Here is a 72,089-nt window from a genome sequence, read left to right as displayed (position 1 = left end):
AAGTACAATCAAACTTGTAATAGGTAACTCGCCTGGTTAAGAAGTATACATGCAAGATGACTATAGCTATTGGAGACGGAGCAAATGATGTGGGCATGATTCAAGCAGCCAATATCGGAGTTGGGATAAGCGGCTTTGAGGGAATTAAGTTATATATGATCCATCAATAATTAATAATTAGTCAAATAGATGATATGATGATGATGATGGAAAATCGATGCTTATTTCGTATCTGATACCCTCAAGCATAGCATACAGGCTGTCATGGCAAGCGATTTCCCAATGCCTCAATTTCGATTTCTGGAGCGGTTATTGCTAGTCCACGGGAATCTCCAAGATGGTATCTATACAAAAAATCCCCCGAGCTAAGAGAAATTGTCTGTTTTTAAACTTAAAAGTGGTGTATGATGACTTGCTACTATAAATCTTGGTCTCTTGCTGCATATATATTCTCTACTCCCTGTACAAAAACATTGTATTTGACCTTATGTTATTCTCCTTTGAAATCTACACCAACATTACATATAGATGTGTTGCAAATTTATGTTTCATATATCTGAATTATCGACATGCTTGCACTTGATGACTAGAAATGCTTTTCGGTTTTTTCTAGTTTTTCGTATCCTTCCCGGGTGTCTACTAATTTTAATCTTTAAGAGAGAGATACATAGTCACATACTCAAAAGGCCTTTTCAGTTGGGCATCATTCTCTCCTTTATTGCTCCATAATATTCCAATGTTTCACCAAAATTTACATACCACCACTCCCACAAAGTCAGACAAATCTTTTGGTTTCACCAAAAATTACATACCAACATTCATGTTTTGGCATGTGACACATTAATTAAGCGTACAAGTAAATTGTTCACAAACACCAACACCAACACTACACATTGCGCTTGATGGCAAATATAATCTCTCTTACATTCAAGTTTTGACATTAAACATACAAGTAAACTGTTCTGGCAAATTCATTTGCAAATCAATGTGCCCTTATCTTATGAAGTATCAATTTTGCAGATAAACTTATATAACATCTTGAATTGTCAACAAAGAATTGTATCTTTTCAAAGTTCAATAGACAAGCTGCAAATATTCTGTCGCTAATATCATAATAATTTGTCTGTCGGAAATCCGTCGGTAATCTGTTGCTTTTCCCGACGAAATAATTAAAAGGCTAGCTAGATTCATCTGCATGGAAATATATCTGATCGTGTTTATGTTTAATTTATGCACAATCAAACTTGTTATAGGTAACTTGCCTGGTTAAGAAGTATACAGGCAAGATGACTATATCTATTGGAGACGGAGCAAATGATGTGGGCATGATTCAAGCTGCCGATATCGGAGTTGGGATAAGCGGTTTTGAGGGAATTAAGTTATATATGATCCATCATTAATTAATAATTAGTCAGATAGATGATATGATGTTGATGATGATGGAAAAGTGTGACAACCCGAAGTTCGTTCCGTCATCGTAACCCGTTCCGTCATTAAAAATTCGTCGTCTTGAATTGTTCCGTTTCGTTTCTAAATTAAGTCATTAATTTTGAGTTTGCTATTATGACTTAATAATTGTCCAAACACATTAGAAACTCGTGAAAACGTCCCAATCTAGTAATTAGAAAAATTTTAGTTTCAACCATATCGGGTTACAACAAATTAATCGGGTGCGACCAAAAGCCTCGCTTAACATCAGTATCCGGTAGAATTCCATCGTGTCCCAAACTTTAAGCATATATAAAGTTGAGAGAGACTCATTTGAAGCCTTTTCCACTCTCTCTCTACTCTCTCTACTCAAGTCCAAGTTCTTGATCCAAAATCACTCATTTCAAGCTCCAAATCTTCAAGGTAACTATCCTAGCTCCTAGTATATCATCTTTAGCTTTCAAATTCGTGGATAATCTATGAAATAGGACCATTGGCATGATTTTACAGTCCTAGAACAGTCCTAGCCCGTGAACTCACATAAAAGGGGTTTTTGAGCCTTAAAACCCTCCCAAATCACTCTTGGAGCTTGGAAATGACCTAAGGACTTATTTGCATGGGCTTAGAACACCTTAAATTCATCATTTAGAGTGTAAACATGAGTTTACGGCCCAAGCACATGCTTGGACCGTAAACACCTATTCATGGGGAGTAAACTCAATTTAAGGTGTTAAAAGGCCACTTAAACACCCCATAAGCCTTGGAATAAAGTCTAGAAGCAACCACAATCAAGTTAAGGGCCTTAAACATGCTAAAACTACCCCCCATAGGAGCTTACGGCCGTAAACTTCCCCCCAAGAATGGGTTCTTAGACCGTAAACTCCTAAAACTTAGTCAAATGGTGCCTTAAACTCATTCCATGGCTTGTAGATTTAACTAGAAACACTTGTAATGACCTAGGACCACCAAAACATCAAAGGAAGGTGTGTGGGGGAGTTTACGGCCGTAAACTCTTAGTTTATTGCCGTAAACTCCATTAGATGGTCCATATGTTGGTTTAATCCATTCCTATGCCCTAGATTTGATCCTAGTAAATTTTCCCAAGTGATATAAGACCATTTAGCACCTAGAACACCCCACCATGAGTTTACAGCTGTAAACTCTTGGGGGTGGGTCTTTAGGGCCGTAAACTCTCTTATGAGTTTACTCTTGAAGAGTAAACTCCATATCCAAGCCATATATGTCCATAGATGTCACCCGGGTCACTCCTAACACTTGAAATCGAGTGTTTTCGCATCTCGGAGTGTATATTCTCATTTGAATAGTAGTTCAAAGTCTAATTAGATAGAATTGTGTATCATTTCATATTACATAGGAACCTCGCGCATTCAATCCCGATTTGACACTTAGCATCCCAAACCGATACGCTTCTCAACCGGTGAGTTCATACCCCTACCCTTCTTCAATGTTTTTCAATGTTTTCAGGGGGAATACAAGCAAAAGTACAAGGAAATCTTGTACTCAAACTTATGATTTCATTTGATCTATTTCTTATTTCGTATGCTTTTAACACGGAAAACTGTATTAACCAATCGTTCAACTTGCAGAGTAAACCGTCATGTTATTTGTGAAACTCGTTTTAAAATGTTATATTTTATATTCCACAAATGAATTTCCATATAACTATTGTTAAAAGTATGAATCTTAAAACCTTAAAAATGTTCTTGATATAACTCCCCGTAGATACGAGAGTGCAGGAATAATAACATTAAACTTAGAATCTTACCACTCCTCGTAGATACGAGAGTGAAGGAATAATAACATTAAACTTAGAATCTTACCACTCCCCGTAGATATGAGAGTGGTGAAATAGTAACATTAAACATAGAAATTTAGATAAGTCCTTGATAATACTCCCCCTAGTTACGAGAGTGAAGGACTAATTAATCAGAATTTCTCGTTTTATTGTCTTTTAATTCATTAATCTTAATATTGGAGACACGTCCTTGTAACACTCCCCCTATTTACAAGAGTGTAGGACTACCCCCGTAACCAGAATCTCTTGGAGGGAGAACGTGACTTGAGTGTATAGATCTATATGGGATTGACAAACCCGCACCTGGCTGCTAGCTACAATCGAACCGAAAGGTTCAAGGGTGACAAAAGTCATAAAAAGATAATGGTCCCTGTTTTGAGCCTTATCCAGTCTATAGTATGGTTATGGAACTCGCAATTTAGATTATGAATAAGTTTATACTTACTTATTAGTTTTATATACGTGTTAAAACTAATGTAATTTACTAGGATAATCAGGTTTTCAGGAAACATCACACGAACACATAAAGTATGGTAGACACTTGTACATTACTTTCAGAAACCGATAACCAACTATACACTTTTAGGAAAATAAGGGTTTTTCCTGGGATAATTGAACTGTTCTTAACTAGATCGTGTAACTAATGGATAACTAAACTTTACTTTTAAGGAAAATAAGGGTTTTTCCTGGGTTAACAAACTGTACATAACCGGAGCGTGTAACAAACGGATAACTAAACTATACTTATAAGAAAATATGGGATTTTCTTGGATAACAAACTTTTTCGTAAAACCAACGGAAACTTGTACATTTTCAGAAAAACAAACCTCTTATGATCTCACCAGCTTTATGTTGATTTTCAAACTGCTTGTATTCTCAGGTCCACATTAGACAGGTACCCAGCGATCCTTTTGGCGAAGACAGAGTACGTAGAAGACACGTCTTTACTTGTGTTCATATGATGTTTATATGTATAAAACATGTAACCCTTTGGTTTCAAACAAATGTAATAATTCTATGTAATGTAATGTTTTGTGTTTTACTACGCTTACTATGTACATTGGTTGCGATATTCATGATGTCCTCCGCCCAGGAACGTTTCTGCCTTCGGTTTCGGGGTGTGACAGATTGGTATCAGAGCCCTTGTTTATAGTGAACTAGTATACCAAACCTTACATGGTATAAGACTATAAACACTAAGGGGCCTAAGTGCTCTGAACTAAAAGTATACCTTAAAATATAAGTATTTTCAAAAGTATACAAGTATACCCAACCGTCGAAATCCATAACTACAAGTAGAACAAAACATAAGTAAATGGGTGTTGTATGCTGCGGTTAAACCTGGGCAGTTATGTAGTCGTGTCTAGGATCAATATAGCCTGGCCAACTATATTTATTCCAAACACGGCCAACATGTGCTTGGGAGTGACTGTGGTATGCGGCATGCCTAAAACTTACCCAATACCCAAACAACGAGTCGTCGTTGCAATGAGACATGAAATACTATGGGAGTATTTCTCGAGCCAAATCCGTTATAGAAATCCTCATTCCAGCGTTACTCCTTAATCATTCCTTTAGTGATAGTTTATCTGCTTTGATAACTCTTTCCTGCTTTATCGCTTAATAGAATGTTATATCTGTCTTAATAAGATATCCCCTGTTCCATATCTCTTGATTCGATTCAGAGGACTTACCATCCTCTCTTTCCTGATCTTTTTAGATCAAGATGCCTCCAAGAAAGAGACCCAGCTCAAAGAACAACAACCCTCCGCCACCGCCTCATCCCCAATTTGATCCCGTAATGTTCCAGGTAGCTGTTACTGCCGCAGTGGCAGCCGCCATGTCTCAAATGAACCCCAGTGGTTCAGGAGGTGGTCCCCAGCCCCAAAACCAAGATGATAGCCAGGGACACCGGAAGGAGTGTTCCTATAAGGACTTTATGAACGCGAAACCCACATCCTTCGATGGCACTGGAGGTGTCATTGCCCTAACCCGATGGATTGAGAAAATCGAATCTATTTTCGAAATCTGTGCCAGCTCTGAATCGGATAAGGTGAAGTTCGTTGCCTGCACGTTCACCGATAAAGCCCTGACTTGGTGGAACGGCCGAGTCAAATCCCTAACCCTACCTGTAGCCAATGCCATGGGTTGGGAGGCCATGAAGGAACTACTGCTTGCAGAGTACAGCCCTCGGGGCGAAATGCAGAAGCTAGAACATGAACTCTGGAACCTGAAGATGAAGGGTTCCGATATCTCCGCTTACACTTCAAGATTCGATGACTTGGCGCTACTCTGTCCGGGAATGGTTACCCCGGAGAGTAAAAAGATTGAGAGGTTCATCTGGGGGTTGACCCAACCAACCAAAGGAAATGTCTTGGCTGCGAAGCCAGACACCTATGACAGCGCCAAATGCCTAGCACAAACCCTAATCGAACCTAGCGATTGCCTCAAGGAAGCAGCCACCACTCCTGAACCGACAGAGAGGAGTGGTGAGAAAAGAAAATTTTGGAGAAAGAAGAAGAGTCAGCTTTCTCAGGAGTCCTTGAAGAAGCAGCAAACGGTGGCAATTCGCGCTGCTACTGTCCCTGCTGTTGTCTCTGTCGTCGGATCCACAGCTCAAACTCCTACCAGTAGGTATGCTGATACCCTCCCTCCTTGTAACAAGTGCAACTATCATCCCCTCACTTCCAGCCCATGTCGAGAAGTATTTTGTAATAGCTGTGGCAAAAAGGGTCACACTGCGAAAAATTGTAAGACACCAACCCAATCAACCAATCAAGCTTCCGGAGCGGGAATCAGTCTGGCCTGCTACGGTTGCGGCGAAGTCGGGAATTTCAAGCGAAACTGCCCCAAGACAGCAACAACTGGCAACGCTGGAAGAGTCCTAGCTATAGGACAATTTGAGGCAGCTACCGATCCCACCGTTGCCACATGTATATTCTTCCTCGACAGCCCTTATACTTGCAATCCTTTTCGATTATATTGTTGAAAGAGAATCTGTTATCTATTCAATCAAACATTATCTTAACCTTAGTCCTCCATTAGTAACCGAAATGCCTACCGTCGAGATGTCTAACAACTAGAAAGAGGACGTTACTGATATATGTTGGGTTTTGAGCATTCTAACACTCCTAAGTGTACATGCAACCCTAAATACCTTGGATCTATGTTTTCTCTATTATACATGCAAATAAGAACTTCCAAGGTATTATCCTAATCTAGCATACAAAACAATAACTATAGCAAGATAGAATACATACCTCTTTGATGTAGAAAGTCTTCATGAAGCTTGAGTGCCTAGTGCCCCAAGTGTGACACCTCAAATGGAATCACAATCATCAAAACACTTGGAATGACTTGAGAGAATTCTACACTCATCAAAATCGGCTAGCCCTTTCACTTCACACACTAGTGTGATTCTAGTGGCCAATTTTGGTCAAGAATAAGATGCTTATATAGTTAGGGTTACACCATGTAAACCCTAATTGACATGGCCTTTCATTTCCATGATCCATGGGTACAAATACACCATGGAGCATCCATGGACCATCCTATGGTTTTTAGCCCAACTTGATTATCCATGGAGCATTAGCCCACTATACAAGTATGGATGATTTACACAATCAACCCATATATTTAATTAGTCTTCTTTTGATCACTTAATTAATCCTAGATTAATTATTGATCAATACTAATTAAATAATCTCATTATTCTTATTATTAATATACTAGAACTTATAATATATTAATAACCATAAGTGTCTTATTTCTCTCATTATAGTCTATCCAAGTGCATGATGCCATGCAACCCAAATGGACCATGCCGGGTCGGGTCAAGTCTTACCAATTATAGTTATGGACTTAGACATTAATCCAACAGTCTCCCACTTGGATAAGTCTAAAACTATTATTGCGTATGACTTCAGGAACCAACTGGCAATCGTAGCTCTCAAAAGCTTCCGTCGAACTCTGACCTTGTAGATGAACTCTGACCTTTGTCAATGACTTGTCCATTAGATAAGGGATCATATATTCCTCCATTCTAGATATCATATGGATTGAGACATGGATTATAATCATTCTCTCTATCCATTTGTTGTTTCCCGATTTTCGATTTATGACGACTGACTAATTGAACAAATCAAATCAGTCCTGGCCCGGCCGAGCACTTCCATTTGTCATCATCAAATCATCGAGGGGCCCACAGATATCACTTTTATCCCGAAGGTAAAAGGAATGGATAAACTTCGACTCATATGGCTTGTTCTACTACTTGTTGAATCATACACAAAGGCACGTTTTATAGCACCGAATTACCAAATGCGTTTTCGTGCTATCAATGTACTATCAACTCATAGTAACAACTCATATCTCTAGGTTTGAAGAATATAAGATATTATCGTCTCATGATCACTCGTGATAAAATCCATGAAGTGATTCCAATGAGCGCGGGTTGAATCCAATACTCAGAACTTATGAGCACTCATGATTGTTGTAGCCTTGTCCAACACCTTAGACCTCTACAACCCATCATGACAGTCTTAATTCATATCTACTTCCAAAATATGACCGACTGTGGATGGTTTGAATAACTTAGTCATTCCGGAAGAATAACCTAGTTTATTCGGGAAGTCAAAACATGCAAAGTGAAACACAACAATAATTGAATCCAATATGGTCTCAGAACTTATGAATATAAATAAAACACCTTTTATTTATTACCATATGATTACACATTATTCATTGTATACTGTTTCAGCTATCAACTTTAATCTTGAATTTAAAACAATAGTTGTCCCATGCTCCAAGCATGTACACTATGTTTTTCTCAAACACTAGTCATGCCATACACCAAGTATGCATACTATGTTTGTCTATGATCTTTACTTTGTGAACTAGATCAATTGAACATAACTTCAATGATTCTTTTTTCACACTCCCAAATCCTTACTGCAAATGCAAGAATTCCAAATTCATGCCATTTACTGGAATCTGTCAGATTCTAAACTTATATGCATTGATCCTCTTGTAATGATTATGCACAAAGTCATAAAGACTTGGCAACAGTCATTACAGAGTATTCCAAAGGAGATCAACTCCTTGGAAACATCCTTCTTGCATTAAGTTTCCTTAATCTTACACAGATTGAAAATTCTAACTTTGAAACATTTCCAGATTCCATTTTGACTATCACTTCTGAACAAGAGTTGCCTCCTTACAAATTATTTCAATATGGTCCTTCCAGAATTATCACTATACTTCCAACTGTCCTTGAGCGACCAATCTTTGGTAAACCTTAGATTGTCCTCGACAATTGTTTAATCCTTTTAGTCATATCCAGTTCTAAACCTTTTCCCTTCTTAATGCCCCAGGCATTTGGAAAATTTTAGAACGGATGATTATAGCACATGTAATCGATCCTATATCCGAAGCATATGGGACACGATTCATGATGTCTCACATAAAGACTAAACTAGTCTTTTGCTATAATATGTCCATTTCAATTTGCCAAGTTCTCATAATTCAGATTATGAAAAGGGATGCCGTAATCATAATCGAATTTTAGAACGCAAATAATGGACTCATATACAGAATTCCCTTATGTTGAGCCATTCCAACATGAAATTCATATATATTTCCTTGACTAAATGATTAAAACCTCATGATCTAAGCTTATAGATTTGAGATAAAGTATAATTTCCTCTCCCTTAATTATAGCAAAACAACTTTTTCCCAATTGAAACTTTTGTTTTCTATAATTAACATTGCTAGCTTGCAATACTTAACATAATTATCATGCTCCCACTAACATGATGATTATTAGCATAACACTTATGCTCCCACTAGCTTTGACATGTACTCAGAAATCAGCTGACTTTCTTACCAAAGTTCAGATTTTTGATACTAGATTGTTTTGATAAGACTTTATCAAAATCATACACCTTCCCTTAGATAGCACACTTGTGTATCTAAACAATTATGAAGAGGGATGCCGTAATCATAATGTTTAGACCTTTTTGCCACTTCTCACAAGTCCATATTAGTGTGCCGGTTAACCACACGCGCTCCACTAACGACTTTGAGAATGCAAATATCACAATTGCTATCTAGCTAAAATCTACTTAGTGAAAGTGTTTCCTCACCATCATTTTCATGAATCGGAGAGAAACCTTATGACACATAGATTTTTATGGTGTATGAGTTCCTACCCATATGAATTTGTCAAAACCATAATCACAAGACACAGATAATGACAAATCCAAAACCATATGGATTGAACTCAATCTTAATTTCTTGCCACCTGGCAGCTCAAGGGCCTGCCATTGCTTCCAAGTAGTTGTGCAACCAATTGAGAACTCTAAGAACTCATATGCAAAGCCAACTTTAACTGGAATGGGCACAGATATGTCAACACGATAGGTTATAAACCTCAAGTCGTGTGCTAGGGAAGACCTTCAGGTTTTATTCTTGATTAGTTCTTGAGACTTTCAAGACTTTTAAGACTCCCACTGTCCTCTTGACCTATAAGACACCCTTGTCAAACATCCAAGAGATAGTGTGGATTCTTATCAATACAAACACTTCACACAATTGGCCTAAGTTGGTCTTTGTTTTATCCAAAACATCACAACTTACCAATTTCAAATGTACAAGAGTAGAAAACTTTTACTCTTACATTTGACAAGTGTTTTAAACCTTCTTTGAGACATGTCACTCAAGTTACAATCTTGGAGTATGACTCTAAGACTTGTATTGGAACGAAGTATGACTCATCTTCTTGATTTAACCAATTCAACAATTCAAGATCCCTCTTCTTAGTCATAAGAATGCACTAAGATGATCACAAAATTGATACTAAAGTACTCTCCCATCTTTTCAGATTTGAGAAACTTTTATCCTTCTGCCTAATTTGATTCTTCTTATTTGCTCTGCCATACATTGGGACCTTTTCCAATGTCTCAGAGTTACACTTAAGCTTGTAAGTATAATCATATTTACTGAACTTAAGTAAATCATGACGAATAGTCTTATCAAACTTTTGTGGTGGACTTAATCAGTGCACAAGAATGTGTACTCGATCCCTTAGTCCTTTACTTGACTCACACATCCATGTGAATAAGTAATTAGTCTTAATTTTCCAAAACTTGAAAGTTCTCATTCATCATGCTATACAACTTGCATGATTCCAAGTTCCGGTCCAATTGAAACTTGGGTGATGAGAATCTTTCCTTATTTGGTAAATCTAGACATTACCACAAATGAAAGAATCAATTTCATATTTCCACTCTTGCTCTTAATGGAATCATATAAGCAACAATTTTTCCTCAAATTCCATTGTAAGGATATTTTAAAATAAATAAAATCAAAATTTTTCTTTTATTTTAAAACTTTGCGGAAAAAACTTATCCTTACAATCCATAAGCACATGAAAACTTGTTGTTATCTATTCCTAAGCAATATATCATAACTCCTAAGAAGTAGCTCAAGAATCCGATTTTTCAAATTATGCGATAGAAATCCATCTATGCGATCAGATTCAGCATATTCTTTCTTTAAGTTTCTTCACTTTTCTTTGATTCTTAAAACATCACCATGTGACCCAGTCACATCATGTATCAAGAATCTCAGAATAGAAACTTAGCAGAGTTAGATAGTGGAATTTACCTGAAGTAGAGTCAAACTTATTGACTTTAACATCCTTAGGTAAATTTGGCAGCTTCGTGACCAATGCCCCTTCCTTTGGCAATATAAACATATGGACCCTTTGATAATGGTACACGGGACTATCACAGACTTAGTTTTTTCTCTTTACCATTTGGTCAACCGAGTTGACTATGGCCGATCCCTTTCCTTTGGGAAGAGAATGCTTTTCTGGATTTCCTGTGTCACTATTGTCAATGTCCATCAAGTTTTAAGGAAGTTGATCTTAACAAATAGATAAGATCATTAAGGGTCTTGTCATAGTCTGTTTCATAGGTGTCCCAAAGGAACTCACTATGTGACTTAGAAAGTGATTGAACCACCAACTTTCTTAAGACTTTGACACCCAACTCTCCCGGCTTGTCAATATGTGACTACATCTCCAAGATGTGACCACACCTAGACCTTGCCTTGCCAATAGGGCTTGAGTGACCTTAAACTTTTCAAGAACTTGTGGGTTTAGGAGAATAATTTGAAGAGGTGAAGAAGTATGATATCCACGGGACATCAACCTCAATAGGAAACCTTGTTTCAAGAGATTTGGGAAGATCATAAATGTCTAAACCAGACATCTTTTGGGAGATATTCAAGATAGTTGATTTAAAGTCCTTAATATGACACCCAATATGAAATATTAAGGCTAGGACCCAACAAACTATTTTATAACTTAGAAGAGGTATGTCGTAATCCAAGCTATAAAATATTTGAAGGTAGGTGAATAACGATTCACCAATTTCCACCAAGATAAACGAAATGTATTATTAGGTTTTAATTGGTTTTGAAACTCCTAGATCTTGGAGATTCATTGAACTTTTCAAATGCATGTTTCAATCTCGAGTGTGCCCTTCAGGTTTTGTGACTGGGATGCCGAGGATCACAAAACAAGGTGCGAAGTAACCATGCAAATCACTTGGTACCCTTAATAAATTACCCCTCAATCGATGTGACGGTTAACCACACATGCTCCATCGATACTATGATAAATATTAAGTCACCCTTTACCTACCTTGTTAAGTCCAAGTTAGTGTGCCGGTTAACCACACACGCTCCACTAACGACTTAGACAAAGTGTAAAGTGTAATTTCATGGATTAGCACCTTATTCACATTTTTCCTAAGTAACTAAGATTGGGTATTATTAAGAGTTTAGTTACTTAGTATTTTTCATTAATACTTTTAATGAAGGGAGAATTCTAGTCCTGTCAAGCCCCGTTCGGCTAACGACCCTCCACCAGTCAAGCAAGCGGTGGGTGAGAGTGGACACCCATTAATTTGCCATTTTATAGGCAACAACCTTATACCCACCTTATAGACCGGCTTCGTGAATGAGGCGTACTAGCGGTAAGACTGACTTTACTCTTATACATATATATATTATTAACTTATAATATTATAAAGTATAAGGGTTGAATTTTAACTTTTAAAATTCTAAGGGCTAACTTGGAATTAAAGTATTCATACTTGAAAACTTTTCAAATTCCAAAACTTGAGGGCAAGTTTTGAAACTATTCAAAACTAATTAATTCCATAACTTATGTGTTTAAAGTAGTTTTAATCCAAAAACTCTTCAAGTTCCATAACTTGAGGACAAGTTATGGAAGACTTTAAACTAATAAAAGAACTAACTTTTTCTTTATTTTATAACTTATGGATTTAATTATGGTTACATATTTTTCTTTAATGAAGTGACTCTTGAACTTCCATAACTTGAGGACAAGTTATGGAGTCATAAAAGGTTATTCAATGACACAAGACTCTTCATTTTGTAACCATTGCCAACTATTATGAGTTTTATGAGTCTTTAATGTGACTCTTCATGTAACTTGAGGACAAGTTACACAAACACATTTTATACTCAACTCTTAGATTAAAATGGATTGAAAACAACTATTTCACTCAACATTTCTATTAATCTAAGCAACTCATAAGAACAAGATAATTCAAATCAAACTTTTTCATGTAATTAGTCTAAACCTTAAACTAATACAAAACATGAATCTATTGACAATTATCTTTGAAAATGGATTAGCATGAACATTACCACATCAAAAACAAGTTTATAAGATCAAAAACAACTTAGGGTAATGTTCCTAGTCCATTTCTAGCCAAAAAACTCGAAAATATGCTGTCTGGGGGTCCAACTCGTCGAGTGCATGAACCAACTCGGCGAGTTGGATCGAATTCATCACTTATTAGGCATGGACTCACCGAGTCTCCTAATGGACTCGCCGAGTCTGATGGCCAGACAGCACCAGATTCGTTTTTTCAGCTTCTATTGCAGGTATAACAAGAAAACAAGCCTAGGCTCTGATACCACTGTTGGGTTTTGAGCATTCTAACACTCCTAAGTGTACATGCAACCCTAAATACCTTGGATCTATGTTTTCTCTATTATACATGCAAATAAGAACTTCCAAGGTATTATCCTAATCTAGCATACAAAACAATAACTATAGCAAGATAGAATACATACCTCTTTGATGTAGAAAGTCTTCATGAAGCTTGAGTGCCTAGTGCCCCAAGTGTGACACCTCAAATGGAATCACAATCATCAAAACACTTGGAATGACTTGAGAGAATTCTATACTCATCAAAATCGGCTAGCCCTTTCACTTCACACACTAGTGTGATTCTAGTGGCCAATTTTGGTCAAGAATAAGATGCTTATATAGTTAGGGTTACACCATGTAAACCCTAATTGACATGGCCTTTCATTTCCATGATCCATGGGTACAAATACACCATGGAGCATCCATGGACCATCCTATGGGTTTTAGCCCAACTTGATTATCCATGGAGCATTAGCCCACTATACAAGTATGGATGATTTACACAATCAACCCATATATTTAATTAGTCTTCTTTTGATCACTTAATTAATCCTAGATTAATTATTGATCAATACTAATTAAATAATCTCATTATTCTTATTATTAATATACTAGAACTTATAATATATTAATAACCATAAGTGTCTTATTTCTCTCATTATAGTCTATCCAAGTGCATGATGCCATGCAACCCAAATGGACCATGCCGGGTCGGGTCAAGTCTTACCAATTATAGTTATGGACTTAGACATTAATCCAACAATATATTCATAGGTTGAACCCTTACCCTCGGCGATCATCCTTTTCCCATCGATCTTATGCCGGTTTTTCAATTAAGAGCTTTGAAGTATTCATTAGCATGTATTGATTGAGTCTCAATCGTGCTGATATCCTTTGTTCCGAAAAATCTATCCATCTCAACCTTCCCCCGATCAAACTCTTATAATCTGCAACGATAAACTTAGTTTCAGCCGTTGCATCATTTCGTACATCAAAGCTCAAAAGGCTTCTCCGAAGGGAGTGCCATAAATTCCTAGTCTATGTGACCATCGAGAAACAGGAAGTTGCATCCTCGAAGTCTACAATTTTCCTGATGTCTTTCCGAAGAGCTCCCGGAAAATCCTCCCGAACGCCAAATAGAGTTTCGCATCGATCTAATTCCTGGAGCAAACCCTGTAGCCAAATCTCCGTATTGATAGGCTTCAGCAAAAATGCAGGAGTTACCCAATCAGCTACGAGTTCACAGGAATGATGTTTTCAAAACAGCATTTAGGACTCTATATGGTCACTACGAAGATATAGTGATGCCCTTCGGTCCAACCATTTTCTTTAGTCATGTAGCAATCGAAGAAGGCATGTTACATTTTGAAACGCGTAAAACTAAACCTGAGATACATAGAACTTTTCGAAATCCTCATTAGGATCGATCCGTAGCCTACAAACTCTGATTACCCTCAGAACTTAGCAACATCCATCTGGTATTCCACGTCTCTGTCCTTAAGAAGTGCCTACCCGATGAAACCCTAGTAATCCCTTGATGAGACCGAAATCAACGAAAGTCTGAACCCCATAGAAGAACCAATCGAAATCGTAGATCAAGAGATTAAACGTATGAAACAAGCCGTATCCCAATAAGTGAAAGGTTCCCTGGAATGTCATGCGAGGATCCGAATTCACTTAGGAGCGCGATGATCCGATATAATAGAAGTATCCGTAATCTCTTTCCAAATCCGCGAGTCGCATCTAAAGTTTAAATTTCGGGACGAAATTCCCTCTAACGGGGGGATAATGTGACAACCCGAAGTTCGTTCCGTCATCGTAACCCGTTCCGTCATTAAAAATTCGTCGTCTTGAATTGTTCCGTTTCGTTTCTAAATTAAGTCATTAATTTTGAGTTTGCTATTATGACTTAATAATTGTCCAAACACATTAGAAACTCGTGAAAACGCCCCAATCTAGTAATTAGAAAAATTTTAGTTTCAACCATATCGGGTTACAACAAATTAATCGGGTGCGACCAAAAGCCTCGCTTAACATCAGTATCCGGTAGAATTCCACCGTGTCCCAAACTTTAAGCATATATAAAGTTGAGAGAGCCTCATTTGAAGCCTTTTCCACTCTCTCTACTCTCTCTACTCAAGTCCAAGTTCTTGATCCAAAATCACTCATTTCAAGCTCCAAATCTTCAAGGTAACTATCCTAGCTCCTAGTATATCATCTTTAGCTTTCAAATTCGTGGATAATCTATGAAATAGGACCATTGGCATGATTTTACAGTCCTAGAATAGTCCTAGCCCGTGAACTCACATAAAAGGGGTTTTTGAGCCTTAAAACCCTCCCAAATCACTCTTGGAGCTTGGAAATGACCTAAGGACTTATTTGCATGGGCTTAGAACACCTTAAATTCATCATTTAGAGTGTAAACATGAGTTTACGGCCCAAGCACATGCTTGGACCGTAAACACCTATTCATGGGGAGTAAACTCAATTTAAGGTGTTAAAAGGCCACTTAAACACCCCATAAGCCTTGGAATAAAGTCTAGAAGCAACCACAATCAAGTTAAGGGCCTTAAACATGCTAAAACTACCCCCCATAGGAGCTTACGGCCGTAAACTTCCCCCCAAGAATGGGTTCTTAGACCGTAAACTCCTAAAACTTAGTCAAATGGTGCCTTAAACTCATTCCATGGCTTGTAGATTTAACTAGAAACACTTGTAATGACCTAGGACCACCAAAACATCAAAGGAAGGTGTGTGGGGGAGTTTACGGCCGTAAACTCTTAGTTTACTGCCGTAAACTCCATTAGATGGTCCATATGTTGGTTTAATCCATTCCTATGCCCTAGATTTGATCCTAGCAAATTTTTCCCAAGCAAAACTGGAAGAGCAAGGCCCAAGCTCTGTCATCTAGTAATGGCCCAAAGGCTAAGCCCAATGGTTCCACTCCCCATGTTTCTGATCCAAAAGAGGCCGTTTGCTTTTACTGCAATCAAAAGGGGCATTGGAAGAGATCTTGCCCACAATATCTGCAAGATATCAAGGATGGCAAAGTGAAGCCATCTTCGGCAGGTATTTACACTATTTATGCTAATAACTCATTATCTTCTCGTTCATGGGTCCATGATACAGGATGTGGTTTTCACATCTGTTCTGATTTGCAGGGGCTAAAGGAAAGTGAGGAGATAGAGCAAGGAAGGATAAACTTGATCATGGGAAACAAGAAGTCTTCACTAGTGACCAAGATCAGAGTTTATCAACTTTTGCTTAATAATGATGTTAGATTAGATTTATTGAATTGTTGCTATTCGTTTGAGATGACGAGAAACATTACTTCATTTCATGCATTGCTCAGACAAGGTTTTAAGTATTCTTTTAATGATTTGAATGGTTCAATTTTTGTTTATAAGAATGGTGTTTTCGTGTTTGAAGCTTTACCTTGTGATGGTGTGTATGAAACAGTGACTTGTGTTGATAGCTTAGGAAATAGTGTGTTTAATATTGACTTGTCTAATAGTGTAGACAAGGCATGCTTGTGGCATTGTCGTCTTGGATACATTAGCAAGAAACGCATAGTACAACTCCAAAAGGATGGAGTGTTGGAATCATTTGACCTAAAATCAGATGATCTATGTGAATCTTGTCTTTTGGGAAAGATGAAAAAATCACCATTCACAGGGTCTTGTGAAAGAGGTGAAGGTTTGTTGGACCTCATACATACAGATGTTTGTGGACCCTTCAGATCAACCACAAGAGATGCTAATCGATTTTATGTGACTTTCACTGATGATTATAGTAGATACGGTTATGTATACTTAATCAAACATAAGTCAGAAACCTTTGAAAAGTTCAAAGAGTTTAAACATGAGGTCGAAAATCAATTAGGCAGGAAAATAAAGATATTTAGATCCGATAGAGGCGGAGAGTATCTTAGCATTGAGTTCAACGACTATCTAAAGGAATGTGGGATAGTCTCATAATTAACTCCTCCTAGGACACCACAGTTAAATGGTGTGGCCGAGAGGCGTAATCGAACCTTGTTAGACATGGTTCGTTCTATGATGAGTCGTGCTCCACTTCCAATTCATTTATGGGGCCATGCCTTAGAAACAACTGCCGACATCCTAAATCTTGTCCCAACAAAGAAAGTTGCCAAAACACCTCACGAAATGTGGACAGGGAAAGTTCCCTCGTTAGCACATATTAAAGTCTGGGGTTGTGAAGCTTTCATAAGACGAGAGACTCACGACAAGCTAGCAACAAGAAGTGAGAAATGTGTTTTCATTGGTTACCCAAAGCAGTCTTTTGGATATTTGTTCTACAGACCTAGTGAGAACGTGGTGTTCGTAGCTCGAAGAGGAGTCTTTCTAGAAAGAGAGCTCATATTCAAAGAGGACAGTAGGAGTACCATTGAGCTTGAAGAGATTCAAGAGTCAACTAATGAAGCAACCTTAGATGACACTAGCACTCAACCAGAGGAAACAGTTCATGTTGAATCAGTTGATAAATCATTACCTCTTCGAAGATCCACTAGGGTGAGTGTGCCACATGAGTTGTATGGTTTTCATATTACTTCAGACGGTGACACATTCATCAGTGATAGGACACTAGTGAATTTAGATGAACCAGTCTCTTATAAGGAAGCCATGGCAGGCCCAGAGGCTTCCAAGTGGAAAGAGGCAATGGACAGCGAGATAAAGTCCATGTATGACAACCAAGTTTGAATTTGGTTGATAATGCACCAGGTTGTAAGATAGTTGGTTGCAAATGGATCTTCAAGAAGAAGACAGACATGGATGGGAATGTACACACATTCAAGGCTAGACTGGTTGCGAAAGGTTTCACACAAACCCCAGGGGTTGACTATGATGAAACTTTCTCGCCAGTAGCCAAGATTAAATCTATCAGGATATTGCTCGCCATAGCTGCCTTTCATGACTATGAAATCTGGCAGACGGATGTCAAGACTGCTTTCCTTAACGGGAAGTTGGCTGAGGATGTTTACATAAATCAGCCAGAGGGTTTTGTCGATGCAAAGTTTCCCAATAGAGTGTGTAAGCTTGAGAAATCCATTTATGGATTGAAACAAGCATCTCGCAGCTGGAATCTTTGCTTCCATGAGAAAGTCAAAGAGTTTGGTTTCTCTAGAAGTGAAGATGAGTTTTGTGTGTATATCAAGGCTAGTGGGAGTATAGTAAGTTTTCTGGTGTTATATGTCGATGACATATTACTCATTGGTAACGACATTCCAACCTTGAACGAAGTTAAGTCTTGGCTTGGAAAGTGTTTTGCCATGAAAGACCTAGGAGAAGCCGCCTATATTCTTGGGATTAGGATATTGAGAGATAGAAAGAAGAGACTAATTGGACTTAGTCAGAGCACATACTTGGATAAGGTACTAAATAGATTTAGTATGGAAAATTCCAAGAAGGGAGAGCTACCTATCCAGAGCAACACAAAATTGAGTAAGACTCAATGCCCTAGTACAGATGAGGAAATAGCTGACATGAGTTGTGTACCTTATGCTTCCGCTGTCGGATCGATCATGTACGCTATGACATGTACTCGCCCTGATGTGGCCTTTGCTTTGAGCATGGTCAGTCGCTATCAGGGAAACCCAGGTAGAGCTCATTGGATAGCAGTAAAGAATATACTCAAGTATTTGCGAAGAACAAAGGACTGGGTCCTTGTGCTTGGTGGCAATGATACTTTGAGAGTAGATGGTTACAGTGATGCCAGCTTTCAAACAGATAGAGATAACTTCCGTTCTCAATCTGGTTGGGTATTTCTACTGAATGGAGGAGCCGTTACTTGGAAAAGTTCCAAGCAAGATACGGTGGCTGATTCTACTTGTGAATCAGAGTACATAGCAGTGAATGAAGCGTCGAAAGAAGCAGCTTGGTTGAGGAACTTCATCGGGGATCTCAGAGTTGTTCCAACCATTCAGGAGCCTATGGAACTGTTCTGCGATAATGAAGGAGAGGTTACCTTGACAAAGGAACCGAGAGATCATCGTAAAACCAGACATATTGACAGAAAGTACCATTTTATCAGACATAGAGTAGAAGAAGGCCATCTTATAGTAAAGAGGGTGTCATCTGAAGATAACCCAACAGATCCCCTTACAAAGGGGCTGAGTAGGGCTAAGCATATTCAGCATGCTTGGAGCATAGGACTGAAAGATGATATTAGTTTTAGTAGTTAGATTAGTTTTGTTCTGAAACTTGTAACAAAGTAAATGTAATTGACTTTTGGTGATTAAATAATAATTAAACGACCCAAAAATACGACCCAAAAATTTCGTTTTTCAACATAACCAAAAACCATAATCTGAGTGTCATATCATAAACCATACATGATGTATATCAAAATAATAATAAACACTATGCGAAAAACTGTATCATATCCATGTTATATAAAAATCAAGAACCAATCAACTCCCAGGATAAAAGCTGAAGCTGTGGTGTGTGCGATGCCATCATCCCGAGCTCCTCTCTCTACAAGCGGAAGTACCTGAAACAAAACTGAAACTGTAAGCACGAAGCTTAGTGAGCTCCCCCCAAACTACCACATACCATACAATACATATAAATCACATACTGGGCCTTGCCCACTGCATCAGACCGAGGTCTGGAACTAGCTGCATCGGACCGGAGTCCGGAACTGACCGGGACCTTGTCCCCTGCATCGGACCAGAGTCCGGAACACATAACACAAATATGCTTGAATCACAAAGACGTCAAGCCAGCTAGCTACTACATCAAACTAAAGACCGGACTACTGATAATTACACGGGCCGGCATTGTGGCCGTAGACCCGATCCTACTGAAGGGAGACTCACCTCGTGAACTGGCTGCTGAGTGAATAGCTCTGAGGGCTAACTGCTGCTGCTCCGGTATCTCCCCGGCTACAAGACCATAAACATACTCAATCAAATACTAGACACTGCACTGGGTAAAATGACTCTTTTACCCCAGGTCAAAGTCAACTCTCAGATAAAGTCAACTCTCGGTCAAAGTCAACCCATAGTTGACCTGACTCGCCGAGTTGGGCCGCCAACTCGCCGAGTCCCTATTCTCACTCCTCGACTTAACTCGCTGCTACTCGTCGAGTATGGCATCGACTCGACGAGTACTCTCCCGATCCAAGAACTCAGACAATCTTCATCCGACTCGCCGAGTCCTATGAACAACTCGACGAGTTGTTCTTGAGCTTAAGAAGATTGCCTTGGACTCGCCGAGTTGTATGAACAACTCGCCGAGTCCCTCCATCACTGAGTCTACTCTCAACTCGCTGAGTCCACTCTCTAACTCACTGGATCCACTCGACACTGATAAAATGAAGGAATCGGGGACTCGCGACCCAACTCGTCGAGTCGTTCTTCCCGACTCGCCGAGTTGCCGCCATGCAACTGATTTTTACTCGATTTTGTTTGAATCCAACACATACAATTGATAGATCTGAGTCCAATAAGCTGATTTACCACGTAAAGTTTCCAACTTTACGTGTACAACCTCATGAGTAAGGGAAATAAGGCTAAAAGATGCACAAAACGGGTAGATTTATGATTAATATGCAAAGTAACTCCAAAAAGACAGTAGATCTAGGCTCTACAACACCCCATCATTCAGATCTAAAGATATCTCGACTTATTAAGGCATTCATGCACACATAAGGCTTGGAACAAGCATCAACTAGCTCTTAGGAGAGCCCTAATGGAAGTTTAAAGCATATAACAAGAGGGAACTCCGAAAATACCTCAAATAACTCAGATTTGCCCTTGGATCTTTGCACTCCAACTCTTCTCCTTGCTTCTTTCTTCTTCTCCTTCTTCACACCTTCACAAAATGGCACCAAAAACACTTATAAGCTCTCAAGGGAGGATTAGGGTTTTCTCACTGCGTTCACAGGGTGAGGGAGGCGAGAATGGGGTTATAAGGCGGTTTAAATAGTGGGCAACCCGGGGATTTAGGGTTTCACCCAGACGGATGGACTCGCCGAGTCCAGGATATGGACTCGTCGAGTCCCCGGCTCACGCGTGCTCGCAGCCGCGACCCTACTCGGCGAGTCAGGCTATGAACTCGCCGAGTTCCTCTTGCAAAACTTACAACAATTACCAATGAATTAACATACCGGGAACGGGTCGTTACAATTCTCCCCCACTTGTCTCAGACTTCGTCCTCGAAGTCTGCTACGGCTGGATCTGCAAATAACTCTGGGTAGTGCTCTCTCATCTCCTCCTCAGCCTCCCACGTCCACTCAGACCCCTTCCGGTGCTGCCACTGCACCTTTACTAACTGAATTTCCTTGTTCCTCAAGGTCTTGGTCTTCCGGTCCAGAATTGCGACCGGTCTCTCAATATAATTCAGGCTGCTATCAACCTGAATATCCTCTAGGGGAACGACTGCTGACTCATCCACCAGACACTTTCTCAACTGAGACACATGGAAAGTGTTGTGGATCTGACTAAGCTCCTCAGGAAGATCTAACCGATAAGCAACCCGACCCACCCGGGCCAAAACCCTGAAAGGACCAATAAATCTGGGGCCCAACTTGCCCCTCTTCCGGAACCTGATGACACCCTTCCAAGGTGAGACTTTCAGAAGGACCATATCCCCCACCTGGAACTCCAAGTCCGAACGCCTCCTATCGGCGTAGCTCTTCTGCCGACTCTGAGCAGTCTGCAGTCTACTACGGACCTGCTGGATCAGCTCAGTCGTCTTGAGCACCACCTATGTGCTCCCAATGACTCGCTGACCGACCTCGCCCCAACAAATCGGGGTCCTACACTTCCTCCCATACAGCATCTCAAAGGGAGGTCGATCAATGCTCGCATGATAACTGTTGTTATACGAGAATTCCGCTAACGGAAGATACGTATCCCAACTACCACCGAAATCTAGGACACATGCCCTAAGCATGTCCTCGAGAGTCTGAATCGTCCTCTCGCTCTGCCCGTCTGTCTGAGGGTGGAAAGCGGTGCTGAAATGGAGACGAGTACCCATCTCGTCGTGGAACCGCTTCCAAAATCTGGATGTGAAACGGACATCTCGGTCAGACACCACTGATACCGGCACTCCATGACGTGCCACAATCTCACGCACATAGATATCGGCTAACTTCTCCGCCGATATACTCTCCTGGATCGGGATAAAATGGGCACTCTTCGTCAACCGATCCACTACTACCCATATCGAGTCCACTCCACGTGCGGTCCGGGGAAGCTTGGTGACAAAATCCATGGTAATGTCCTCCCATTTCCACATGGGAATGTCTAACGGCTGCATCCTGCCGTGAGGTCTCTGGTGCTCCACCTTGACCTTCTGGCAGGTCAGGCATCTCTCGACGTACCAGGCGACGTCCCGCTTCATGCAGGGCCACCAATAATCAGGTCGAAGATCTCGATACATCTTTGTCGCTCCTGGGTGGATAGAAAATCGAGACTTATGAGCCTCGTCCATCAATACCTGCCGTACCCCACCCCAGTACGGTACCCATACCCTACCATGAAGCGTCAACAATCCCCGACTGTCGTAATCAAATGAAGCTACTCGGCCTACTATTCTCTCACACTTCTGCCTCTCCTCCTTGAGGCCCTCCATCTGAGCCTCCTTGATCCGCTCCAACAGTGGAGTGATCACTGTCATCCTCATACACAGATCCCTGATAGGGGCCGCCGACACCTTGCGGCTTAGGGCGTCGGCCACCACGTTGGCCTTCCCTGGATGATAAAGGATCTCACAGTCATAGTCTTTCAGCACGTCCAACCACCTCCTCTGCCTCATGTTCAAACTCGGCTGATCCATAAGATATCTCAAACTCTTGTGATCCGTGTATATAGTACAACGGACCCCATAAAGGTAATGCCTCCAAATCTTGAGGGCAAACACAACTGCCCCCAGCTCCAAATCATGGGTAGGATAATTAGCCTCGTGAGGCTTCAACTGTCTCGAGGCATAAGCTATCACATGGCCTTGCTGCATCAGAACTGCTCCCAAACCTGTGATCGAGGCATCACAATAGACTACAAAGTCCTCTACTCCCTCTGGCAAGGTAAGGATCGGAGCCTCGCACAATCTCTGCCTGAGGGTCTCGAATGCTGTCTGCTGCTCCGGACCCCAACGAAATACCACTGATTTCTTGGTCAGTCGGGTGAGCGGCACTGCTATCTTGGAGAAATCCTGAATAAATCTCCGATAATACCCTGCCAACCCTAGGAAGCTCCGAATCTCAGATGGAGACTTCGGGACCTCCCACTGCATCACGGCCTCTATCTTGGCCGGATCTACCAGAATACCCTTCTGGTTGACGAGGTGACCAAGGAACTGCACCTCGCGCAACCAGAACTCACATTTGGAGAACTTTGCGAAAAGTCTCTCCCTCCTCAAAACCTCCAGCACCTCCCGCAGGTGCTCCTCGTGCTGCTTCTGCGTCTTGGAATATACCAAGATGTCATCTATGAACACTATCACTGACCGATCCAACATCGGTCTACACACGCGGTTCATGAGATCCATGAACGCGGCTGGAGCATTGGTGAGCCCAAATGGCATCACCACAAACTCGTAATGACCATACCTGGTCCTGAAAGCAGTCTTCTGTACATCCTCATCTCTAACCCGCATCTGATGATATCCGGAGCGTAGATCGATCTTGGAGAACCAAGACGCTCCCTGAAGCTGATCAAACAAATCATCTATCCTCGGGAGTGGGTAACGGTTCTTCACCGTTACCTTATTCAACTCCCGATAATCAATACACATACGATGCGACCCATCCTTCTTTCTCACAAACAGGATCGGTGCTCCCCAAGGCGAACTGCTCGGCCGAATGAAACCCTTGTCTAACAGCTCCTGCAGCTGTGTAGACAACTCCTGCATCTCAGGGGGAGCTAGTCGATATGGTGCCTTGGCTATCGGAGCCGCACCAGGAATGAGGTCGATCCTGAACTCAACCTGTCTCTCAGGAGGTATCCCCGGCAAATCCTCGGGAAACACGTCCGGGTAGTCTCGAACAATAGGAACATCATCCACTGTCGACTTGCCCTTCTCCCGGGCATCCAAAACGTAAGCTACAAAACCGGCGCAACCCTGCTGAACATAGCGCCTCGCCCTTGCGGCAGAACAAAAGGTCGGTCCTCGCTGTGGCCTCTCGCCCTGAATCACCAACTCTCCCCCACTGGGAGTGCGAACCCTCACTAGCTGAAGCTCACAATCAATCACCGCCCCATTGGGGCTTAGCCAATCCATACCCACAATAACCTTATTCCCTCGCAGGGGAATAGGTACCAGATCCACTGAAAACTGCTCATCAAATAACTGAAGAGAACACCCTCTGTGCACTCTGCCGACCCTCACGGTCCTATCATCCGCTATCTCAACCTCTAATGGACAACCCAGCTCCCCTAGAGCTCTACTGAACCTCTTGCTAAGCGCAAGAGATACGAATGATCGGGTAGCCCCCGAATCGAATAATACCAAAGCAGAAATGCCGTTCACAGAGAACGACCCTGAATAAAACATACAATCATAAGCAACATTTAATCAATAATAAGAGATAAAAGGGAAGATACATACCCGTCACCACATCAGGAGTCGCTCGCGCCTCCTCTGCTGTCATCTGAAACGCCCTACTCTTCGCCACTGGCGCATCAGCTCGGCCCTGCCGGCCATCTGTAATCCTCAAGGTAGCAGGGGCAGGTGCAGCCACCTTCCCCGCTGAAGCTAAACTCGGACACTGGGACTTTTTATGTCCCCTCTGATTGCACTGAAAGCAAATCAGATCTGATGCTGCGACGGCAGTAGCAGGGGCCGTACAATCCCTACTCAAATGCCCAATCTGACCGCACTTGTAGCAGCCGGAACTCCCTGCCTTGCACGCTCCCTCGTGCAATCTCCCACACTTGCCACATCGACCGTGGCTCTGCTGACTCCTAGATCTGTGATCCGAAACCTTGGGCTTTTTGCCCGAACCGCCTGAACCCGAAACCGCCTCCGGTTTCCTCTTCTTCTCCATCTCAAGGTCAATCTCCCTCTCCCGAGCTCTAGCAATCATATCTTCCAGCGTTTTACAGCTGGACCGGCTCACAAACTGGCGGATATCGCTCCGCAACATCTCATGATAACGGGCCTTCTTCATTTCCTCATCAGCTACATACTGAGGAACGAGAAGAGCCCTCTCCCTGAACTTGGCGGTGATCTCTGCCACTGTCTCTGTAGTCTGGGTGAGGTCCTGAAACTCCCTAGCTAGCTGTTGCACCTCAATGACCGGTGCAAACTCCGCCCTGAACCTGGTAGAGAAATCAGCCCAGGTCATGGCGTCCAATGCTGCATCATCCCCAATGGCATGCCCGACCTCCTCCCACCAATCTCGTGCCCTGTCCTTCAGAAGACAGGACGCCAATCTGACCTTGTCCCCCTCGGGACATCTGCTAGTACGGAAAGCGTTGGCCACATCCGCCAACCATCTGGTGCTCGCTATGGGGTCTCGCGCCCCATGATAGTCCGGAGCTCCACATGCCCTGAACTCCCTGAAAGTAAGGGTGCGCGTCCCCATCATGGCCGCCACCTCGGCACGGAAGGTGCCCAATCTCTCATCCATCAGCTCTAGAATCCCCTCCTTGATCGAACCGAAGATCACAGGAGTCTGCTCTATAATGATGCGCGTAATCTCCGAAGAAAGGAACTCTCGGGTCTGCTCATCCATGCGCTCATCCCCCGAACCTGAACCTGATCCCTCCCCGGCACCTCCGCTGCCGGCTGCTGGTCTCGAACGTAGAACCACCATTCTGAAACACACCACAACTACATCAGAAAACAGAAATAACTTGAGGGATCATTGATACTACAACTAGCTTCCTGGTCTTGTCTCAGCCTTTCTTGATTCGAGTACGGATCCTCTGCTTCCAGTAGTACGGGCCCATACTACCTTCCACATATATCCGTACTTTCTTCAAGAACTGCCCTGACTCCACCAAGTCACTTCTACTACTACTGATCTCTGCTACTCTCATCCTAGGCTTGCCCCAGGGAAACCTCAGACTCAACTCAACTAGTCCTCAGCTGCTGCATGTCTCCTTATAATGCTAATTAACCATCACCTGAACACCATCACATGTGACGAAGATCAGATAATCCTTCAAGTAAAAGACCCGTCCCTATAACGGTTGGACTCAAACAAGAGCTGCACAATAGGGCCAGTTCCAGCACTCTGGGATTATTTAACCCTGATCACATGTGGTGTAACGTGTTCACCTAATGGCTAACTTCCATCACTCAGAACTCCCACAAAGCACGAAGCAAGCAGCATTCGGAATAAGGGAACATACTCAGGCAAAACTATTCTCAAAATGAGAAACTGATCTAGCATGCAGTGCTAAGCTCATACTATCAGGCATAACCTAAACAGGCTATCCTACTGCTGTCTACTCAATACTAGCATGCAATACTCATAAAGATGTAACACATAAAGCAGGCACATAAGGCATCCTCCTAGATCCTTAGTCTTATACTAGCATGCTGTTCTACTGAAGCTGAAACTGAACAAATAACTTGTATGGGTAATCTGGGAGTACTTACTTGAGCTCGGCTGATCGCATGCACCACACCCTTATCTTGTTTAAAAATCTCTTTCTTCCTAAGTGCTTTCAAAATTCTTTTAGAAAACATTTTCCTTTAAAAAAAATCTTTTTATTTCCCCCTTAGTTTGAGTTCAGATACACCCAAAAGTGTATCCGAATCCCTCAAACCAGGGCTCTGATACCAACTTGAAACGACCCAAAAATACGACCCAAAAATTTCGTTTTTCAACATAACCAAAAACCATAATCTGAGTGTCATATCATAAACCATACATGATGTATCTCAAAATAATAATAAACACTATGCGAAAAACTGTATCATATCCATGTTATATAAAAATCAAGAACCAATCAACTCCCAGGATAAAAGCTGAAGCTGTGGTGTGTGCGATGCCATCATCCCGAGCTCCTCTCTCTACAAGCGGAAGTACCTGAAACAAAACTGAAACTGTAAGCACGAAGCTTAGTGAGCTCCCCCCAAACTACCACATACCATACAATACATATAAATCACATACTGGGCCTTGCCCACTGCATCAGACCGAGGTCTGGAACTAGCTGCATCGGACCGGAGTCCGGAACTGACCGGGACCTTGTCCCCTGCATCGGACCAGAGTCCGGAACTGACTGCATCGGACCGAAGTCCGGAACTAACTGCATCGGACCGAAGTCCGGAACACATAACACAAATATGCTTGAATCACAAAGACGTCAAGCCAGCTAGCTACTACATCAAACTAAAGACCGGACTACTGATAATTACACGGGTCGGCATTGTGGCCGTAGACCCGATCCTACTGAAGGGAGACTCACCTCGTGAACTGGCTGCTGAGTGAATAGCTCTGAGGGCTAACTGCTACTGCTCTGGTATCTCCCCGGCTACAAGACCATAAACATACTCAATCAAATACTAGACACTGCACTGGGTAAAATGACTCTTTTACCCCAGGTCAAAGTCAACTCTCAGACAAAGTCAACTCTCGGTCAAAGTCAACCCATAGTTGACCTGACTCGCCGAGTTGGGTCGCCAACTCGCCGAGTCCCTATTCTCACTCCTCGACTTAACTCGCTGCTACTCGTCGAGTATGGCATCGACTCGACGAGTACTCTCCCGATCCAAGAACTCAGACAATCTTCATCCGACTCGCCGAGTCCTATGAACAACTCGACGAGTTGTTCTTGAGCTTAAGAAGATTGCCTTGGACTCGCCGAGTTGTATGAACAACTCGTCGAGTCCCTCCATCACTGAGTCTACTCTCAACTCGCTGAGTCCACTCTCTAACTCACTGGATCCACTCGACACTGATAAAATGAAGGAATCGGGGACTCGCGACCCAACTCGCCGAGTCGTTCTTCCCGACTCGCCGAGTTGCCGCCATGCAACTGATTTTTACTCGATTTTGTTTGAATCCAACACATACAATTGATAGATCTGAGTCCAATAAGCTGATTTACCACGTAAAGTTTCCAACTTTACGTGTACAACCTCATGAGTAAGGGAAATAAGGCTAAAAGATGCACAAAACGGGTAGATTTATGATTAATATGCAAAGTAACTCCAAAAAGACAGTAGATCTGGGCTCTACAACACCCCATCATTCAGATCTAAAGATATCTCGACTTATTAAGGCATTCATGCACACATAAGGCTTGGAACAAGCATCAACTAGCTCTTAGGAGAGCCCTAATGGAAGTTTAAAGCATATAACAAGAGGGAACTCCGAAAATACCTCAAATAACTCAGATTTGCCCTTGGATCTTTGCACTCCAACTCTTCTCCTTGCTTCTTTCTTCTTCTCCTTCTTCACACCTTCACAAAATGGCACCAAAAACACTTATAAGCTCTCAAGGGAGGATTAGGGTTTTCTCACTGCGTTCACAGGGTGAGGGAGGCGAGAATGGGGTTATAAGGTGGTTTAAATAGTGGGCAACCCGGGGATTTAGGGTTTCACCCAGACGGATGGACTCGCCGAGTCCAGGATATGGACTCGTCGAGTCCCCGGCTCACGCGTGCTCGCAGCCGCGACCCTACTCGGCGAGTCAGGCTATGAACTCGCCGAGTTCCTCTTGCAAAACTTACAACAATTACCAATGAATTAACATACCGGGAACGGGTCGTTACAAATAAAGTATTATTTATAAGTTTGGTTTCTACCTTTTGTCAATTGTTTATTATTGTGTTTCATTTTTGCATGTTTTACTTCCCAAATAATAGGATTATTCAAACTCCACAGCCGCTCGTACTTTTGGAAGTAAGTAGTGAATCAAGACTGTCATGAACTGGATTGTAGATTGTCTAAGGATAAACATGGTAATAGACTTACTGCAACGTTCATGAGTACTCAGAAATTGGGATTTGAGTATTGGATAAACCCTCGCTCAGAGTATTACTTCATGGAATTCATCACGAGTAATATTGAGACGATAATATCTTATAATCTTGAGACGAAGATATATGAGTTGTAATTTACAAGTCGGTCATGCATTGGTGATACGAAAACGCATCAGTAACTTGGTGTTATTAAAACGTATTATCATGTATAATTTGATGAGTAAAAGATACAAACATATGAGTCAACGTTTATTCGTTCCTTTTGCCCTAACCGGAAAAGCGATATCTGTGGGCCCCTCGATGATTTGGTGTTGACTTATGTGTTGGGCCCAACCAGGACTAAATTGATGTGTTCAATTAGAAGTCCTACATCATCACAAATCAGGAATCGGGAAACATAGATTCTGGACAAAGAGATTGATTATATTCCATGTCTTTTGTCCATGGATATCCAGCAGAACGAAGGATTATATGATCACTTATCTTAGGACTCGTAACTGACTGGGTAAGAGTTCGGCAGCAACTTTTGGAAGCTACAATTTGTTGGTCAAATTTAGAAGTCATACTAGCAATTATATTTACAGACTTATCCAAGTGGGAGACTGTTGGATTAGGTGTCTAAGCCCATAACTATAATTGGTATGTACTTGAATTGATAGCAGCACAGTCCTTTTGGGTTGCCCTCAAACCTAGCAACCGGACAAGGAAATTATGTAAGGAGAGATATTAATTTATTATAAGATTAATAAATTAATATAAATGAATTTATTAATATGTTAAAATATTAATATATTAATTAGAAATCATTATGTTTAATTAATAGTTAGCCAGAAATTAATTAGAATTAATTTTGGGGTTAAAAGAATTAATTATAAAGTGCAGGGACTAGTTTGCAATTAACTGATAGTTGAATGGAAGGATCCAGAAACCCCTTGGAAGGAGGTGGACGAAATCCCTAGGGGAAACCCTAGAGAATTCGTCCAAGGGGTCCAGTAAAGGCCCTTGGGTTTTTGCTTAGGCCCTAAGCAAAGGATAACTAGGGTTTCCCCTAAACCCTAGATCCTTCAGCTATTTAAGGAGCCTCCTGGCTCACATTTTAGGTCACTGATTCTTTGGAAGAAACCCTGGCCGAAAATTGCATACTCTCTCCATCCTCTCTCCTTCAAGTTTCCTTCTTGCTAGTTCTTGGGTGTGATTCCATTAGAGGCATTACACTTGTGGTGCTAAGCTTCCAAGAAGATCAAGATCAAGATCAAGTGGATTATCAATTGTTTGCTATAACAATTGAAAGGTATGTTAATCTTGAACCCTAGTTTGTTAATTTCGAAATTAACCTCTCTCCTGTAGGGTTCTTGTTATGCAATTCAAAGTTGTATGTTCAATAGTTAAAACATAGATCCAAAGTAGGTTGCATGTGAACTTAGGAATTGTTTTCTAGTTTATTTGTTTTACCTAAAACCCATCACTCAGTTGGGTGTTAGTAGGGTTGTAGCAGGACAGAAAGAGTGACCCAACGCATTGGACTTCGTTTTAGACTTGGAGTTCATGGGACTCGACGGGTGCTAGAACAGATCCGGCGAGTCCAAGGCAATCTCCCAACCCTTGAAGATGAACTCCACGAATTGTTCATACAACTCGGCGAGTCGAGGACAGGACGTGTTCTTAGGATGAAGACGGGCTCGACGAGTGTTCATACCGCTCGGCGAGTTGGATGAAGGTTCATCTGAGGTTGTGTTAGAAGGAGAACTCGTCGAGTCATCGCTAAACTCGACGAGTAGGGACGTGGAGGAGGACAATTGAAGAGGTAGGGAATCGACGAGTTAACGACCCAACTCGGCGAGTCGGGCCACTTGGAAGTTGACCTTGACGTTGACTTTGACTTTTACTTGGACTTGGTCTGGGGTAAAATAGTCATTTTACCTTAAAGGGTAGATACCAGATTCTGATTAAGTGTTTTGTAGGGAATATAGCCAGAGGATTTCCGGAGCAGCAGCAGTCAGAGATTCCCCCGCACAGATTATCAGCAACTACTTGTTTGAGGTGAGTTTCCTTCCGGTAGGAACGGGTCTAAGGCACCAAGGTCGGCCCGTATAGACAATATGTTAGTATCGGAGTGTGGGCGGAGCCCGTATCTTCATAGTTGAGCTTGATTAAGACATATGCTTGTACGATAGAATTGTTTATACTCGTTGTCTGTGTGATACTTGTATGTTATGGTTTAGTAGATGAGTGTGGGCGAGGCCCGTATCTCAGAGATAGTAGAGTGTGGGTGAGGCCCGTATCTCTCAGATAGTGGAGTGTGGGTGAGGCCCGTATCTCCCAGCTAGCGGCGTATGGGCGAGGCCCGTATCTCCATGAGTGTAGGCGAGGCCCGTATCTCCTAGTTGTTCATTATATGTGTATGGTATGTGGTATTATGGGGGAGCTCACTAAGTTTTGTGCTTACGGTTTTCAGTTTTGTTTCGGGTACCTCTTCTTCGAAGGGGAAGGAGTTGGCGCGGTAGCTGCACATCATACACACACCCCAGATTTCGCACTATGAGTTTCCTTGGATTGTGCTATGACATTATCACTATTTACGATTTGGATTTTCAGTCATTATACATAGTTTTATGAGATGTTATGATTTTATAATGTTTTTCCTCCGAATGTTTGAATTAAAGTAATTTATAAAAATGAAATATTGGCCATGAAAATTGGGCTGTTACACTTCTATGGCTTGAACTTCATGGGATCATCCCTGACCTTTGGATCCATACCCATCTTAGCCACCATGGATTTAATGGTGGCAACCTCAAGAATTGTAAACCCTAAAATTTTAGGTTCGGAGAAAAATTGAGGAATTTTTTGTTTTTAAAGGTGCAACAGATTGATTTGGTTTAGATTTATGGACAAAATGAGGTTTGTTTAAAAGTCTCGAAAGCAATATTTTTGAACCTCATTCTAGGACACCATTAAATCCTCATTACAACTTTTACAATCCAAGCTTTTGACATAGAACTCTAATGTGATAGCTTGTAGTTGTTGGTGTTGTTCTTGTTATGATGACAGATTCCGGCAAACCCACCGTCATATAGAGACGACGAATGAGTGGAGCTCTGAAGAAAGCCTCCGTTGATTCCCCTCTTTGCTCTCGTGATTTCGGTGGTTGGAATGACAGAATAAGGGGTTACCTTTTGAATTGGAGTGAATGAAGAAGATGAGTCTTGTTGCTTATGATTACGAATACACTCACTGAATCATAGTCAAGTTACAGTGAAGAAGGGTGATGAGGGAACAAATTTTAGAGATGAGTGAAACGGTAGAGAATGACGGTGCATGTAAGGAATAAAAACCAAAGGGCTTTTAGTCCGACAGTATCAGATGTTGCTCTCCATCCTTGAGGTTGAGAGTTTAAGTCCCTTCGTGGACATAAATGAATTTAATGAGTAGTTTATGAGTAGAGTAGATTTGTCATTAACAAAATGTAAGGAATAAGGAAGAGAAGAAAAAGATGAGGAGGGTGAGAATTTTGATTAAGAAGGAAGAGATGAAGAAGATGAAGTATTCTTCTTTAGGTAAAAAGAACAAAAAAAAGATATGTGAATATATATATATATATATATATATATATATATATATATATATATATATATATATATATATATATATATATAGAGAGAGAGAGAGAGAGAGAAAGAAAGAAAGAAAGAAAGAAAGAGAGGGTCCACCTCTTTATTTGTTTTACCATTGATATTTAAATAAAATAAAAAAATGTTTAAGAAATTAGGAAAAAAAAAACAAATTAAAACCACATATTAATCTTTTCAAGTTTAACAGAAAATAATTTTATAACGAAACTAACTGAAAATGACCGACAATCTAAAAATACGGTGGTTTTGACCCTGGAAATAATACATACAGGACATTTTTGAAGTTTTTTTTTTTTTTTTTTTTTATCATTTATTGATTTTTTAAGAAAATCAATAACTCAATAAAGATTTTTTTTTAAAAAATCAATAAATCAATTATAGTTCTTTGAATACCATATTATAACATTTTAAAATAAAATTTAACGAATTGGTCTGCTGACAATCTCAACGTCTCCAGACGTTCACAAATCACAAATTTTTTCCCCAAAATCCTCCAACACGTCGCCACCGGATCACCACCGTAGTCAAACCCTAGCCACTGCGCCGCAATTCCAACCCTCACCACTTCCACCACATCACCAGAAAGACGTTGAGACAAAGCATTTGCACAAGCACGCAGTTTTGAAAAACAAACATGAGGCCACCGAAGAAGACGATCCACGTGATATCGTCATGGATACAGCGGCAACCGCCAAAGGTGAAAGCTTTTCTCGCCGTAGTCGCAGGCATGGTGGCCTTGGTGTTGCTACGCGCTATTGTGCACGATCACGACAATCTCTTTATTGCTGCCGAAGCTGTTCATTCCATTGGAATCACCGTCCTTATATATAAACTCTCTAAGGAAAAAACTTGTGCTGGTTAGTAATTTAACAAATTGATCTAAGCATCACTTACTTGTTTAATGCAATTCGGTATAATTCCCTCCTTTCTTAGTTCTCCACATCAGTGACATTATGGAATTGCCTCGGTTTTCCTTTCATCATAAATTATTGTTTTTGTATTTCAAAATTGAAGTGGATTCCAAGAACTCCTGGATAATAATTTGACACTTACATTCCCCTTTGTAAGTTGTAACTAACTATCCCTACAAATTGAATGCCATTGTTTTATGTCTTTGATTTTTCTTAATGATAATAATAGCCTAAAATGTATGACAAATTCACACACGATTGCAGGCATATCACTGAAAACACAAGAGCTAACAGCAATGTTTTTAGCTGTTAGACTTTATTGTAGTTTTGTGATGGAATATGACATACACACCCTGCTTGATTTGTCAACATTTGCTGCAACTTTGTGGGTTATCTTTATGATCCGTTTTAGACTCAAATCAAGCTACATGGAGGACAAAGACAACTTTGCAATGTACTATGTGGTAAGCATTGTATCCTAAGTGGACGGAATTAAATTCTTTGGGTAAAATTACCTATTTGCCCATTACCTTTATATAACAACTTTCTTTTGTAGGCTGTTCCTTGTGCCATATTAGCTTTGTTAATTCATCCATCAACATCACATCACATTATCAACCGGATATTTTGGGCATTTTGTGTTTATCTTGAAGCCGTTTCTGTTCTACCTCAACTTAGAGTCATGCAGAACACAAAGGTTCATAATCATAATTCATAATATATATATATATATATATATATATATATATATATATATATATATATATATATATATATATATATATAACAATATAGCATCTTCCATTTTTGTTCCTTTTTTTTATTATTCTTATTGTTCTATGACTCTTTTTGGTAGATTGTTGAACCATTCACTGCTCATTATGTATTCGCTCTTGGTGTCGCAAGGTTCTTAAGCTGTGCTCATTGGGTTCTTCAGGTTTGACTTTGACTTTTTTTATTATTTTTGATTTGATTTACATTAATTATTATATTTTTCTTCCATTTGACAGGTTTTGGATAGTCGTGGGCATCTGCTTACTGCCTTAGGTTACGGTTTATGGCCTTCAATGGTTTTAATATCAGAAATTGTCCAAACTTTTATATTAGCCGACTTCTGTTACTACTATGTGCAAAGGTACATATATACTTCATGCTAATTAGGGGTAAATACGTCAAAACAACATATTACCATGTGATAACCTTTGTGTTTGTTTTTGTTAATTTTTCAGTGTTTTTGGAGGACAACTTGTTTTACGTCTACCTTCTGGAGTCGTGTAGGCCAATAATTGTAATGTTGATCGATTTTTATTTTTATTTTTTTTCACTTTTTTTCATTTTCATTTTATACATGTTCAAATTTTGTGATTATGGTTTTTGTTTTTGTGAATTGGTGGATGGTTGTAAATTTGGTGACTGTGGTCATATGGTTTAAATTATAACTCCTCTTTTAACTAAATTTCAATGTCTATAGTGGACAAATTGTGTTAAATACTAATGTACTTATCTGTTTCTACAAAAAATGATATGGTGGATGACTTGGCGAAATCGCAAATGCCATGTCAGCGTATTTGACAAGTCAACAAAAGATGACTATATTGGTAAATGAATATAAGTTAGTTGCTATCATCAGTAAAAAAGATAAATTATAAAGAAAGATGTGTATGAAAGACTATTTCTTGCACACAAAGTGTGAAGTATTTTCATATTAATTATCACATATTTATATATGGCAACATTTAACTGTTTTGACTTTCAATTTCCAAACAATACTTTATTTATTTTATTGGGAATTGAAGTCAACTTTTGAGGCTCAAAACAAGAGCGTTATTACACGGTCAAGTTCTTTGTAAGAATACCTTCAAATGTAACCCCAGGCCCAAAAGCCAAAATAAGGCCCAAATCAGGCCCACCATCTTTCCCTTCATTCTTCCTCTTCAAACCCTCTTCAATCAAATACTCCAACACATACACAATCGTATTACTACTTGCATTTCCATAATCCGCCAAAGCCTTTCTACTTGCATTCAATTTATCCGGCAATAAATCAAGTTTCTTCTCTAGCTTGTTCAATATAGCCGGCCCACCAGGATGCACGGCCCAAAACAAATCATTATATGCCATCTCGTTAGGCCCATAATAGCCCATTAACTTGTCACAAAACCCCTTCACATTATCCTCAATGATTTCAGGAAGATCTCTATCTAACCTAAAGCTAATCCCCTCTTCACTTAGCCTCCCATCAATAACCTTTTCAGTGTCGGGCAAGAAATTTTGTATCGCAGTATGCAACTCAAACAACGGGCTTTCGGGCCCGGTGGGGTCCGACCCGATCATCATCGCACCTGCACCATCTCCAAAAAGGGCAACCCCAACTAGGTCATACGGGCGATTCACATTCGGTGGTTTATACCCGACAATAGTGGTTTCAGCTGTTGCAAGCAGGACCCGGCTTCCCGGATTGTTTTCGGCTATATCTTTAGCAACCCGTAGTCCTGCTACACCGCCTGAGCAGCCCGAGAAGTAAAGTAGGACCCGGTTGGTGTTTGGGCTTAACCCAAGCCCTTTGGCTAAGTAAATATCGCCACCTGGGAGTCGGGCCTCGCTAGAGGAAACATAAACCAAGTGGGTGATATCAGAAATGGGCCGGGCCCATTTTTTGATGCATGCTTGTGAGGCTTCGATTGCCATTTGTGTAACCGCCTTGTTGGCAATCTCTAGTCTTTGTCTGACTGTTGGTAAGCCTTCGAGTGCTAACTCGGGGTATTTCTCGAGTATCTCTTGTGACATAACCACATACCTTGTTTTCACACATGTAGTTTTGCCTATTAAAAAAAAGAAAAGAAAAAAAGACAGAATCAAGATAGTATTTAAAAAAGAAAACAAAAACGAAAAGAATGAAGTTTATTACATAGTCGAGTGAGCTTTTGTTTGAGTTCCGGGTCATCACAATGGGTATCCTTAAAATAGCCTTCAACAAGTAGATCTTGCATAACAAGTTGGTGAGGGAATGCTTTCCCAAGAGCCAAGATGTTGGCTTTTCCGACACTTGATTTGGTTGTCATCTCTTCAATTTTTTTGTATTTGAGCAAAAGGATGAGATGAAAAGTTTATTATTGATGTTGGTTTATATACACACATTGGTTGCGTGTTTTATGGCAAGAATCTTGACAAAATCACTCAAAGGGAGAGCAAAGAAGGGAGGTTATGGTTTTCTTTTTAGGAGATGTAAAAGGGTTAGTTGAAGTGCAAGAAAGTCATGAAAAAAATGCACTAAAGAAGTAAGTATTTAGCGGGTGGCTTGTTATTAGGATCTAGTTTCAAGGAGTGTCTTTGGTGTGAACTCTAGCCACTTTTTGCAGACAAATCAACATCGGTATGTATCTGTCAGTCTCAATCAGATGCACAACAAACATAATACAATACAAGATTCATACGCAAAAACTCAAAAGCATAAATAAAGGTTACAAGATTGACAAAAACTAATAGAAAGTCGTATTTTTTCCAAGTATTGGATTTATGGAATGTGTCTTGAAAGACAATTCCTATATGAATTTCCCTACATCAATGTGGACACATGTCGTCATATCATTCGTTCAATACAAATCAATTGTGTTACAAAAAGTCGATTTTACCCCAGTTCAAACATGATGGTGAAGACGGTTTCAAAGTTCTGAGATGGATTTTCCGCTGATGTAATCAACCACTCGAGCCACTGATTCACCAAGTGCAACTGTGACAGCTGTCAAATTTTGCAAAAATTCTTCGGAAGTTGGTTTATCTCCATCAACAATATCAGTGACAGCTTTTATAAAAATTGCAGGAACTTTTAAAAGATCTGCCACGTAAGCAACAGCAGCACCCTGAAAACACCCAAATAGTTTGTTTTCATAAATACTAAACATCATTTATTCAGACAACACTTTATCTCAAAAAAAAAAAAAAAAGGTTACCTCCATGTCTTTGACTGTTGCATCATTTGCAATTATGGAAGATTCATCCATTGGAGTCATATCCAAGGAATCTCCAGTTGACAGTTTGCCAACCTGGAATTTACAAGAAATATTATCTCAGATATTTCATAATGTTAAAAAAAAAATGGTGTTTAATAATATTAGCATTTTTTTAATGTCTACCTTAAGGCTGAGGTCCTTTAACAGATTTGGTGTTGAGCAACCTTTTCGCAAACCAACTCCATACAGATCAAAAACCTGCATTATTACACAAAAAATATCAAAATAAAACAAAAGGCAAAAGGATTTTTCTAGAATAAATATATTATAAAATTGTTAAATGAAATTACAAAAAAAAGGGCTGAGTGTATCTTACTGGGATTGGTATCCTTCTATCATGAAAGGCAACTGCTGATGCAGCATACACATCACCAATACATGCTCCTTTGGCCTGAAATTTTTATAAAGTCAAATAATAATCTCAAAAATAAATTAGGAAAAAGAATATAATGGAAAAATAAATAAACACTTACTTTAAAGCCACCAGCAGTGCCAGCATTTATAATAAGGTCTGGCTTTAAGGCTTGAATAGCAGCGTAAGTCACAAGAGATGCAGAAACAGTGCCAACACTGTCAACTCCTGGGAAATAATAATAAAGAATTAATAAAATTTATTTACATTCAGACATTTGTAAAGACTGACTGAACAACTAAAACTCACCTAAAGTAGCATCTTTCCCTGGCCATATGATGTTTACATTCAGACCTTTGTAAGAGCCATGATAGCGGACCCAAGGTGTTCCTTTTGGGAACCTGTGTGATTAAATTTGATAATTAACCTTTTCATTTCAATTAATCGAATCAAGCTTTCTGCCCCATGTGATTCAACCCTGACATATTTTATCAGATGCAGAACTGATTGTCCTTTTGATTTTTTAGGGCCAAAATAATCAGACACTAGGATACTGTGTTGCTACAACAAATCTGGGTAAATGTAAAATTAGGTATAGTTCGTTGAAGGTCACAAGGATCACTTCGATCACACATCCAAAATTGATTAAGGCGTCTTAGCAGAACTGGTCGTTGAACGTCGCGAAACCCATGCCCCTTAATCACAGCATGATAACTTAAAGCAACTAACCTCATAAACTAGAATAAGCATTTCTCCCCTTCTTGAGAAACATAATCGACTACTTACAGGAACGCAAAACATGATTCTAACAATAATGAATAAGTAATCGAGAATTGAAAAGAAGGAGCAAAAACTCACGGAGAATTTAGGTCCTCCGTCAGCTTAAAAGTGTCCACAAGAGGAAGTGCTTCCGTTTGCATAGCTGCTCGAGTTTCCATTTAACAAAATCATAATCATGACCTACTACTTCACACATACACAGCAAGTACATAAATATATTTGTGTAGAGAGAAAGGTAAAGTACCGATGATGATAACGATAGTAGAAATATGGTTATCGGAGGAGGAGATAGCTGAAACGGTCTCCTGGTTGCTGCCGTTTTCATTTTCAGCATGATTAAGATCCATCGTCGTCGTCGGCAGCGGCGGCTCGGCGGTTATTTTCTCTCCCTAATAATCCGACAGAGGAGAGAGAAAGGAAATTGGAGGAGCGAATCGGGTAGAGACGTCTTGTATAAAAAGATTACATTATAAATGGCAAATTGAACAGGTTATTCCGTTCATATTTGTTTAGGAAAAAAAATGTTAATTTTAAAGTTTAATGTGAAAGCATCTTCAATGTGCATTTTTTTCTAGCTTAAAAGAGAAAAGAGAAAGAGAGCTCGTTTATCATTTATTATTGACAAAATTATATACATGGTGTTGGAAAATAGTAAGTGGACTAGTATCTTTGTTCTTTGTTCAACGCAGGCTGGGAAAGAACATTATGTGAGTTTATAAGGTTGTTAAAAGATGTGTTAAGCCTACATGTGTATCTAAAAATGTTGGTGTATGTGAGGTTTCACAAAATGGCAGGATTCAGTGTCACTTTGCACTTCACATGCTACATTGGGCTGTCTCCTTTGGAGCGAACTATGTATTAACTTGGTAAATAAAATTGAAGGATTTTTTAAAAACCTCGGAAAACGATGTCTTATACTAGGGTTTTTATCCGATCAACCACATGACACATGTGCCAAGCCGTCACATAGTTTCACATTTTGGGAGGCTCCTAGGTTTTCTAGGAATATAAATACGGCATCCATGGAGTTGCATTTCACACACCAAAAATCGAGATCTCCTTTCATCTCTTTTTATGAATTTGCAAGCAAGTTGTTCCAGAATTCTCAAATATTCATTGTTTTTGAGTATTTATTTTGCATTTAACTTTTTTTTGTATGCATAGGGTCGGTCCAAACCGATTTAAGACTCGTGTCAAAATTAAAAATGGGACCCTTATTTTCGACCTTCAAGTTGGATGGAATACATTATGACAATTTAAAACAATGAGCAAATAATCCTAATTTTTCTTTCATTATTAAAGCACATGCTATAAGTTTAAACCCCATTGTATTAAAAAGAGCTATATTCAACGGCATTTTTCATTTTTTACATCAACTTTTTTTTTTATCTATGGTACCCAAAATCACCATTTTGATTTTTACAACTAATATAATTAGACCATAATACGAAAATATATAAACCAACATATTAGTTATGAAAATATACAAGTGTAGTGAAAATGGACAAACACAAGCCACATCATGTGCCAAATGGAGGAAAGGCCATTACCATCCACATGTACAAAAAAACCATCGGTCAGGGTAAACAACAATCCAAAATTAAATATTATGAGATGATTAAAATTTAATCAATGAAATACCATCCAGACAAATAGAGAACCAATACGATAGTTTTTTGGCTTCGTGCTAACCCATTTATGCTTCTGCTTTCTTGAAAATGGTTGTGAAGCCATGTATTACGAGGAGACAACAAATATTCATGATTGTTTATTGAAAACTGAAATGTCGTCTCTTGAAAGGTGTTGACATCGTCTATTAAGAAGCAAAAAAATCCCTAACTCCAATGTTGGGTCTTTATTAGCATTCTATTAGATTAATAAGTAAAATTTATAAAAAGGAAAATTTTAAGAAAAAAAATCCATAATTATAATGTTGGGGCTTTAGCCTTCTATTAGATTAATAAGTAAAATTTATAGAAAATTCAGAAGATACAAAATCAAAGGTTCAAACACGAGACCTCATACATCTCAACTAAGACGCATCAATAATCTAACCAAAGTCACTTTTGGTTATGTGTTGTACATGATTATGTGATGTACATTATATATATATATATATATATATATATATATATATATATATATATACACACACACACACACACACTGATCGTAATTTGTAATGGCTCGAGATTTGGCGAGACCCAGGGCGGCCGTCCAGTTTGCCTTGACTCCAAGGTAGGCCAAGGAGCTAGTTGCGACGTGAGTGCCAGGATGACCGTTGATTTTGAATTTAGCTTGACCGTTGATTTTTTGATAGGTTTGATTTGGGTCAAACTGAAGTTTTTGAGCTGTATACTGAGGTTTAGCCTCTTATTGGTTTAGGTGGTTCATGTAGGTAATTTTACAAGACTTCGAGTATTTTGGATTCAACTCTTTGATTCATGTGAGTTTTGTCGCTATACTATGTAGGACATCAGATGTCAATGTATCCTAGATTGTTTTTGTGACTTTTTCATGAAAGACTATGGTGGTACCATAGCACACGTATGAGAAGACTATGATGGTACCATAACATCTATATAAAAGACTATGGTGGTACCATAACATCTCTATGAAAGTCTATGATTGTACCATAAAAGTTTTATGAAAGACTATAGTGATACCATAATAGGAAAGATTGTAGTGGTACTGTAACAACGGAAGTGAGTGTAACATTATGATGGTATAACATCATATGAGTATATGATATTTGGAGAACTCAGTAAGGATTACGCTTACTGGTTTAAGTTTGAATTGTTTCAAGTTGTTCCGATAATAAGGGGAAATGGGGAATGCCACAACCTAATTGCTTCATATCCATGGATATATATCTTTGGAGATTCCACACTTTTGATTTTATTATCTTTTGATACTTTGATTTGGTTATGGGTTGTCAAATAAAAACAAATGGTTGCTTTCTTATTTTTGAGAATGAGAATGAAATGATTACTTTTATTTAAAAATAAAAATTCTGGCTGTAAATTTTGGATGTTACACATGTCTCTAACAATGTTAGAGCAATATTGGAATTGGCACACTTAGGAGTACCCGGTCAACTCCTTTTGATTAGATTCTGATGGGATAAAACCTAGTTTTTGCTTGCTCGTTATAGTCGTTTCACGGTCATGTGTCGATTTATTGATTTCTTCTCTCACTAGGGCATGGAATGATAGTAAAAAATCATTCCATTAAAAGTTTATTGTTTCGTTTGGAGGGCATGATGTGGGAGGATCTCGGTGGCGGAGACGTTTGGAAATAGAATGATCGTTATTTAATTTGCTGGGTGTGGCTGATGTTCTCATGTAACTTAGTTTGTAGATCAAGATCTAGTAGGGTGTAATATGGCTGCTAAGGTTAGAGAGTTAGTGTTCAACTGGTGTGGAATTCATATACAACAATTCTCTGGTTTGACTGTATTACTAGACTTTGTTGCGAACCGAAGAAATTAATAAAAAGATATGCATTACCATCCACAAGATGATTGTTTTAGATGATGTTATGTGAGATATTCATTACGATAAGCTATTGTCTACTATAGTGTTTATGAATGAAAATAAAAATAACAAGGTGTTCAACAATATTTGTTCCTTCCTTGCCACAGTTTAGATTAATGTTATCTTTACATCCTTCACTTGGTATAAACATAGGGATAATAAAGGGTATTATAAAAGGGTATACATATGTGTTTATGCACTTGTTCTAGCTTTTGCTATTTATACTATTTTTTTTATATATTTCGTCATTTCCAAAAAATATAATGATTATGTTTGTACTAATCTTTGTTTAGTTAAGGTCGAATCCAATTTAAAATGATATTCCCTTAGGAAATTTATAGGTGAAGATCTTAATTTGTGTTGCACAACTTTGGTCAAATCAACTTATATATTACGATTACGATCGTAAAATAAAACAAAATACATTGTTTACATTAATGATTTTTAGCTAAAATTAATTATTCTTGGTAATTTGTACAAAAGTATAATGTTTTGTTTTAGACACAAGAAGACAAGGAAAGAAAAAGTCAACAGTGTTGTGAATTTTCCGTAATTGTAATTAAGAATAAATTATAGTATAAGTTAGATTTGGGTTAACGAGGTCGCTATCCAATTTTACACGCAACATCAATTCACTCCCTCCCTTTTTCCCTTTCTTAACAATCACCCCCTCCCTAGTCCCTCCCCTCTCACACACACAAAAACTCCTCGGCTTCATCTGTCACTCTCCGACCACCGCAGCATTCGACAACCGACTCATCATCCGTCCATCTCGCCGTAAATTCCGATCAAAAATCCATCTGTTTCTCCGAATTTCAGGTTCAAACACAATCACAAACACGCGCTGCATCTGTGTGATACAAAATTTCAGATCTGCTTATCGATCAGATACTTAGTAGTTTGGAAACGGTAATCAATTGTAAAATTATCGAATCAGTTCTTATTTTGTGTTTTAATTTGTATTCACAACTTATATAGTCGAGCTGTTACATTGATTGAACTAAAGTTTCTTTCTTCGTAGATTTTGTGATTTCTTTGATTAAGTTTGAATCTACATCAACAAGTGACCTCGGGAAGTTGTCATAACAATGCCATGTTGGCGCTTTAAAAAATTCAAGCTAGTTAGGCATTTGAAGTATTCTTACCTCTGTTAGTGAATTAGTTTGAGCGGGTAGTTTTCTATTACCCCATCCCAAATTGAAACTGTAATTAACAGCCAGTTTCATGGATGATTCTTACAAATTCGATGCATGTTGACCAAAATCCAATAGCGAATCAATTTCAGATCATATACAGTGTGTTTCTGGAAAAGTGTAAAAGGAAACTCTTGTCGGTTTGAAACCAATTTGTTTGGTCATAGTAGCTGGTGTAATGTTATTGGAGGATGTTTGCGTGTGGGGTCTTGTAGCACACATGTTACTTGATAAAATGACCTGACAAAAGAATGTGGCTTGATGTTGGATCATATTACTCAGAGCCAAACATTTTTTGTCTTATTTTTTATACCTCTTTCTGTATTTGCAGCCATGATTTGGCGACACTGGATTCATCTTCTGGTGCAACTGTAACAACTAACAAGTAACAACCTTCTGAAGTGTTAAAGATCCTTATGATGTTCAGATCCAAAATCAAATGGGTGGCACTTGGGGGCCTGGTTTTGTCATTTTTGTCTTTGTTAGTGCACATGTTTCTTGCAAATACAAGTGTGGAGCTAGTACAATACAGTGTGATGACACGATTTATTGAGGATCTGAATATAGATGTTGTGGGGAAACAGGTAAAACTTGTACTTTAATCTGTAATTCTACATATGTGCATGACATGATATTAAATGGTATTTGTACTTCTATGCGTTATATGTTTTTTTTGGTTACTACAGAGTGTCAGATCTAAAAAGTTGTGGAAAAAGGTCAAGTCTTTAGAGGTTTTGCAGCCATATGCAAACCCTAGAAGTAAATATCCTGGTAATGATAATGCCTCTACATTGTCTTACCACATGTACTTGTCTCCTCCCTGTTACTAAAACTTGTTTTTCACATTGCAGTTCCAGTTGAACAAAGTAATGGCTTCATATATGCCAAAATTTTTGGTGAATTTGAGAAAATCAGATCTTCGGTATGTTCATGTTTGGATCTGAGTTTTACTTTAGTATTTTCATAATCTTTTTCTTAAAGCTTATATGGGCTTGACATTTTTCTAGATTTGTGATCTTGTTGCCATATCCAGGCTTCTCAATGCTACTCTGGTCATCCCAGAGATTCAAGAAAGTACAAGTTCAAAAGGCATCAGGTATGTTTGTTAGTCTTGGAAACATAAACTAGCCAGTAATCTTTCAATTTTATTTTTTTAACTCTTAATCATTTATTAATTTCCTTTATAATTCCCTGCAGTTCTGAGTTTAAAAGCTTTTCATACCTCTACAACGAAGAACAATTCATAACCTCTCTTAATAATGATGTAATCATTGTGAAAAATCTGCCTACTAAGCTTAAGGAGGCAAGAAAACGCAAAGAATTTCCTACTTTCAAGCCCAAAAAATCAGCTTCTCCTGATTATTACATTAAAGAACTGTTGCCAGAGTTAAAAAAGTCAAAGGTTATAGGATTAGTGGTTATGGATGGAGGTTGTCTACAGGTATTCCTCTAAACATATTTTTGGATGATTCTTTATTTAAAATAACTTGTCAAATCATATTTATTTAAGTTCTACTTTCTATTTTCTTATCAGCCTATTCTCTCATCTAAATTTGTTGAATATCAAAGGCTCAGATGTCGGGTAGCATTTCATGCACTTCATTTCCGCCCTGAAATTCTATCACTTGCACATCTCATCGTGCAAAGGTTAAAAATTATCTTATTTTTTATACAATATCAAATTTAGCAAGTATTAAATTATCTTTCTGTTTGTTTTGGGAAATTGCAACATACTCTACTCTTTTTACTAATATAGCCAATGTACTTTATTTTTTACCCATAGAAACAATATACTTACATTTATTTTTCCATAATAACAACATACTTGCATTTTCTTACTGAAAATAGCAATCTGTAACAAATAAAGCACAATGGTAGTAAAATGTAAGTGAATTAACTAATATAAGCAATATACATGAGGGTAGTTTAGTCATTTCCCTTTATGGGTAAAAGATAAAGTACATTGCTATTCTCTGCAATTTGCCCTTTTTTTTGTTTTTTTTTTCACTCCTAATTACACCAGTATTTGAGCAAAACATCTTTTTTGCAGGTTACGTGCTTCAGGGCAACCTTATCTTGCATATCATCCTGGCTTAGTAAGAGATAGCTTGGCTTATCAGGGGTGTGCTGAGCTTTTCCAGGTCAGCATTTGTTTTTAATTTTAATTTCACAATTAAAATGCTGATGTCATCTATCTTTGTATAGGATATCCATACTGAACTTATTCAGTACAGAAGGGCACAAATGATCAAACAGAAAATTATCCGTGATGATGTCAGCGTTGACTCATTTATTCGAAAAGTAAACGGCTCATGTCCACTCATGCCCGAAGAGGTATAATATTCATATATATAAGGGTATTTATGTATTCTAGAGTAAAGTACAAGAATGGTCCCTAAGTTTTGTAATTTTTTGCAAATTTGGGACCTAAACCTCCAATAATGCAACTATGGCCCTAATTAGATAGTTTCATTTCAATTTTGGTACCTTTTTCAGACAGTGTTAGAAATTCACTGTTACGATGTGCACTTGTGTTGCACACTAGGGTAGTTTTGTCATTTCCCTCTAATATTATTTATTAGTAAGTAAAGATCCCAAAATTGACCCTTTTTTGTTTTTGTTTTTTTCACAATTATCTGTTATTTAACTTGACTACAACTTATAAGTAATTATACATTGTAGTTTCTTGCTGTTTGATGATAATAATATAAAGGGAAATGACGAAACTACCCTCATGCCCAACACACATGCACAACTTCACGAGTGAATTTTGACACCGTTGGAGAAAGTTCCAAAATTGAAATGAAACCATCAAATTAGGACCAGAATTGCAAAATTGTACGTTTAGTTCCCAAAATTGCAAAAATTTACAAACCTCAGGGACCATTATTGTAATTCAATCTTTAATTTATATATCATTAATTTTTCAGGTGGGGCTTCTTCTACGAGCTATGGGATACCCACCAACAACAAGAATATACTTGGCAGGTTCTGAAACATTTGGTGGTCAACGGGTCATGATTCCTCTCCGAGCCATGTACACAAACTTAGTTGACCGTTCTAATTTATGTCATAAACACGAACTAAACACACTATTAGGAAAGGAAACCCCAATTCCTTCCAACTCTCTCAATTCCATTCCAAAAAAAACCATCAAGGATTCAACACAGGAATGGAATAAGGCGGGCCCTCGTCCCCGACCCCTTCCACCACCCCCAGACCGCCCTATTTATCAACATGAGAAAGAAGGTTGGTATGGTTGGATTGCTGAAAAAGATTCAGAGCCAGACCCTTCACCAATTGATTTAAGGGATACAGCTCATAGATTGCTATGGGATGCCCTTGATTATGTTGTATCAGTTGAATCCGATGCTTTTTTTCCCGGGTTTCATAATGATGGTAGTGGGTCCCCTGATTTTTCAAGTTTGGTCATGGGTCATCGGCTTTATGAGATGGCATCCGCAAGAACTTATCGACCCGACAGGTGAGTACATGTTTTTTCGTCAATCCGACATTCCGACGGAATCGGAATTCGAGATTCCATTCCGTGGTGTGTTTACACCATATCCTAATATAAGTTTCTTATTAAAATGGGCAGGAAATTTCTTGCAAATTTGTTAAACACTACACAAGATCATCTTTATTTTCCGAAAAGAAGCTGGACATTAGCAGCACGTAAACATTTAAATGACAGCCTGGCAGAGGAAGGACTAGAACGACAGCTTCTTCACTCAAAGCCGATGTCATTCCTCTCCCATCCAATTCCGGAATGTTCTTGTACTATTTCCAAAAAACCTGGGAAAAATACGTGTCCTAAGTGGATTGAAGACAGCTTTACTAAATCCAGATTACAAGAAAGTGAGAATGAACAGCCTGATGATGATGAAGTAGATGAAGAGGAAATGAATTCTGAAAATGAAAGCAAGGTAAATGATTCGCCTTCTTTGGAAGAAGATGTTGAAATGGACCCTGATGATTAGGTGTTTAAAAAAGATTTATAGATTCTTTTATTGCGGTTGCACAGAGTGTGATACAGGTAGAGGGGAAAACAGAATTATAGTTTTACATTTTTTTTGGGATATAGTTTATACCAATGCCATACCTCTGTTGTTTTTATGTATTTCATCTGCATAATGTTTTAGGTTTTGAGTTTATGAATACCTGGAGAAGTTTTTTTTGGATCATGAAACAATGTAAACTTTAGAACATATGTACTTGATTTGAGTTGTTGCCCTTTTTGTACAACTTAGCTTACCATACTCTAACAAAAAGACAAAATAAGGACAAAATTTTGATGAGTTTTTTCCGTTACCAACCAAGAAATGCAAATGGGTTGATTTTCAACCTTTATTTATTTTTTATTTTTATATTTTTTTTGGGGGGAATGGAATGATATAGATTTATAATTATAAATTACTTTTAGTTTTTTTTATAAATAATTTATCGTTATTATTATTATATTTTAAGATTTAATTATATCTAGTTTTTTATGTATAATTTTTTATATCATAGACAATACCTTTTTAACTATTTCTAAATTAAACATATAACATGTATTTTGAATCAAATGCAACTTTAGGGGGGGTGTTTGGCAAATGAGTTATTAGCTTATTATTGGATCTATATTGTGACAAGCTAAAAAAATATTTAGATAAAAACAGCTTTACTGGATCTATATTGTAATAAGCTAAAAAAATATTTAGATAAAAACAGCTTATAGCAGTGACAAACTGTGAACAAGTCATTTGTTTATACGTTAACTTATTAACTAATAAGCAAATAAGTTATAAGATAATAAGCAACAATTTTTTTTTGTCAAACACCCTCGTTTTTAACAATACATCCTTATTTAGTTATTATTAATATATTTTTTTTCTCTATCAATTTTACTCTACTTAGTTTTATATTTATCGAAAAAAAAAAAACAATATTTTCGAATGACCCAATCTATTATTTTAAGCCAACCAAACATGACAATAAAATGTAATAAAATATTTCATTATCTTGATTATCCTATGAAGTTGTTCATTCTTAGTCATTCCATTCTATCATTACAAAAATACCTTAATAATGTTTTTTATTTGATTTTATTACAACTTAGTTTTATGTATTCTATAACAACATTGAATTTTCTGTGTATCTTGAAAAAAAAAATATTTAGTTTTTTTAAACGACAAATGTATATTTTATTTTGATTAGCAAGTAGCTAGCAAGATAAGTAAAAAAAGCGAACTATTACATGTTACAAGAACAGGGGAGATTACTTTTGTCACAATTTAGTAGATTGAAAAACGGCTCTTGTTTTACTTTTTGTCACAATTTATTTTTTATAACGCCTTTGAAATTTATTTCCAACCCTTGGTTCTATTGTTGGTGTTCCGCCTTCTCTTCGACAATGTCTAGACGTGATGCTTATCACATTAAATTACAACACGCTACTTAATTATATGAACATAAGAGAGTGTTTCGCGTAAAAATAAGTAGTTTTTATTAAATTTAATGTATAAAAGAATTTATATTCTATATTCTGTATTTTATTTGAATAAAATAACAGCAGATAGACGTCGATCATGAGAGATTTAAAAGGTTCCCAATGGGAGACTACAAAGTTTTGCTTAGATTTTTGCAAGTTGAATGGCCAATTTATCGATTCTAGGAATATTCAAGAAAAAGGGCACACCAGGTTTGGGTTACACCGACTAAGAGAGATTGTTTCCTTAATGATACACACCGAATTACGATACGTGAGCCACCCAACATGGAATATTAATGATAAATGTAAGACGACTGTTTCATTCTCAACGGAGTTATAGTAGTGATGGATACACTTTAGATATTTTAATAGAAATCATCAGAAGATGCTTCCATTAGAATTGGAGCGATAACAGGTCTGGGCCTTGCATATGCGAATATAGTTTTAATAAAAAATGGATGCACTTGAGATTCTTGAATTTTGGTACCGCGGAAGTTATGACCATTAGACCATCCGGTGTACATTGCACGAAGTCGTTCGTGGTCTAGTTGGCCACGAACCACGGCCGTGCACACCACCCCGGTGGTTCGTGGTGGGTCGTGGTCGTGGCCTTCCGTGGCCCGGACAACGAATGCAAACGACCAATCCGATGCGCAAAGAATTCGACCGTTTCTTGTGTAGCCGTTGTTAAACGGCTAGATTTATAAAAAAAATAAAATAAAATAAATAATTTATTTACCTATAAATACCATACTTTTATTCCTTATTTTTTACACCATTCTTTTCTTTCTCTATACACAAACTACACACTACATCTTCACAACCAAAAATCATGGATCCCAACCAAAATACCCCTCCAAACTACCGAAATCGCAAACCCGATAACGCTTTTGCGTTAGACACAACACCTCGACAATTCCCGACGATGGAGTCACCTCAAGGCGGTTTTATCAATCTACTTCAAAGTGGTTCCCCTATCCAACAAACACCACTTTTCCAACAATAATATCAACCTTTTCCGGCTTTCCAACAACAACAAATGCAACAACAATACCAACAATTTCAACAATTCCAACAACTACAACAACTCCAACAACAATCGTCACAACAACAACAACCACCAAGCTCACAACCACCACTTTCGCCGGATTTTGTTCCGGAAACGCAACCTTCACCACCACCTCAACCAAAAAAGAAAAAAGGAAAAAAACCGGCCCGACCCACTACCAACCAAGAAAGGGTCCCATGGACAAAAGAAGAAGAAGAAAAGTTAGCGGAGGCATGGGTGGCGGCTTCCGAAGATCCAATTGTAGGAGATAGCCAGACGTACGGAAGTTTTTGGGAAAAAGTCCGAGCCATTTTTTACGAGTTAATGGAAAGTCAAGCTCGAAATGCCGATCAAATTACGTCGAAATGGCGAGATATTCGATTAAAATGCACCGATTTTGGAGGAATCTACAACAATCTCCTAAACATACGCAAAAGCGGCTCGAACGATTTTGATGTTTTCAAGGCGGCCATGGACCAATATGAAAAAACAACGCCTACACGCAAAGCTTTTCCGTATATGAAGCCGTGGCTAAAATTGAAAGACTCCCCAAAATGGAAAGAGCAAACGGAAGGAAGTTCCCAATCTTCCGGTTCAAAGCGTTCGAGAAACCCCGATGGAACTTCTCAACAATCGGACGGCCGAACACACATCGACATCAACGACGATCCGATAGATCTTGAAACCGACCAACCTCTTCCTCGGCCCGTTGGAAGAAATAAAGCAAAAAAAGCGGCGTCAACATCTTCGAATTCTAGTGTTATGGATATGTTCGGCGATAAATTTGATTGATATGTGCAGCTTCAAGAAACGAAGGCCGAGGTGATGACTCGGATGGAACAAAAAATGATCGAAGCACAAACATCATTTCAAGAGGCACAAGAGACACTCCAAACAAAAACCGATATGGAAATCTTGAAAATGAAAGCGGACGACCTTGAGGGCGAAGACTTGGAACTTTTTCTAGCAATGAAAGAGTCGGTTCGAACTCGACGTAGGCGTAGGGGGTAGTTTATTTTATGTATGGTTGAAATTTTTAGTTTTTTTAATGTTTTTTTTTTAATTTTTTTTAAATTAACTAATGTAATTTTTATTTTGATTGTTATTTTTATTTTATTTTTTAATTTCAATTAATTTAGTTTTTATTTAATGTAATTTGGTATTTTAATTTAATGGAAAAATAGTATTAAAAAAATGTTTTTAATGTATTTTTGAATTAAATTTAAATAAAAAAATGAGGTGGAGTGGTGTTTTAATGTATTTTTGAATTAAATTTAAATAAAAAAAATGAGGTGGAGTGGTGTATTTAGTGGTAAATACCCCATGTATGTGGTAGTGGAATGTGGTGCTGATGTGGCACCCACCACATATGTGGTATGTGGTGGGTATAACGGATGACCTTATTGACGGAACATAAAAGCATAAAACAAATTATATTTGACTTATGAATTAACAAGGGTGGACTAATTTTTTTTTTGAAAAAAGGGCAAAAAAAAAATTATAACATTTTTCATGGCAGTAAAATATTTTTGAAAAGTCAAAATATATATTATTTTGAAGGGGTCAAAATATATTATAATTGAAAAAAAAAATTATTATTAATTTTTTGTTGTGCCCCACTCCCTTCAATGTAGGTTCGCCCCTGTGAATTACCGGAAAATAAATTTGATACTAAAATTGATAAAATAGGTAAGGATGCTCAGATTTTGTTTGAATCGTGTATATATTTAGACCGGATCATACCGTGATTTCTTTAATTTCTTTATATTCATTCAATTGATTAAGACTCTATCTCTCTTGATTTTAACAAGTTTATTGATCATATTTTTTTGATGAAACAAATTAATAGAAAATGTTGGTATGTAAACTTATTTGCATAATTTATATATTTGAGATACCTACAAACAAAATAACTAAAACAACAAAGGCCAAACGATGACCTATTTATTAAATCAAATAATAAATAATTATGTAATAATAACCACATAATAAAAATGGACCAAAAGTCTAATTTCCTAATTCATGGTTAATCACATATAGACTGAAGTCTAATTTTCTAACTCATATTGATATTGATGTCTGTTCAAATTGAAAGCTTATAACGTTGGGGTATGACAGTGACTTTTAGAAGACACTGACTTGTGGGTGCTTGAACCTTTGTTATGATACCTCACATATTTCTAAACAACTAAACATTTAGAATACTTATTCGGACCGTTTTTGTTATTCATACAACTTTTAAACTCTAAAACATTTTATATTAACACTGCAAGGGTTTTAAATGTGTATGTTCAAACTACTCGGACGGTGGGTGTTTTAGTTAGCCCATTCAGATTGCACAATTGGAAGTGCTTACTGTTGGGATATATATATATATATATATATATATATATATATATATATATATATATATATATATATGCACAATGACGTGTTTAATTATGCACTATTAGTCTTAAATATATATATATATATATATATATATATATATATATATATATATGCACAATGACGTGTTTAATTATGCACTATTAGTCTTAAATTTATGAGTAATGTCTAATCTAAATCAGTTAACCACAAATAGACAATGTACATAGTCGTGTAATAGTATAGTAAATGTAAAGTCGAACTCTCACGGAACATGTATGATTTTGGTTCAAATAAATAAGAAAATAATTAAACTAAAGAAAATACTATAAATAGGGATTTTTTGATTTTACAAGTTCAGAAACTTAGTATTATCAAATTCAAACAACTAAGCAAACAAAGATCAAATAACGTGATTTTAAAGTAGTATACTTGAAGTACTTCCACTAGATTTCGAATCCCCCTAGTTTTCTATGTTTGATTCGTTAGTATGCAATAGATTAATGAGTTGGTTATTGAATTTTATGACTAGTTATCTTGGTCAGATTTTCTAGTTCTAATGATTAATGAACATCTAATTTCAATGATCATGCAAATTAGTGAATACAAAACCATATAATTAAATTCAACTGTGAATGATATGATATAGTGATTCCTTATCAATGGTCATGACAATCAATCTAAGCATATCATGGATAACTAATACTCTCTAACACAATCAAAGTCAACAATTAATATTACCTAACCCTAGCATATGATCAATTTCTAGTCCTAACAGTTTAATGATCATAGACTAATTAAAATTCAAGTTAATGTAATTAGATTAGTCCTCTTAACTACACATAACTCAACAATAGGAATTAAAAATCATAATTTTAACATGAAAGGTGAAGCAATCAATCAAATCACAAGTTAGAATCTAACTCACATAATCCAACTAACAAAATCAAAGCATATTAACTAGTGCTCATCTACATCTAATGAAAGCAATAAGGTTTTTAGCCTTGAATCATGACTAGAAAATAGAATCTAACGAATTCGGAATTGAAATACATGATATAAAATAAACCGAAATGAGTAAATTGAAGAATTCCCTTCGTGATCTTCAAATATACACTTCAAAGCTGTTTTTCAGCCTTCAAAAACGTTTGGAATCGACTAATATCTTGCTCCCCAAGTTGGTGGAAGACGACCTTCAAATTAGGGTTACAAAACCCATAATTTATAGCTTTTTTTTGCTTCCACGGCGTGGCAATATCCTTGCCAGGACATAGTAATGGTTTTCCTTTCTGCATACGAAATCGTAGACCGAAACAAGGATTTTTGGATCCGCTACGCCGTGGTAATGCCTTTGCCACAACATGGGAACTGAGAATCAGTATTTTGCACAACAACGGTTGTACCAAACTTTGACCGGAAAGCTTTCATGTTATGCCTAATTACAACTTCTCACATTTTAAATCAATGTTGCTACATCCATTCGAATTTAATGCGTGTATGAATAATATAAATCTTACATCACCAAAAATAACAACAATCTCATAACGATACAACGAAGAAGATTTGAACGAAGATTAGTTGGCTTATATACTTTAAATATTATTAATCTTTGTAATAGTATACTATGTCATATAAATTTATGGAATTTGTAAGTGACTATGTATTGTTGTTTGGATTCTTGAACTTGTGATGATCAATAATGTTTTATTCCATTTTTAGAAATTTATATAAAAAAACAAATATATAAAAAATGAACAATATCTTTAAGGGAAATGACAATGTAGCCCTACAATGTTTCCGAATTTGATGTAATCAGTCCCTAAACTTATTTTATGGCTTTATATGGGCATAACGTGACTTTTTTGAGTTTAAATAGTCATTTTGGGAATTATGAAGGGTTAACCTAGTTACCCCTTGCCATGTAGACAATACTCTTGACCCACTTCCTTGAACGACTTCCCATCATTCTCTTCCTCATTTCTCTTCTCCAATAACTGAATACATGGCATGCCATGTGTGTATGCATCGAGTGTGTATATTGTGCAGTTGTGGTTGTCCAACTAGGTAACAACATATGGAGACGAAAGCATCAATCATAGTGTAATATCTCAAAATTCATGACCAAAAATTTTATTTTCAGTATAACTAAAACATATTTTTAACTTTATTCAAAGCAGTTCAAATAATACATTTATCAGAGTTCATTCCCAGAAATCACATATTGCGGAAAACATAGATGTAAGCGCTTTGATCGTCCCGAGCTCCTTTATTTGAAAACGGGAGGTACCTGAAACCAAAACCGAAAATCGTAAGCACGCAGCTTAGTGAGTTCCCCCATCATACCACGTAACCACATATTGTCAGACATATCTGGGTGCCTGACCTACCCCTTCGGTCTAATCCAACCGAGTATTGCGGAGCATATATGGGTGCTCGACCTACCCTATCAGGCATATCTAGGTGCCCGACCTACCCTGCTAGACATATCTGGGTGCCCAACCTACCCTGCCAGGCATATTTGGGTGCCCGACCTACCCTCCGGTTTATTTCGACCGGTTACGAAGTCTATTTCACCCTCCTACCACTATCACAGAATAACATAGCATAAAGATACTGTCAGGCATATCTGGGTGCCCGACCTACCCTCCGTTTTATTTCAACCGGTTACCAGGTCTATTTCACCCTCCTACCACTATCACATAATCACATAACATAATCATATTGTCAGGCATATCTGGGTGCCCAACCTACCCTGTCAGGCATATTTGGGTGCCCAACCTACCTTCCGGTTTATTCCAACCGGCTATGGGGTCTATTTCTGTTGGGTTATGAGCATTCTAACACTCCTAAGTGTACATGCAACCCTAAATACCTTGGATCTATGTTTTCTCTATTATACATGCAAATATGAACATCCAAGGTATTATCCTAATCTAGCATACAAAACAATGGATATAACAAGATAGAATACATACCTTTTTCATGTAGAAAGTCTTCATGAAGCTTGAGTGCCTAGTGCCCCAAGTGTGACACCTCAAATGGTTCACACAACACCAAATACACTTGGAATAACTTGAGAGAAATCTACACTTCATGAAATCGGCTAGCCCTTCATATTCACACACTAGTGACCGATTTTTGTCAAGAATAGGATCTTTATATAGTGTTACAATTAGGGTAAACCCTAATTGTCATGACTTTCCATTTCCTTGGATCCATGGGTTCAAATACACCATGGAGCATCCATGGACCATCCTATGGGTTTTAGCCCAACTTGATTATCCATGGAGCATTAGCCCACTATACAAGTATGGATGATTTACACAATCAACCCATATATTTAATTAGTCTTCTTTTGATCACTTCATTAATCCTAGATTAATTCTTGATCAATACTAATTAAATAATCTTATTATTCTTATTATTAATATACTAGAACTTATAATATATTAATAACCATAAGTGTCTTATTTCTCTCATTATAGTCTATCCAAATGCATGATGCCATGCAACCCAAATGGACCATGCCGGGTCGGGTCAAGTCTTACCAATTATAGTTATGGACTTAGACATTAATACAACAGTCTCCCACTTGGATAAGTCTAAAACTATTATTGCGTATGACTTCAGGAACCAACTGGCAATCGTAGCTCTCAAAAGCTTCTGTCGAACTCTGACCTTGTCGATGAACTCTGACCTTTGTCAATGACTTGTCCATTAGATAAGGGATCATATATTCCTCCATTCTAGATATCATATGGACTGAGACATGGATTATAATCATTCTCTCTGTCCATTTGTTGTTTCCCGATTTCCGATTTATGACGACTGACTAATTGAACAAATCAAATCAGTCCTGGCCCGGCCGAGCACTTCCATTTGTCATCATCAAATCATCGAGGGGCCCACAGATATCGCTTTTATCCCGAAGGTAAAAGGAATGGATAAACTTCGACTCATATGGTTTGTTCTACTACTTGTTGAATCATACACAAAGGCACGTTTTATAGCACCGAGTTACCAAATGCGTTTTCGTGCAATCAATGTACAACCAACTCATAGTAACAACTCATATGTCTAGGTTTGAAGAATATAAGATATTATCGTCTCATGATCACTCGTGATAAAATCCATGAAGTGATTCCAATGAGCGCGGGTTGAATCCAATACTCAGAACTTATGAGCACTCATGAGTGTTGTAGCCCTTTGTCCAACACCTTAGACCTCTACAAGCCAACCCATGTCATTCTTAATTCATATCTACTTCCAACATATGACCGACTGTGGATGGTTTGAATAACTTAGTCATTCCGGAAGAATAACCCAGTTTATTCGGGAAGTCAAAACATGCAAAGTGAAACACAATAATAATTGAATCCAATATGGTATCAAAACCTATGAACATAAATAAAACACCTTTTATTTATCACCATATGATTACACATTATTCATTGTATACTGTTTCAGCTATCAACTTTATTGTTGAATTTAAAACAATAGTTGTCCCATGCTCCAAGCATGTACACTATGTTTTCTAAACACTAGTCATGCCATACACCAAGTATGCATACTATGTTTGTCTATGATCTTTACTTTGTGAACTAGATCCATTGAACATAACTTCAATGATTCTCTTTTCACACTCCCAAATCCTTACTGCAAATACAAGAATTCCAAATTCATGTCATTTACTGAAATCTGTTAGATTCTAAACTTATATGCATTGATCCTCTTGTAATGATTATGCACAAAGTCAGAAACACTTGACAACAATCATTACAGAGTATTCCAAAGGAGATCAACTCCTTGGAAACATCCTTCTTGCATTAAGTTTCCTAATCTTAAACATATTGAAAATTCTAACTTTGAAACATTACCAGATTCCATTTTGACTATCACTTCTGAACAAGACTTGCCTCCTTACAGACTATGTCAATATGGTCCTTCTAGAATTATCACTATACTTCCAACTGTCCTTGAGCACCCAATCTTTGGTAAACCTTAGATTGTCCTCGACAATTGTTTAATCCTTTTAGTCATATCCAGTTCTAAACCTTTTCCCTTCTTAATGCCCCAGGCATTTGGAAAATTTTAGAAAGGATGAATATAGCACATGTAATCGATCCTATATCCGAAGCATATGGGACACGATTCATGATGTTTCACATAAAGACTAAACCAGTCTTTTGCTATAATATTTCCATTTAAATTTGCCAAGTTCTCATAATTCAGATTATGAAAAGGGATGTCGTAATCATAATAGAATTTTAGAACACAAATAATGGACCCATATACATAATTTCCTTATGTTGAACCATTCCAACATGAAATTCATATATATATCCTTGACTAAATGATTAAAACCTCACGATCTAAGCTTATAGATTTGAGATGAAGTATAATTTCCTCTCCCTTAATTATAGCAAAACAACTTTTCCCAATTAAAACCTTTTGTTTTCTATAATTAACATTGCTAACTTGCAATACTTATCATAATTATCATGCTCCCACTAACATCATGATTATTTGCATAACACTTATGCTCCCACTAGCTTTGACATGTACTCAGAAATCAGCTGGACTTCTAGAAATCAAAACTTCATTGACTTTCTTACCAAAGTTCAGATTTCTGATGCTAGATTGTTTTGATAAGACTTTATCAAAATCATACACCTTCCCTTAGATAGCACACTTGTGTGTCTAAACAATTATGAAGAGGGATGCTGTAATCATAATGGTTAGACCATTTTTGCCACTTCTTGCAAGTCCAGGTTAGTGTGCCGGTAAACCACACACGCTCCACTAACGACTTTGAGAATGCAAATATCACAATTGCTATCTAGCTAAAATCTACTTAGTGAAAGTGTTTCCTCACCATCATTTTCATGAATCGGAGAGAAACCTTATGACACTTAGATTTGCTGGTGTATGTGTTCTAATCCATGTGAATTGTCAAAACCATAGTCACAAGAGAGGGATAATGACAAATCCAAACTCATATGGATTGAACTCAATCTTAATTTCTTACCACCTGGCAGCTCAAGGGCCTGCCATTGCTTCCAAGTTGTTGTGCAACTAATTGAGAACTCTAAGAACTCATATGCAAAGCCAAATTTAACTGGAATGGGCACAAAATATGTCAACACGATAGGTTATAAACCTCAAGTCATGTGCTAGTGAAGAACTTTAGGTTTTATTCTTGATTAGTTCTTGAGACTTTCAAGACCTTTAAGACTCCCACTGTCCTCTTGACATATAAGACTTTCTTGTCAGTTATTCAAGAGATAGTGTGGATTCTAATCAAGACAAACACTTCACAAAATTGGCCTAAGTTGGTCTTTGTTTTATCCAAAACATCACAACTTACCAATTTCAAATGTACAAGAGTAGAACACTTTTACTCTTACATTTGACAAGTGTTTTAAACCTTCTTTAAGACATGCCAATCAAGTTACAATCTTGGAGTATGACTCTAAGACTTGTACTGGAACGAAGTATGACTCATCTTCTTGATTTAACCATTTCAACAATTCAAGTTCCTCTTCTTAGTCATAAGAATACACTAAGATTTCCTTAGAGAACTAACTTTGATATGGTTTCTTAATCATTAAGATGATCACAAAAACTGATACTAAAGTACTCTCCCATCTTTTCAGATTTGAGAAACTTTTATCCTTCTGCCTAATTTGATTCTTCTTATTCGCTCTGCCTTACATTGGAACCTTTTCCAATGTCTCAAAATTACACTTATGCTTGTAAGTATAACCATATTTACTGAACTAAAGTAAATCATGACGAATAGTCTTATCAATCTTTTGTGGTGGACTTAATCAGTGCACAAGAATGTGTACGCGATCCCTTAGTCCTTCACTTGACTCACACATCCATGTGAACAAGTAATTAGTCTTAATTTTCCAATACTTGAAAGTTCTCATTCATCATGCTATACAACTTGCATGATTCCAAGTTCCGGTCCAATTGAAACTTGGGTGATGAGAATCTTTCCTTATTTGGTGAATTTAGACATTACCACAAATGAAAGAATCAATTTCATACTTCCACTCTTGCTATTAATGGAATCTTATAAGCAACAATTTTTTTCTCAAATGCCATTGTAAGGATATTTTAAAATAAATAAAATCAAAAATTTCCTTTTATTTTAAAACTTTGCGGAAAAACTTATCCTTACAATCCATATGAAAACTTGTTGTTATCTATTCCTAAGCAATATCTCATAACTCCTAAGAAGTAGCTCAAGAATCCGATCTTCAAACTACGCGATAAAAATCCATCTATGCGATCAGATTCAGCATATTCTTTCTTTAAGTTTCTTCACTTTTCTTTGATTCTTAAAACATCACCATGTGACCCAGTCACATCATGTATCAGGAATCTCAGAATAGAACTTAACAGAGTTAGATAGTGGACTTTACCTGAAGTAGAGTCAAACTTATTGACTTTTACATCCTTAGGTAAATTTGGCAGCTTCGCAACCAATGCCCCTTTCTTTGGCAATATAAACATATGGAGCCTTTGATAATAGTACACGGGACTATCACAGACTTAGCTTTTCTCTTTACCATTTGGTCAACCGAGTTGACTATGGCCGATCCCTTTCCATTGGGAAGAGAATGCTTTCCTGGATTTCCTATGTCACTATTGTGAATGTTCATCAAGTTTTAAGGAAGTTGATCTTAACAAACAGATAAGATCATTAAGGGTCTTGTCATAGTCTGTTTCATAGGTGTCCCAAAGGAACTCACTATGTGACTTAGAAAGTGATTGAACCACCAACTTTCTCAAGACTTTGACACCCAACTCTCCCGGCTTGTCAATATGTGACTATATCTCCAAAATGTGATCACACCTAGACCTTGCCTTGCCAATAGGGCTTGAGTGACCTTGAACTTGTGGGTTAGGGAGAATAATTAGAGGAGGTGAAAGAAGTATGATTTCCATGGGACATCATCTTCATTTATGAAAGCTTGTTTCAAGAGATTTGGGAAGATCATAAATGTCTAAACCAGATATCTTTTGGGAGATATTCAAGATAGTTGATCGTAAGTCCTTAATATGACACCCAATATGAAATATTAAGGCTAGGACCCAACAAACTATTTTATAACTTAGAAGAGGTATGCCGTAATCTAAGCTATAAAATATTTGAAGGTAGGTGAATGACGATTCACCAATTTCCACCACGATAAACGAAATGTATTATTAGGTTTTTAATTGGTTTTTTAAACTCCTAGATCTTTGAGATTCATTGAACTGTTCAATGGCATGTTTCAATCTCGAGTGTGCCCTTCAGGTTTTGTGATTGGGATGCCGAGGATCACAAAACAAGGTGTGAAGTAACCATGCAAATTACTTGGTACCCTTAAGTATTTACCCCTCAATCGATGTGCCAGTTAACCACACACGCTCCATCGATACTATGATAAACATTAAGTTACCCTTTGCCTACCTTGTTAAATACGAGTTAGTGTGCCGGTTAACCACACACGCTCCACTAACTGACTTAAACAAAGTGCAAAGTGTAATTTCATGGATTAGCACCTTATTCACATTTTCCTAAGTAACTAAGATTGGGTATTTATAAAAGGTTTAGTTACTTAGTATTTATCATTAATACTTTTAATGAAGGGAGAATTATAGTCCTGTCAAACTCGTTCGGCTAACGACCCTCCACCAGTCAAGCAAGCGGTGGGTGAGAGTGGACACCCATTAAGTTGCCATTTTATAGGCAACAACCTTATACCCACCTTATAGACCGGCTTCGTGAATGAGGCGTACTAGCGGTAAGACTGACTTTACTCTTATACATACATATATATATATATATATATATATATATATATATTATTAACTTATAATATTATAAAGTATAAGGGTTGAATTTTAACTCTTTAAAATTCTAAGGGCTAACTTGGAATTAAAGTATTCATAAGAGAAAACTTTACAAATTCCAAAACTTGAGGGCAAGTTTTGAAACTATTCAAAACTAATTAATTCCATAACTTACGTGTTTAAAGTAGTTTTAATCCAAAAACTTTTCAAGTTCCATAACTTGAGGACAAGTTATGGAAGACTTTAAACTAATAAAAGAATTAACTTTTCTTTATTTTATAACTTATGGAATTAATTAAGGTTACACTTTATTTATTTATTTATTTATTAATGAAGTGACTCTTGAACCTCCATAACTTAAGGACAAGACTCTTCATCTTTTGTAACCATTGCCAACTTTTATGAGTTTTATGAAACTTAAATGTGACTTTTCATATAACTTGAGGACAAGTTACAAAAACACATTTTAGAATCAACTCTTAGATTAATTAGGATTGAAAACAACTATTTCACTCAACTTTTCTATTAATCTAAGCAACTCATAAGAACAAGATAATTCAAATCAAACTTTTTCATGTAATTAGTCTAAACCTTAAACTAATGAAAAACATGAATCTATTGACAATTATCTTTGAAATTGGATTAGCATGAACATTACCACATCAAAAACAAGTTTATAAGTTCAAAAACATCTTAGGGTAATGTTCCTAGTCCAATTCCAGCAAAAAAAGTCGAATTTATGCTGTCTGGGGGTCCAACTCGTCGAGTGCACGAACCAACCCAGCGAGTTGGATGCTTTTTGCCTTGGACTCGGCGAGTCTGCTGGGCAGACAACATCAAAACTCGTTTTTTCAACTCCTTTTGCAAGTATAACAAGAAAACAAGCCTAGGCTCTAATACCACTGTTGGGTTATGAGCATTCTAACACTCCTAAGTGTACATGCAACCCTAAATACCTTGGATCTATGTTTTCTCTATTATACATGCAAATATGAACATCCAAGGTATTATCCTAATCTAGCATACAAAACAATGGATATAACAAGATAGAATACATACCTTTTTCATGTAGAAAGTCTTCATGAAGCTTGAGTGCCTAGTGCCCCAAGTGTGACACCTCAAATGGTTCACACAACACCAAATACACTTGGAATAACTTGAGAGAAATCTACACTTCATGAAATCGGCTAGCCCTTCATATTCACACACTAGTGACCGATTTTTGTCAAGAATAGGATCTTTATATAGTGTTACAATTAAGGTAAACCCTAATTGTCATGACTTTCCATTTCCTTGGATCCATGGGTTCAAATACACCATGGAGCATCCATGGAGCATCCTATGGGTTTTAGCCCAACTTGATTATCCATGGAGCATTAGCCCACTATACAAGTATGGATGATTTACACAATCAACCCATATATTTAATTAGTCTTCTTTTGATCACTTCATTAATCCTAGATTAATTCTTGATCAATACTAATTAAATAATCTTATTATTCTTATTATTAATATACTAGAACTTATAATATATTAATAACCATAAGTGTCTTATTTCTCTCATTATAGTCTATCCAAATGCATGATGCCATGCAACCCAAATGGACCATGCCGGGTCGGGTCAAGTCTTACCAATTATAGTTATGGACTTAGACATTAATCCAACAATTTCACCCCTACCCTTATCACATAACATCATAGCATATTGGCACATACTCATAACAGATAGTGGTATACCAGCGAATTATAACACATACAATCATCTAATTATAAACAACTACTAGTAGGCCGACCTTAGTGCCTTAGACCCACTGCTACTAGGAAGGTATATCACCTCACACTACTGAAGTCCCGCAGATAAAACTCTAGCTGCTGGATGATAGATTCCCGAACCGTCAACATCAAAACAACACCCAATTAATAATTGGGTTCCAATACATAACCATAAGTCCATGCTTGGGGTAAAAAGTCTACTTTACCCCCAACCTAGCTTGATCCATGTCACACCCCCGAACCAGACGACGGAAACGTCCGAGGGCTCTTGTGACTTAAATTGAATACCATCACAATGAATATACATGAATCATAACATAATTCATCACCATGTATTGAAATATTACAACTGATATTGTTTACATACAATACATTGTTTTAGACATTACAATTTCATAACATAAACTGTCCGATAGATAATCTAAGCTAAACATCATGACATTACTTGATACTTATTCTTCGGCTTACCTGTTACCTGAGAATACAAGTTATTTTGGAAAAAACGTCAACATATGAAATGTTGGTGAGTTCATAAGTAATGTTGTAGTAAAATGATTTTGTATAGTTTGTAAAACCCAGAAAATCCGATATTTTCTGAAAAGATCATTGTTTATAAAAAGTGTGAAGATCTGTGAATATATGCTTGTTGATTTTCAAAACATGTATAATTGTTAAACTTTTGTATAAATCACGCAAGTGAAAATGTTGAACTTCCCAGGAAAACCCGATGTTTTCCCAACACATAAAATACAGTGTCTTGTCTATTGTTATACCAATACGTCGAATGATTTTGATTACCCGAGTGGCATTGGATTAATTAGGGTTGTGAGTTGTTATAATCACGCATTAAAGAAATGACTAGTTTATAACTACAGTTTACGAACAATCCTTAAAGGCGTTGGCCGTTACTACTCACTTAATCTACCCACCATGATTACTCTTGTTTATCGTCCTGAATCTGTTTACTTTGATTTCTCATAAGTCCAACAACCGAGGAGATAGGAGAGTACGAAGTCCCTTTATTTCCATGAGTTATTCAAGGCTATCAGGAATGCGAAAGACACTTGGCCCCACTCGCATTTGACTTCTCGACCTCACTAGCAGTACTAATGGGCCACTAGGGCCCAATAGCACATTAGAGCTATTGAAAGTCCTTTTACGTGGAATTGGGTCACAGAAGGCCCAATATCACGTAAGCATATTCCCTTTAGGTCCAAAGATCATGTTAATGGGCTAGCAAGGCCCAACAAGCATGATTTGAAACTTCTAAGCCCAAAGTTTGTAAGTTGGTTCATCATAGTTATCGCATGTTTATTGAAATGCTTTGGTTTATCAATTTTGTTTTGTTATTGATTCGAGACCGAATCAATTCGTTTTGTAACGATATTTGTTGTTGATAGTGTATTTGTTTTTCCGTTTCGTCGGTAGTCGTGGATCTTGTATTTTCTATTAACGAATTAATTTATTTGAAAATGGAGTTTGGTCCTTTTCATTACCCTCCTTTTATAAAAATAACACTTTTGGTCCCTTTATATAAAAGAATTTCATTTTTAGTCCTTAAAACACTTTTCTTAACACTTTGGTATCATTTATTTGATGAAAACATGATTTTAACCCAAATTTTACTTAGTTGACAGATTCAGCCCCTCTAGAATAGTGATTCTCGGCTAAGGACCCATTTTTCACAACTTTTACAGTTTTGACCCAAAATCTAAAAAGTTTGCATTTTTGGTCCTTTTTGATAATGAAAAGCATTTTTGACCCTTATAAACATTTTGTTATGCTAATTACCCCCTTTTTTTTACAGAAAGTTAGATTTCCAGCCCCTCAAACTTATAAATTTCGCATTTTGAGGCTTCTTGGGCCGAGAAGCCCATAATTAGCCCATTAGGTTAAAATTTTACATTTTAAGTCCCTTGAAATTTCTAATATTCAGAAAAATATTTATAGAAACTGTTTTGACCCCTTTTAACCTTCAAGAAGCCGTGACTTGTTGATTTTTACCCCAAGTTTGTATTTTTGACATTTTAAGCCCAAAAATGGGTTTTATGTTAAGGTATGTTCATCATAACCTTATAAACTATTTTTCTTGACTTGTTTAGTGTAAAATAGCTTAAGTTATGTTTATTTCCTTTCTCATGTCTTAGATCTCGGATTTACACCCTTTTTGGTAACATATTCATCACAAATCACATGAAATCACACACATACATGCATCAAATCACACATAGCATACATATACACATAGATCTACACATTTTCTTGTATTCTCCCCCAGAAAACTCATAAAAACCAAATAGAAAGGGGTATGAAGCTCACCTTGAGTTGTGGTTTCAGTTTTGAAGAAGATTTGGAGAAGTTTGGTGCTATTTTTGGCCCTAGCAAGTTCCTTGGATGGATCTCGAACTTAGTGGGTTCTAAGATGCAAGATCATGAACTTGAATGGATTAAGAGATGATTTTTGATGAAAAGAAGTGAGTTAGATCATTGATTTGTCATCAACTTACCTTAGATGATGAATTACTTGGTGAAAGCCTCTTGAAACACAAGAAATTTCGAGATTTTTGGATGAAGGAGAGTGGATGATTCTTGAGTGGTTTAGGGAGAAATTTGGTTGTGAAGTGTGTGTGTTTCTCTTGCTCTCGGCCGAAGAAAAGAGAGAGAGAGAGGAAGAGAGAAGATTGATGGGATGTTTACTTGGATGTATGGGAATTGCATGGAAAACCATTATGTAAAAATGAGGTGGCAATGAGAAAGTCAACTCCTCTTTCTCTTGTGGGTTTGGGCCGAAAATGGAGAGGGAAAGAGAGGAGATTTGGGCTTTGAATGATTAAGCCCATTTCATGGTTAAGTTAGGTGATTTTTGGCCCAAATAAATATAAATATGATTTTTATGACATATTAGGGCTAAATTAGGTTAGTTATGGCCTAATAAGGTCCATTTAGATATTTTATTTCATTCTAGGCCCAATATGGCCCAAAATATTTAAAATATATGGAAGTGGGTCCAATTAGAGCTCATTCAAGAGTTCTAAGCCCAAGATAGTCCAATTGGAAGCTTATTGGTCCATTGGGCCCAATAAGGAAATCCTAGTCCAAAATGGACTTAAACAAGGATTTCTAGGGTTTTCAATTATTTGTTAACTATTTGCAGTGCTTGTATGAAGTGTTTGATTGAAATTCTGTTGTTATTGAATAAGCATCTTACATGTTTTCACATTTGTTATCATTGTTCAATGTTTACAAGGCATCAAAATTCCTAGTTGTTACAATCCAAGCCCAAGTCCCAAACTCACACTCCAAGGGCCCAAAAGTCAAACAATAAACCAAAGCCCAACATATGGCCTAATTTTCCAAATTGGGCCCAAACCCCTCATATGGGCCTTACCCTAAAGCCCATCCAAATTCCCTAGTCCATATACTTGTTATTCGTTGGCCCATCAAGAATCCAAACATTTAGGACCAACTATAAGGCTCAACTCAAAACCCAACACAATTAGGATTTTCACATAAAATGATGATTAGGGTTAATTAGAAACACTTAACCCATTAAGGAATTAATCCATTAAGTCCATCAATCTAATAGGTCAATCATATAGTGTGATCGGGCTAACTTCATAATTCAATTCCAATGACCCAAAACGCGGGTCTCGATAATTCCAAGCTAACATATCTAAAATTAGGGTTTCCAACCCAATCGCGTGTCAAATTGGACAAATGGTTAAATTTTTAGGTTAATTAAGGTTAATCAAGTTGGGCACCACCCATTTGATGGGTTTTGAGCATTCTAACACTTCCTAAGTGTACATGCAACCCTAATAACCTTGGATCTATGTTTGTCTAATTATCATGCAAAGTTGAATTCCAAGGTTATATTCCTATCTAGCATACATGGGGAACAATTTTAACTTGAATGAAAGATAGAATAACTTACCTTGTTGTTGCTTATGTTCCTTGAAACCTTGTGAGCCTAGCACCCCAAGTGTGATGCCTCAAATGCTTCACACAACACCAAATGCTCTTGGAAAGACTTTTGAGAGAATACACACTTCTTGAAATCGGCCTAGCCCTCTAGTTTCTTATGTGTAGCCGATTTTGGTGGAGAATGGGACTCTTATATAGTGTTGACACATCTAGGGTTACACCATGTAAACCCTAATGTGTCACGACTCTTCATTTCCATGACCCATGGGTTTGTAACTCCCATGGAGCATCCTATGGGTGGAACCCAACTTGATAATCCATGGAGCCTCTTAGCCCACTATACAAGATATGAATGATTTACATAATCAACCCATATATTTAATTAGTTATCCTTTGATCACTTAATTAATTCTAAATTAATTCTTAATCAAACTAATTAAATAATATTATCAATATATTAGAACTTATAATATATTAATAATCTCCAAGTGTTATTTCTCTCATTTAGTCTATCCAATTGCATGGTGCCATGCAACCCAAATGGACCATGCCGGGTCGGGTCAAGTACTGACCCGAAATAGTTATGGACTTAGACAACTTATCCAACAGTCTCCCACTTGGATAAGTCTAATAACTATAACTCCAGTACTTCAGGAACCGACCAGAAATCGTAGCTCTTTCAAGGTCTCTCGGAACTGAGAAGATGTTGATACGCCATTTAAGATAAGTGATCATATAATCCTCTGTTCTAGATATCAGTCGGACAAATACATGGAACAATGTCTTACTTATTGTCCAACAGTTTGTTTCCCGATTTCCAATTTGTTTGACAAAGAACTTAATTGAACACATTAACTTAGTTCTGACCGGGCCCGGTACATAGGTCAAAACAAAATCATCGAGGGGCCCAGATATCAGATTTTAATCCAAGAAGGAACAGATAAACTTCAACTCATATGTTTGTTCTACCAATCATTGAATTACACACAAAAGCACGTTTTATAACATCGAGTTACCAATGCGTTTTCGTACAATCAATGCATAACCAACTTGTAAGTAACAAATCTTATCTCTAGGTTTGAAGACTTATATGATATTACCGTCTCACGATCACTCGAGATAGAATTCCATGAAGTGATTCCAGTGAGCGTGGGTTGAGTCCAATGCTCAGAACTTATGAGCACTCATGATTGTTGTAGCCTTGTCCAACACCTTAGACCTCTGCAACCAATCATGTCAGTCTTGATTCATACCTACTTCCGACATATGACCGACTGTGGAGGTTTGAATAATATGTTATACCAAACAAAATTATTCTGGAAGTCAAAACATGCAAAAGAAATATAGTAAACGATCGACAAGAGATAGCAACATTTTACTCATAAATAAAATACCTTTTATTCATCATCTAATGTCAATTACACTTTACAAATTTCGAGGTTATCTAACTACTAAATCTAATATCATCCTTCAGCCCTATGCTCCGAGCATGCTGGAGATGCTTAACCCGAGTCAGTCCCTTTGTGAGGGGATCTGCTGGGTTCTCATCCGATGATACCCTCTTTGCCATGAGGAGTCCTTCTTCTATTCGATGTCTGATAAAATGGTATTTTCTGTCGATGTGTCTGGATCTCTTGTGATCCCTTGGTTCCTTGGCTAAGGCAACAACACTTTCACTATCACAGAAAATTTCCATTGGCTCTTTAATAGCTGGTACAACTACAAGATCTCCAATGAAGTTCTTCAGCCATATTGCCTCCTTTGCCGCCTCGCTAGCTGCAATATACTCTGATTCACAAGTTGAATCAGCCACTGTCTCTTGATTGGAACTCTTCCAAGAAATTGCTCCTCCGTTTAGGGTAAAGACCCAGCCCGACTGAGAGCGGAAATTATCCCTATTAGTCTAGCATCACTATACCCTACAACTCTCAAGTCATCACTCCCACCGAGGGTAAGGACCCAGTCCTTAGTCCTCCGTAGGTACTTGAGGATATTCTTTACCGCAATCCAGTGTGCCTTGCCAGGGTTCCCCTGATACTTGCTAACCATGCTCAGGGCAAAGGCTACATCAGGTCGAGTACACGTCATAGCATACATGATCGATCCTACAGCCGAAGCATAAGGTATTCGACTCATTTCTGCTATCTCAGCCTCAGTGCTAGGGCTTTGTGTCTTACTCAATTTGGCGTTACTCTGGATGGGTAACTCTCCTTTCTTGGAGTCCTGCATGCTGAATCTCTTCAGCACCTTATCCAAGTAGGTACTCTGAATAAGTCCAATTAGTCTTTTACTCCGATCTCTCAAGATCCTTATCCCTAGAATATAGGCAGCTTCTCCTAGGTCCTTCATAGAGAAACACTTCCCATGCCAAGACTTAACTTCCTGCAGAGTTGGGATGTCATTTCCTATGAGCAGTATGTCATCCACATACAATACCAAAAAGCTAACTATACTCCCACTAGCCTTGACATACACGCAAGACTCATCTTCACTCCTAGAAAAGCCAAATTCCTTGACCTTTTCATCAAAGCAAAGATTCCATCTGCGAGGTGCTTGCTTCGATCCAGAAATGGATTTCTCAAGCTTACACACTCTATTAGGGTACTCATTGCTGACAAAACCCTCTGGCTGACTCATGTAAACATCTTCAGCCAACTTTCCATTAAGGAAAGCGGTTTTGACATCCATTTGCCATATTTCATAGTCATGAAATGCAGCTATGGCTAACAGAACCCGAATAGACTTAATCTTGGCTACTGGAGAAAAGGTCTCATCATAGTCCACTCCAGGAATTTGAGAGAGGCCTTTGTAACCAGTCTAGCCTTATAAGTGTGTACTTTACCATCCATGTCGGTCTTCTTCTTGAAGATCCATTTGCACCCTACTGTCTTACGACCTGGTACATTCTCAACTAAGTTCCAAAGTTGATTGTCATACATGGACTGTATTTCGCTGTCCATTGCCTCTTTCCACTTGGCCGACTCAGGGCCTGCCATGGCTTCCGTGTAACTGTTAGGTTCATCCAGACCTATCAGTGTCTCATCACTGATAAGTGTATCTCCTTCTGCAGTAATATGGAATCCATAGTAATGCTCAGGAGCATTCCTGACCCTTGTGGAACGCCTCAGAGGTACAGACTTGTCAATTGGCTCAACAGGAGTTTCCTCCTCAAGTTGAGTGCTAGGGTTTGAAGTTCCTTCACCGCTTGACTCTTGAATTTCTTCAAGATCAACTTGCCTCCCACTGTTTCCTTGGCTTATGAACTCTCTCTCTCTCTCTCTCTCTCTAAAGAAAGCCCTCCTAGCTACAAAGACCACATTTTTACTAGGTCTGTAGAAGAGGTAACCAAAGGATTGTTGTGGGTAGCCGATGAAAATACACCTCTCGCTTCGGGGTTCGAGCTTATCATGAGTCTCGCGTCTCACGAAAGCCTCGCAACCCCAAATCTTGATGTGGTCTAGTTTAGGTACTTTACCAGTCCACATCTCGTGAGGAGTTTTGACAACTTTCTTTGTAGGGACTAGATTAAGGATATGGGCGACTGTCTCTAAGGCATACCCCCAGAATGAGATTGGTAGCGAAGCTCGACTCATCATGGAACGAACCATATCCAACAAGGTTCGATTACGCCTCTCAGCCACACCATTCAACTGTGGTGTACTGGTAGGTGTCAATTGTGAGACTATCCCACATTCCCTTAGATAGTCAAGGAACTCTGAACTAAGATACTCACCCCCACGATCGGATCGAAGCATCTTAATGTTCCTGCCCAATTGATTCTCGACTTCCTGTTTAAATTCCTTAAACCTTTCGAAAGTCTTTGACTTATGCTTGATTAAGTAGACATATCCATATCTACTGTAATCATCGGAAAAAGTCAAATAATAACGATTAGCATCCCTTGTGGCATGTTTGAATGGTCCACACACATCCGTGTGTAAAAGGTCCAACAAACCTTCACCCCTCTCACAAGAACCTGTGAAGGGTGACTTTGTCATTTTACCAAGTAAGCATGATTCACAACTATCATCTGACTTTAGGTCAAATGACTCCAAGACTCCATCCTTTTTGGAGTTGGCCTATGCGTTTCTTGCTTATATGTCCAAGACGACAATGCCATAATGATGCTCTATCCAAGTTATTATTGTTAATAGAATCAATACACAATACATTATTTCCTATGTTATCAACCACAGATACTGTTTCATACACGCCATCACAAGGTAATGCTTTAAAATAAAGAACATTATTAAAGAAAACATTAATCGAACCAACTTCATTATCAAATGAAAAGGTGAAACCTTGTTTATACAATGCATGAAAGGAAATAATATTTCTTGCCATTTCTGGCGAATAACAACACTTATTCAAATCTAAACTAAACCCACTACTTAGCGATAAAGTATAAACTCCAATCTTGGTGACAGGTAAAGCTTTCCTATTCGCCATGATTAAGTTTATTCTTCCTTGCTCCACATTCTCACTTCTTCTTAGTCCCTGCAAGTCACAACAAATATGAATACCACAACCGGTATCAAGGACCCAAGATTTAGAATGGGGTGAGTTATTAGAAATGATAATGTAAATACTTGCATGGTTGGGTTTAACTTTCCCATCCTTCACATCTTGCTGGTATTTTGGGCAGTTTCGCTTCCAATATGATTTTTCATGGCAATAGAAGCATTCAGCCTCTTTTGGGTCAGAAGAAGGAGTGACGAAACCTTTCTTGGTTCCACTTGAAGAAGATCCATCAAGGGTCCGAGCCTTGGTACCCTTAGAAGAGCTCTTTCTCTTCTTCCCTCGACTTTTCCCGATTGCCAAAACCGGAGTGGAGTTTGGAGTAGGAGTGTTAACTACCAACTTCCCCTTAAGACCTGATTCTGCGGTCTTGAGAAGTCCCCGAAGTTTGCTGAGTGTGAGCTCTTCCTTATTCATGTGATATGTCATGCGGAATTGATCATAGCATGATGGTAAGGAGTGCAAAATGATATCTATTGCGAGCTCCTCAGGGAAGTTCACATTAAGCTTTAGCAATCGATCCACATACCTTTGCATTTT

At 38.0% G+C, this 72,089-nt stretch overlaps 4 protein-coding genes and 1 pseudogene across 6 annotated transcripts; 3 read left to right on the top strand and 2 right to left on the bottom strand.

Moving 5' to 3' along the window:
- LOC145095318 (putative phospholipid-transporting ATPase 4) overlaps positions 1-170 on the top strand; it is a 6,146-nt pseudogene extending 5,976 nt beyond the window's left edge.
- Positions 171-33,232: 33,062 nt separating this feature from the next.
- On the top strand, positions 33,233-35,181 carry LOC145092433 (uncharacterized). Its single transcript, XM_079030373.1, has 6 exons — positions 33,233-33,671; positions 33,990-34,189; positions 34,282-34,422; positions 34,582-34,662; positions 34,736-34,860; positions 34,955-35,181. The coding sequence occupies exons 1-6, from the start codon at positions 33,449-33,451 to the stop codon at positions 35,001-35,003; spliced, it is 819 nt and encodes a 272-aa protein (XP_078886499.1). The 5' UTR covers positions 33,233-33,448; the 3' UTR covers positions 35,004-35,181.
- Positions 35,182-35,368: 187 nt separating this feature from the next.
- Positions 35,369-36,927, bottom strand: LAP5 (Chalcone and stilbene synthase family protein). Its single transcript, XM_079030371.1, has 2 exons — positions 36,634-36,927; positions 35,369-36,547 (listed from the first exon to the last, which is right to left on the bottom strand). Exons 1-2 carry the CDS (start codon positions 36,785-36,787, stop codon positions 35,553-35,555), a joined length of 1,149 nt encoding a protein of 382 aa, XP_078886497.1. The 5' UTR covers positions 36,788-36,927; the 3' UTR covers positions 35,369-35,552.
- Positions 36,928-37,176: 249 nt separating this feature from the next.
- Positions 37,177-39,329, bottom strand: LOC145092432 (5'-methylthioadenosine/S-adenosylhomocysteine nucleosidase-like). The gene is made up of 8 exons (XM_079030372.1): positions 39,112-39,329; positions 38,946-39,009; positions 38,397-38,488; positions 38,209-38,315; positions 38,052-38,126; positions 37,859-37,933; positions 37,676-37,768; positions 37,177-37,585 (listed from the first exon to the last, which is right to left on the bottom strand). The coding sequence occupies exons 1-8, from the start codon at positions 39,212-39,214 to the stop codon at positions 37,388-37,390; spliced, it is 807 nt and encodes a 268-aa protein (XP_078886498.1). The 5' UTR covers positions 39,215-39,329; the 3' UTR covers positions 37,177-37,387.
- Positions 39,330-43,049: 3,720 nt separating this feature from the next.
- LOC145092430 (protein EMBRYO SAC DEVELOPMENT ARREST 30-like) lies at positions 43,050-47,841 on the top strand. 3 transcript variants are annotated; one of them, XM_079030368.1, is made up of 11 exons: positions 43,050-43,222; positions 43,928-44,180; positions 44,283-44,367; positions 44,448-44,518; positions 44,604-44,692; positions 44,794-45,037; positions 45,131-45,243; positions 45,647-45,737; positions 45,802-45,930; positions 46,527-47,080; positions 47,195-47,841. In XM_079030368.1, the coding sequence occupies exons 2-11, from the start codon at positions 44,013-44,015 to the stop codon at positions 47,574-47,576; spliced, it is 1,926 nt and encodes a 641-aa protein (XP_078886494.1). In that variant the 5' UTR covers positions 43,050-43,222; positions 43,928-44,012; the 3' UTR covers positions 47,577-47,841. The 3 variants fall into 3 exon arrangements, with proteins under 3 accessions (XP_078886494.1, XP_078886496.1, XP_078886493.1); XM_079030370.1 differs by having other exon boundaries at positions 43,050-43,312; positions 44,630-44,692; XM_079030367.1 differs by having other exon boundaries at positions 43,050-43,312.
- Positions 47,842-72,089: the final 24,248 nt, after the last annotated feature.

Source organism: Lactuca serriola, chromosome 3, assembly GCF_051521515.1.
Source record: "Lactuca serriola cultivar US96UC23 chromosome 3, Lser_US96UC23_V15, whole genome shotgun sequence".
Lineage (NCBI taxonomy): Eukaryota > Viridiplantae > Streptophyta > Magnoliopsida > Asterales > Asteraceae > Lactuca > Lactuca serriola.
Note: the sequence above shows the minus strand (reverse complement) of the source record. Positions and strands in the feature narration are given on the sequence as shown.

What these genes read in the sequence shown, in the direction of transcription:
- LAP5 (XM_079030371.1), bottom strand. Translation starts at nt 36,787, where the DNA reads ATGACAACCAAATCAAGTGTCGGAAAAGCCAACATCTTGGCTCTTGGG. An exon ending in ACAAAAGCTCACTCGACTAT is followed by an intron (nt 36,548 to 36,633) that starts GTAATAAACTTC and finishes TTTTTTTAATAG; the next exon opens with GCAAAACTACATGTGTGAAA.
- LOC145092430 (XM_079030368.1), top strand. Translation starts at nt 44,013, where the DNA reads ATGATGTTCAGATCCAAAATCAAATGGGTGGCACTTGGGGGCCTGGTT. An exon ending in CCCTAGAAGTAAATATCCTG is followed by an intron (nt 44,368 to 44,447) that starts GTAATGATAATG and finishes TTCACATTGCAG; the next exon opens with TTCCAGTTGAACAAAGTAAT. An exon ending in GTCCACTCATGCCCGAAGAG is followed by an intron (nt 45,931 to 46,526) that starts GTATAATATTCA and finishes TTAATTTTTCAG; the next exon opens with GTGGGGCTTCTTCTACGAGC.
- LOC145092432 (XM_079030372.1), bottom strand. Translation starts at nt 39,214, where the DNA reads ATGGATCTTAATCATGCTGAAAATGAAAACGGCAGCAACCAGGAGACC. An exon ending in TAAAGGACCTCAGCCTTAAG is followed by an intron (nt 37,769 to 37,858) that starts GTAGACATTAAA and finishes TGTAAATTCCAG; the next exon opens with GTTGGCAAACTGTCAACTGG. An exon ending in CAACAGTCAAAGACATGGAG is followed by an intron (nt 37,586 to 37,675) that starts GTAACCTTTTTT and finishes GGGTGTTTTCAG; the next exon opens with GGTGCTGCTGTTGCTTACGT.
- LOC145092433 (XM_079030373.1), top strand. Translation starts at nt 33,449, where the DNA reads ATGAGGCCACCGAAGAAGACGATCCACGTGATATCGTCATGGATACAG. An exon ending in GTGCTCATTGGGTTCTTCAG is followed by an intron (nt 34,663 to 34,735) that starts GTTTGACTTTGA and finishes TCCATTTGACAG; the next exon opens with GTTTTGGATAGTCGTGGGCA. An exon ending in TGTTACTACTATGTGCAAAG is followed by an intron (nt 34,861 to 34,954) that starts GTACATATATAC and finishes TTAATTTTTCAG; the next exon opens with TGTTTTTGGAGGACAACTTG.